The following is a 62,693-nucleotide window of genomic DNA, read 5'->3' as shown; positions in this document are numbered from 1 at the left end:
TCATTATGTCAGGATTCAACGCGTGCATCTAATAATTGAGAAACGTTGAGTTTGGTAAAGAAAGGACGCCAAGTATACTCGTTTTAGTATCTTTACATTTCGTAATGGAATTTATTGAAGCTGCCAATTCTTAACCAATTGGTGCATTAAAATTTTTGGGCACCTTACTAGTGGGAAAAGCTAGCTAGGAATTAGGAAACAAAATTTGAACTCCTATAAAGTAGGATTGATACGCTATTTAGTTTCTAAGATGGCAGTCATTGCCGGTATCTCATTCGCATTTAAACTTCATGATCATCGATCACAAAGTAATTAACTTATAATCTATATATATATATATAGAGAGGGTTCATTCACGTATCTATAAAATATAAAAATATTGATTTTGAGATTTTTAATTTAAAAAATAAACAAACAACTTAATATTCATTTTTCCCAAATTATTGAGCAACTCAGTTCCATGTTTGGTGGGCACCGCTAGAAAAACTTTCGTCAACTAACTTTCATTAGTGACAGTTTCATGATGCACTTTCAACCAGATTTTTTGACTCTCTACAGTCCTTCAAATTAAAAAATATTTTATGGTTTAACTTTTAGCATCAAAATCAATGGAAAAGAAGGATCGACGAAGAAGAAAGTGTAGTTACAACTTAATTTACATTTATTATTAGTAACCACGTTTATCATGTGATCTCTAGCTCTTTCGATCTTACCACACAAATGTAGACTGACATCTTGACATGTACATGTAGATGGCATATGGTATTACATTCAAAGTCATTATTTAAAAAAGATTAGCATTTTTAAATTAGAAAATTTATATTCTTGTTTAAACAAAACCCTATGAACAAGCTTTCTCAAGATTGGATATAACTCCTTGGACAATGCAGTATTTTTAAGCATTTACATTCGGCGGAATACCAAAAATTTACGTTATTTACTAAGTAAGGAATTGATGACCACATGATTTGTCATAATTGAATAATAAAAAGAATTATATGACTAGATACTCATAGTCACCCGTTAATCACGCTGTTGGTTGAAAGCTACTGTCAATTATAGCTGTAGGAAAATCAAAAGGTTTAAAAAAGAATAAAGGACAGGACTATACTGATACGAATTTGAGCTTTGGCCAGAAGTTACTGTCGTATGAGTCTGATAAAAAAGCTAGTCGTTCTCTATTATTACTGTCTCTGAATAAGACTGTCAAACCGATCAAGCTGTTCACCAATAGTTGAAGTTTAATTTATCAACTTATGTTTTTCTGGGCGTACTTGTTCCTTTGTTTCTAATTCATGGAAAAATTTAAGCTCATTGTAGTAAACAAATTAATAAATATAAGATACGAGGTAACAAATGTTATGCGAGGGATACAAGATATACCACAATTTAAAATCAGAAGAGGGATATCTAGAAATAATAGATTTATATTTTCACTCTATATTGCAATGATAATTTATTTAAAAAACCAATCTACAATTGTTTTATTACTTTGCCTTATTTGTTTTATTTTTGTGAAATAGATAAATAAATTTGAATTTGAGCGAAATTTAACTAGTCATATATAAATGCATAAACGTTACAATTGTTTTATTTACAAATTTAAACATTAAAAAAATAACAATTTTACCTTTTTTTTTTTAAATTCTCGATGTGATGGGCTGCTTGTTTGAGTGGGTTATTGTTGTTGTTGTTAGTTTATCTATAATTTTCTTATATCTTAACTTATGACACAAATTGAATCATGTTCACCTCTTATTTTAGGGCTAGTTTGGTAATATTAGAGATTTTAAAATAATTGTTATTAGCTATATTGTAGAAATAATTAGCTGTAAAGAGAATAAACTAAACATTTGGTAAAATTTATTTTTAAAAGTGCTTTAAATTTTAAAAGCACTTGTATGTATTTGGTGAACCTTACTAGTTTTAAAAATGATTTCTCAAAAAATTTATCAAAACCCAAAATTAGATTTTAACTTTTCAAAATTACTTTTAATTCTCTCAAAAATAATCCCAAATGAGCACTAAGTGTGATAAACTAAATATGAAAAATAGAATTCTATAAAGGGAAAAAAATTTTCAATGGATAATTTGAATATTATTATTAGGCTACTCAATAATCCCTCAGCCATGCCAAACCAGAAAATATATTTGATCAAATGTAGAAACGCGCTTGTGAGAGAGTTACTATGTCCCGTTTATTATAATTAATTTCTTTTTAACTTTTTTTTTTGTTTTTTTTTAAACTGATTAAGCATCAGGTTACTGCATTACACAGATATATATACAACTGCTATGACAGCAGGTCATTACACTGATATTTACAATCAGATATATATACATGAGACTTATATTATTACATTTTTATTCTATGAAGTACATGCCCATCCCAAATACCCCTCACGGAGGAGGGATGTCTCTACTCCACTCGCATTTCGCAAGGGAGAAAGATGTTTATAGAAATCTCCACACAATTATGTTTAATTGGAGGATGTTGAGTCTGTGGGGACTCGAACCATTGCCCTCATAGTCATGCTTAACTTTGAGGGCAATGGTCCACCACTGGGCTACAAGCCCAAGTGGCAATTTCTTTTTAACTTGAACCATTGATCTCTAGCCTCTTTTTTTTTTTGTGTGGGGGGGGGGGGGGGGGGTTAAATAGGCCCAATAAACTGCTATAGATTAATTACATAAAACTACTGTCCTTTAATAAAACTAAATTTATATAAATTATTTACCCATCAAAGGATTAAAATAAAATGTTTTGTCCAGTTTACAGTTTCCATGTACAAAAGAAAATTATGGGTTTGAACTTCAACAAAATGTGAAACAAAACTAGAAGACATGGAGAAATTAACAATCCAAACAAGTCCTTTTTTTTTAAATTTCATTATCTCTTTTTTTTTTTTTTGTTTATTAAGGTCCAGGGACTTATTTTGAAATTAAGTGGGTATTATTCTTTTGCTTCTGCAGTGGGAATGAATATGAATATTGGTGAAATATGAATTAATTAGAATGACATTTTTTTTTTTTTGATACGTGGAAATGTCAATGTATAGAATGTTAAAAACTCGTAATATAACGCCTATATTGACGTGAGTGTACGAAAACGTCTAAATCAATGTTGATCTAGAAACAAAAATAAAATAAAGTTCAAGTTAAGTTAAAACACATCGTGAGCTCGGTGGGTGACCTGGTCGTTCCCCACTCTCTCTTTCCTTAATATGTTAGCCAATTACTGAGATAAATAATCTTCCCAATATTGTGGATGAGGTCTCCCTCTCCCCTATGAGATCTAGCGCAGATCTGTAGTTCATGAGCTGGAACAGTGAGTGCCCAAACTCATCCCCATTTTATATGGCTAATTCCAACTGGCAATTGATGAATAATTCAACAGCCCCCTTTAATAATTGTATCTTTTATTTAGATCTCAAAATCCATTAAACAAACCCAAAGATCATGTTTACAGAATCAATTGTACTGTTTGAACAATCTTCTAACTAGATCAAACAAAACCATAAATGTTTTATTTTTTTAAAAAAGGGTTTTTTCTTATATATACATATAGTATATAGATGATGTGATTAATCATTATCGCAAGAGCAAAGCTGGTCCGCTTCCGCTCCGTGCCGAAAAGAAACCATGTTTTATATTGATTTGACTATTTTCGTACCTTGTTCGTAATCTTGGGAGCCAAAGCCATCTTTTCTGTCACCGTACTGGGGAAAGCTGATAGCTGCAGGCTGCAGCTTCCACTGAGGTTCCACATTCCCACGTGCATAATTGCCAAATTGTCACACGTTGGCAAAATCCTTAGATTAAGATTTTCTCTCCCCTTACATTTTGACGAGAGCACTCGGCATATGACCTTTTGTCCTATATGCATTTCAAATTCAAAGTCTTAGAATTTACGAAGGTATTAAATTAAATAAAATCATATACAACGATGCACCTGGAATGCAATAGTGAAACACTATTGGTTACGAAAAAGTTTAACACCATGATTGTCCATTAACCACTGAAACACTTTACTTCCATCAAGTTGGGGTATTATAAGCGACAGGTAGATGACTCTTAAACTATTAGAGTATATGCGATCTTGAATTTTCAAAAAGACTTTAATTTCATTTTTTTTAATTGAAAACATTATGCCCAAAGTATTTTTTTTTTCAGTTTTTGGGGGGTAACCTTTAAGAGGGGCTTTTATCAAGTTATATTTACAATAACTTACAATCAATCATATTAGTATAAATATAAGTAAATAATGAGACCTGGGTTCAGCTTCTAATTTGGCTGGACTGTAATTTACTGTAACATGATCCTTAAAAAGGTAATAAGATACAAATACGATGTCATGATACAAATAAAATGTCATACTTCAGTTTTCTGTCCAAAGTAATGATAAGAATAATTAATAAAACTTTGTCGTGCGTATACATACGCATATATATAACTAATGTGTTATAAAATTTTATTTTCCTAGACAATAATTGAGGACGGAACTCAGCATATATATGTCGAGAGAAACATATATATCTATGTATTCACATCTAAGAAAAATATTCTGTACAAGAATTTTTTAGTCACAAAAATGGGATTGCATTATTCGTAGACTTCTTTTGGGTCCAAGGACAATGAAGGCCCTTCAGATGAATAGAAATCAACAAAGGACAGCATTTTCACACGTGTGATAACAACATTAATTAAGTATTAAACGCGGACGGTACCCACTATATAAAACATTGAAAATCATTCAATCCTGTCCAATTGGAATTGCACAGCTTCATCACTTCCTTTGCACAGAGGTAAAGCTTCCACTGACTTTTTACTCTTTCTCTTCTTTGATGAAATTCTGAATCCTGTGTATGATTGATTTGGGTACAGGTGTTGTACTCAAGTTAATTAGCATTAGAGCATATATATATATATGCTGCTTTTGTCCTTTAAATTTGAAGCTTCTTTCTTCGAGTTATAGTGAGAGATATCTTGGAATTAGTCTGAGAGAAAATTTGGTAATAACTATTTTAATTTCCCGGTGCCTCTGTCTAATATTTCAGGTTTAGTTCTAAAGTCCACCTCTTGCTTCAAATACACAACCAAAAGGGGGAAAAAAAAGGCTCAGAACTATGGAATTGTCATCAGCTAAATGGGTTTCTGAAATGGTAAAATAAGACTATTATATATATGAAAGTTATTTACGCACTATATGAATTAAATGCGAAGAAGAGTATGGGTTATTTGTTATCATCAAAATTACTAATTTCTCTGATAAATTCTTTTAATTTTTTATTTATAGGAAATGGAGGATTCGAGCATCTTCAATCAATATCAAACGAATAGCCCTTTTGATTGCTTAGTGGATGGGTTGAGTTTTCAATCTTTTCCTTCTCATGAGGGGTATTATCCGACCAAAAACTCAGTACACGAACCCGACAGTACCAGTGGTTCGTACAGTGAAGCTTCTGACCAGTATCAATATCATCATCATGCAGTTGAACATGGACTTGAGAGGCCAGCAAAACAGTTAAAGACCAATAGCTGGAACTCTTCTTGCACCACTGAATTAGTTTACATCACTCCAAGTCCAAAGGCTTCTCCTTCTTCGTCCCAAATCATTTCCTTTGAGAACTCGATGACCTCGTCTCCTGCACCTACAGTCGCTGGGTCGTCGTTTCACGGAAATATCAATTCTTCATCATCTTTGATTTCTCAGGGTTCCTACTTAGACCAATTTTGTTCCAAAAAAAAAGTGCAAGAGCCCAGGAGGGTTAGTTCTGTGATTAGAGATCCTTCACATGCTAAAGATCATGTTATTGCTGAAAGAAAACGCCGAGAGAAGCTCAACCAGCGGTTCATTGCTCTTTCAGCTCTTGTTCCTGGCCTTAAAAAGGTGTGTTTTCCTTTAATCCTTTTTTTTTTTCCGGGGAGTACATCTATCTACATGTGATTACAATTTGTTGGTAACAATTTTTTGCAAATTCGTGCGATCTGAATTAATTCTGTGATAGGTAAAATAAACTGGGTTGTAGTCAGTGTCATTAATTAGATAAAAGTAAACCTTTCCCCAAGGATGAGTAACTAATCAGTTGTGTACTAATTAATTTAATGTGTGATTAATTGCAGACGGACAAGGCTTCTATCCTTGGAGATTCTATCAAATACTTGAAACAACTTCAAGAACGTGTGAAGGCACTTGAGGAACAGACATCAAAGAAGACAGTGGAGTCAATGATAATTGTGAAGAAATCTCAGATGATTTACACTGATGATGAAACCTCTCCAACTGATATCAACTTTGACGCTCAATCCAACCAATATCTCCCCGAAATCGAAGTCAGAGTTTCGGATAGAGATGTGCTCATTAGAATCCACTGCGAGAAGAACAACAACAAAGGACACTTGGCAAACATCCTAAGCGAAATCGAAAACGTTCATCATTTGTCTGTCCTCAGTTGCAACGTCTTGCCTTTCGGAAATTCCACTGTTGATATCACTGTTGCCGCTCAGGTAAGCTCTCTCACACACACGCGCATATATAATTCATTAATATATACCTGCAGCAGTGCAGCCTCTTTATATTATTAGTCACTAAATAAATGAGTTTATAACAAGTCCCTTGTCGTTGTATTGTAGATGGACGTTGAATCGGACGTGACAGTAAAGGATCTTGTGAAAAACTTACAGCCAGCTTTACGGAAGTTCATGTGAAAAGGGCAACCATGAAAGTTCATTAATTCTGTCGTGAAGATCATTGTATTTGTCAGCAACCCAAACTATCAGCTTAAGAAATTTTAGTTTCTTTTTATCGTTTTTAATTGTTCCAGTCGTTTTTCCCGATCCTGTTACCGAGTCAAAAGACCTGCAATCGGTTCACAGTCATAGACCACCTCCTGCCATATTCATTGCTTAATTTGTTTTACTGCGAGGTCGATTTTTTTTTTTTTAATACTTTGAATAAGAGGTCGAAATTAATTTGCAGTGGGGTTTTTGTCTAGTTTTTTGCGTGGTAGCTAATCAGTTGACCACGTTCAAGTACCCACGTCCTGTAATTTAATTTTGAGACCAAGCAGCCTTTTTGGAGGGGCTTTTGAGAGGCTTGGATTATTTTTCATGTATGATGCCTTTCTCCCCTCTTTTAGTTACCTATTTAAATGGTCTGTTTTTGTTCCTTTGGAAGTAGGAATTGCGCAGGAAAATGAAAATATCTTTCTCAGGTTCGGGTCACTGTAGAAAGGTGTCCCTATGCCAACTTTGTCTGTAACTGTTCCAGTAATGTGATAACAATGGTGATGCTGCACTTTCTCTCCAATTAATTTCCTAGATTTTATTTGGTATCCCTACTAATTGTACTTATCGCGAATTATTTCATCGGTTTGAGCAGTTCCACGCAATAGTATGTAAATGAACTTTTATGTGGACCATCATATTTCATTTTCAATTTACTCAGGATGAGAGCCGTTAGTTGAATTAATATGGAAAATAATCGGTCACAAGTACTGTAATGCATTCATAATATTGGGATGACAATCTTTCTTTGTTATGCACGCATTGGGGTGTATTCATCCTTAAAAACCAACATGTAAAAAGAGAGGGACATCGAGTATTTATAAATTCATGCACCGAGTTTTAACTTAACAATTATTATAATCCACTTAGAATTGATGTCTACGCGGCCTAATGTGTAAGAAGAGAGAGTTCAATTACTTATAAGTTCACATGTCAATTAGAGTCATTACAATCCATCTCTCTTTTTTAGGACCAACTTTCATGGCAGTTCATCATATGCAATAAGTATTATTAGCTCTTTCTAGTTTACTTTGTCCATGACGAGGGTTTTCCTAAGGAATGAAAATTCTAATGCCAATTGTGATGCACACATTAGGTAAAATTTACTTTTAAATGTCTTAACTCATTATCAATATCACACTCAGTTAGATTAGAGTTGTTACATTTCCAATTGAATTTCTTGATGATAATCCCCCCCCTGTAGAATACGAGAATTTTGCTGAATTAAGTAACATATAATATTTATGGGTATGAAATGTTAAAATTTTTTAATGTAAAAATAAGAAGTTTATAATTTTAACCCCACTCGCATAGATGGAAAGAGATTAAGTTACCGTTAAATTAAGAAAAAGTAACATAAAATTTTTGATAATCCATCATTTCATCTTACTGGGCCACTCACAAATTACAATAATTTTTTTTTTGTCTGAACCATGAGGTGGTCCTGAGTGGACCCCTACTATGGAAGACACATTTAAGCCCGTACAATAACCCAGATTAATTCTCACTTGCACCGGGTCGGCCCATAAGGGGTAAAATATTGGCCAAAATGGTGACTCCATGCGAGAGTGGAGCTTGAACTCCTGACTTCTTTTAAGAAGTGAGAGTGCCGAACTACTCACACCAACCAACTTTGGTTCACAAATTACAACAGTTAAAGTTAATAGCGATCAGTCAATGTTAACAAGTCATAATTTCTAACATGAAGGTTTTCTTTTTCTTTACAAGGCATTTGACACTCACTCAGGCCTCAACTCTTTGCTCCACGTCATCAAACAGTCAGAGTCGTCAGGCTAATACGTGTAAAAATATTACTGGAGACAAATTGATGATAATGAGAACTTCTATGGATTTTGTGCCTTCTAGTTGGACTTTGGCCAAGTGGTCGGTGATCCAATAGCTACAGCAATAATCGATACAAGCTTTACATTCTAGATGATTGAAACATCTAACAGACGGATACTCGTTGACTCACATTTTTTGGTATATCAATTATCAGGAGGAGGAGAAGTTATATTTGCAATCCAGAAAACTCTGAGTCGTCTGCTTTTGACACGTTCACAGAATTCCAAAAATAGCATCCAGCAAATCTGGCTCCAAGATTAAATTATCTAATTAAGATTTAAATGTTCATTCACCACGCAGCTGGACACCCGGCCAGGACTTGATACCAAATGATTTCTTCTAATTTCTTTAAGATATGAAATTTCTTCATTAAGTTCACATTACTGCATTGACGAAATTAATAGAATGTGATGTGACCATTCTTTCCCTACAAAAGGACAGATCGTGGACATTAATTTGCGCCACAATGAAATACGGTTTTATTACGGTACGATTCATAATATTCATATCGATCTATTATACGTCTCTGTATTCATTAGAGATGATAATTTTTCTTGATGGGACGAGATCCTGCGGGATCCCATCCCGTTTGAGACGGGATTAAAATATATTTTTGTCCCACAAAAAAATATAGAGACAGAAGTAAAATATTTTTTTATCTCACTTACATATATGGAACGAGACTGGAAACATGACTGGAATTGGTAAATCTCGTCCCATCCCGTCTCATTGTTAACTGTGAATGAGAATTTTTTCAATTGAGATGAGATTCCGCAGGATCCCATGTTTTTTGGGACGGGATTATGACATATTTTTATCCCAAAAAAATATAAAGATGGGAGTGAGACCTTTTTTTATCTCACTTGCATATACGGGACGGGACTGGGATTGATAAACCTCATCCCATTCCTATTGCCAACCCTAATATTTAGTATCGGGTTGACTGTATACAATAATTATCTTAGCTTTCTTGTTTCTTTTGTTTCATTTTTTCTAGAATAATTTCAAATACATTTGTTAATTATGAATCTACTATAAAAAATTTAATACGAAATCTTAGCATTTAATGTGTGTTCCTCGTGAACTAATGAACGAAAAGTCAATGCTGAAGTGCAGGTAGATTTTACTTTCCTAATGAATGAATAACGTCGAATAGAAAGCACCTTCAAGTGTGATGCGTGTAAAATCTAACTACTCATCATGTTCTTTTTTTTTTTTTTAATGATGTGATATTTTGATTTCTTTTAATTTCGCTATATAAGTCACTTGTTCCAAAGTTTTTCCAAGCTACTCTTACAGTCCTATCCATTCAAATAAGCACAGCTTTATTTTCCAAAGCTGTCTTTTTTTTATTTGAAAAGAGATTGCCAATACTAGACCTTGGTAAGACTCATTTATGAGGTTTTAACATTACCTCCGTCATTGGATTCGTATATAAAGGTATATAGAGATGGCGAAATTTGAAACAATTCAATTATTTGACACGAGCATGACACGAGTAAATGAGTATGAATTATTAATATTTTGACACGATTATTAAATAAGTCGTGTTTCAGTCAGTATAAATTTAATACGACACATTGATCTATTTTATCAGTTCTATTTGTATATATGTACTTGTGTCCATGAACCATTTAAAAAAAAAATCATGAATTTGATCTTCATTAACGATATATATAAGTAGCTGCTGAGTTCTGGAGATAAAAGTTCTTCTATAACAAAGATTATCCAGAAATATTGAAAGAAAAGTTTAATTCATGAATAATGTATAATGAATGAGTCTTAGCAGCACAAATTTTACTCATTGGAAATTGACGAGGAGGTGCACTTTGTCATCGAAGTTGCATTTCAACCTTTGGTTTCTAAATACTGGAAAGTGGCTAGCTAAGACTCATTTTTCACATATTTGCAAGTCAAGAGGTAGATAGAAAAGGAGGAAAATGAAGACAGAAAGAACGATCGCTTATTCAAAATGAAACGGGCTTTTGCTATGAAAATGACAATTAATTACACGACATACAAAAATAAAACGAGAACAATTAAAATAATTTTTTGTCACGTTCTTTGTCAAACAGTACATAATCATAATGTTTTATTTGATGGTAAAGTATCCTCACCTAACGGGTTATGCCTGGGGCACCTAAATGAAGTAAGCTCCGGTTGTACATAAATATGAAAGATACAAATACAAATAAACTCAATCGCATTAGTTATGGGATTTTTTTTTTTACCCATCATATTTGCATGTTATTGTCCTTGTTATTATATTTGCAAATAACGGTTTAGTAATTAATATTTATTATAATGGTCTTAATTTTTCCAAAAGCATAACTATGTTGAGAGGACTTGTGTCCAAAAAATTTGAGGATAATCTAACGCTTCAATTGAAATTTAGCTTATTGTTTAAAATCAGGTAACAAGTAACAAATAAAAAGGGATATATTATCATTTTACCACTTAATTTATGACAACTACTTTTTTCTATCTAATGTTTCAATTTTTATTATTTTATCATCAAACTATTAAAAATAACAAAATTAATAGAAATTATAGTAAAAGTTTACGTACCCTAAACTATGGAAGTACAATTTGATACTCTAAATTAAGTATATACAAAGAAATAATGTCTCTATCAATTGACCATTTTATATATCTAAACTAATCAATTGATAAAATTATAAATATTATAATACTTTTGGCTTTATAAACTGATATTCGTAAAATAATCTTATGACATCAAAAATTTCTTAACAAAATTAATAGTTTGAAGGTAAAATAATAAGAAAAATAAAAGATTAAGTGAGGAAAAGTAATTTTTAGAAACTTTGATAATGAAGTGATATGTCAGGAAAAAAAATATGTTAAATGATAATATTCCTGAATAAAATATAAAAATACAAAAACAAGAAAATTCTTAAATTATGAATGATCATCAAATGTCTCCGAAGACAGAAAAACGAGGCTAGACAGAGCAATTTATTTTGAACATGAAATTCTTTTAGAAACTTACGTATATAGCTCTTAATTATGTCTTACAGATTAATATTGTTAGCTTAGAAACCGGTTTATTCACATGATTCATAACTTATTGACTATATGTAAAAGGAAAACACATGTTTCTGAACATACAATAATAAAAATACAAGGGGTATTCATGCAGATTTATATTTTAAAAAGAAAAATGTATGATCTTGCTAGACTTAAAAAAATTTCAGGTGAGTGCAACTGTGATATCGTTTACTTTTTAGAGTGGCAGCGTGGGACACAAATGCAAAAAGCATGGTGAAAACCAGAAGGTTTTCTTTGACCGGCGACTGAATTACGTGACATTTGGTGAACCACCTCCATAAAGTAATTGACTGGGCTGATGCAAAAAGAGGTAGTCAGCATACTCGTCATCTTTGTCTTTCAATTACCTTCCTCTTCACTCTCTTTTTGTTATCCAAATTTACTTTCTTGCCACCGATAATATTATTACATTTGAACGTGTTGACGATCCCCTCTTTTGGTAACGAGTTCAAGAAATTAATATTATTAAAATATGTTATTAGTAATTTCATTACTTACGAGGTTCCAAAATCCAATATTGTTAGATAGTCTGAATTGTTTACGACGTAAAGCCCAATGTGGAGTTAGCTGAGCTACTAAGTTTGGGTTCGGTACAGAGATTTAAACGAGCCCAAAAATGGAATAAAATTGCATATTTTCGAGTGTGCGTTATTCGGCCAAAATATACTGTTTCATTTGGAAATCATGTACGTAGATGAAGGATTTTAGGAATGAATTACGTTCCAACATGGATTTCGCTGGTCCAAAAAGTTTTGCCCAATCGCCACAACCCACGTTTTGCTAATGATGTTCCAACCATCATCCTTGATACCCGTTCCTCTACGGAGGGAGTAACGGATTTCTGTTATTCTCTCAATTCATTTTCGAATAGAGGGAAAAAGAAATTGATAATTTTAAAATGGAACACAGTCAAAAGAAATAAAATAAACCCAAAATGATGTCTTAGAGCAAGAGTGGAGGAATGAGGAAGGAAGTGGTAGTGGTGGCAGCAGTGAGCACAGCTGCTACAATTGCGGCGGTAGCAGCACTGGTGAGGCAACGGAGGCGAAGGAAAGAGCAACGGTGGAAGCAAACTCAAACAATTCTACGCAAATTCGCAAGGGAATGTGCCACTCCTGTCCCAAGACTATGGCAGGTGGCAAATGCTTTGGTGTCTGAAATGCAAGCCTCTTTGGCATCCAATGAGACTACCGCTGATCTGAATATGCTTCTTTCTTACCTTGCTTCACTTCCAAATGGGTATTACGTCTTTTCGAAGGCCCTCATTCTCAAGAGTTTTATACAGAATCATATAACACACATAATATGTCATTATGTCATTTTATTTTTGCGACAGAGAAGAGAAGGGACTTTATTATGGGATAAATTTGAGAGCTACGGATTTTTTGATCTTATGCGCAAGACTTGGAGGGAAGAATGAGCCTATTTCTGATCTGCATAGGGAAGAGATTTCTATTCCTTCCGATGTGATGTGCTGTACTTCACAGGTGTGATTTCAATGCTCTCTTCAAAATTACTTTTTTAACTCATACTGCTATTATTGCTTCAGTTCTATGAAATGTAGTGAAAATTACATTGGCTTTTACTGCTCTTTAATCAGGAATTATTTGACTATATTGCCGGGGAATTTGCAAAATTTGTTAATGCTCATCCGGATAATGGCAATGATACTTCAGCTAAAGAAAAGAAATTGGGTTACACCTGGTCACACTCGGTGGACCAAGTCACAACACTCTCACCCTCGGCCATAAAATGGAAGAATTTTGCGGCCAATGACACAGTTAAGTTTGCTTAATTTCTGTTGGTACCAAAAGATATACTGGAAGATATAAATCTAACCCGTCATTTTACATACAGGAGAAGAGAACTCGAAACAATGATCTTTGCATTATTTTAATTAAAACCATGCAAATATCACTAGTGATGATTTCGTCGTATAATATAATGTCTTTACTACTGAATCTTTTTGTTGATTAAATCTGAAGCACGTGTCCCCCTAATCTGAAATTTGACATACCGCAATTAGGTGGAAGAAACATTGGTAACCAACATCAACCAAGCTCTTGCAAAACACGATTTGAATATGCGAGTTTACGCTCTGGTAATCAACTCCGTTTGCCCATTTTATCTTTTCCTTTTTCTGTATGTTCGAGATTCTTCTATAAACTGTACGTATTGTATAGTATTAAATTGTTGTTCGTGTTCCCCATTATAGATGAGAATTCTTCGCAACTCACCCAGCTAAGATCTTGAGCAGGTTGATGACACTATTGGAAGTTTGGCTGGAGGCAGATTCTACAACAGAGACTCTGTAGCTTCTGTTACTCTAGGAACGGGTACAAATGCTGCCTATGTGGAATCATCACAAGCAGTCCCCAAATGGCAGGGTCCATCACCGAAGTCAGGCGAGATTGTAAGTTACTTTCATGATTCAATTCCCTGTATTATTGCACTGAATGGTAAATACTTGAGCTTAACATTGCAGGTTATTAGCACAGAATGGGGTAACTTCAGTTCCTCCTCCTTTCCAGTCACCGAATTTGATGCTTCCTTGGATGCTGAAAGCTTGAATCCTGGCTCCATGGTATGACATTTGTGTATTGGAATGTTTCTGTTGGCACGAGTTTAGTGCATTTGTTTCTGATACTTGTTTTATTTCAGATTTTCGAAAAACTTGTTTCAGGAATGTATTTGGGAGAGATTGTCAGAAGAGTTTTGCTGAGGATGGCCAAAGAAGCAGACCTATTTGGCGATACTGTCCCACCAAAGCTTATGCTGCCATACCTATTAAGGTATGAAAGATTAGGAAGTAGTGTCGATCCAAATTGCAGCGAACCAGCGCAATTGGTTGACACAGTTTATGATAAAAAGCCACAGGTGTCATCAAAGGGAGAACAAAACTTACACACTTGAGATTTATTCATGAATAATCAGTATGTAGTAACTTGGCAAATAAGAGTGGTGTGCATAGTAAGAAATAATTGAATATTTATTTGTTTCTGATATGTTTTCTCCTGTTTGTTTTTAGGTCACCTGACATGGCTACCATGCATCAAGACACGTCTGAAGACCATGAACTGGTCAGGGAAAAACTTGAAGAAGTTTTTGGGGTAAAGTTTTCTTTACAAAATAAGCAACAAAATGGTATCTATTAACACTTATCGGTAATTAAACTCCTGCATCCACCATATTCCAGATAACAGATTCTACACCAAAGGCGAGAGAAGTTGTAGTAGAGGTATGTGACATTGTTACAGAACGCGCGGCGCGACTAGCTGCAGCTGGAATTGTGGGAATAATTAAGAAGCTTGGAAGAATTGAGCTGAAGAAAAGCGTAGTGAATGTGGAAGGCGGACTTTATGAGCACTACCGAATCTTCAGAAATTATCTGCACAGCAGTGTTTGGGAAATGCTAGGAAATGAACTCTCAGACAATGTAATAGTTGAACCTTCTCACGGGGGTTCTGGAGCTGGAGCTCTCTTTCTTGCCGCTTCTCAGACTCAGAATCCTGAATCCTAACATTCACTTGAATGTCAGAATATATTCCATTCAGTCAGTACTTTAGGAATCTTTTGAAATTCACGGAGAATCCCTATTCAAATTTTATCAGTATCATTGGAAAATGATAATAATAATAGTAATAATAATTGAAAACGTCCATTATAAGAATTTACATGGCTACATTTTTGTCCGCTAGGGAACAAATTATTGGAATATGTACTGCTGCGTTTGCAATCCGGCACTTGCTGCAGTTACGAGGTTCAGGGCCCAGATGACAACAACCATTCAAACCTGAAAATAACTCGAGCTATAAGGCAATGGACAAATCTATATGCTGAACATCATCTTGTTCTTTGTCAGTTACCTCTGCATTTTCAAGCAAAAATTTTAAACCAAAGGCTGCCTTATAATTGACATGTTAATAAACCAATGCATAACTAAAAGTACTCATCAATCGACTATAGTTTTTAAACTTTGTTAATTTGTTATACCATTTAATTCTTGAAAGAAAGGAATAAAATTCAATAATAACTGAAAATTAAAAGTCGCGTCGTTTTAATGCCAACTAAGTATTAACATAACATTTCTTTCATACCAATAATTGCATTTTATTGAAAGTTATGTTCACTTACTGAAAATGATATTATAATACATTGGAAGTACTTAAAACTTTCAAGTATAAGAATCAAGGCAATTATGGACAATTAAAAAGGGATTATAATTGTTCGTTGGTGAGTTGTGTCCCACATTGATAAGTAAAGGAAAGATACCTAAGTTAATAAGTAGAATAAGTCACTTCTCCCAATAAATTAATCTTTTAGATTCGATACCTAAAAATCCTAGGCAAGCCTCTCCAACAATTGGTGTCTGAACTAGACCTTAGTAGCCAAAATGTGGGGGTGGAACAACTCAAATGTGTCAGATAAAATGACTAGAGTCCAGCAGTGCTTTCCTTCGAAGAGGGGATTGTTGAGTCGTGTTCCGTATTAATTAGTAAAAGAGAGATACTCGAGTAAATAAATAGGATAGATAACTCTACCCAATAAACTAGTATTTTTGATTGAATACTCATAAATCGTAGGCCAAGGCCCCCAACATTCACCTTAGTAGCTTTTGAATTACAGAAAGTGATCTTCGAACAATTTCACTAATCGAACCCAATGGTGTACATGCAAAAAAGTATTTCGATGCACAATTCCACTAATCGAACTCAAGGATGTACTTACAAAAGGTATTTCGATATTCAAGTCAGTGTTTATTTATTTGGGACAATCTTTTAGTCCGGAAGAATCTAAAATTCTAGTGATGCTTTTGAAATTTGGCCAACTACCTTTTCTAGATCCTTTTAGCCTTTATTTATAAACCTAGAGACACAAAGTTGGCAGAAAACTTTACATCAGATCAAGATCCCACTGTCCATTTCCTTCATTTAATTTACATCATTAGATTTCTTAATTGTGTTTTGTCAATATCTAAGGTAGAGTTTATTTTTTGGATTGGATTGGGAATCCTGAAGAGTGGGAATCCTAGGATTGGGAGTGTGGAGTGGGAGTGGGAGTAGGTTGTTTACTTACACTGGAATAGAAGCATGGAATGGAGATCAGAATCCAATTTATGTGTTTACTTTGTCTTGGATTGGGAGTAAATAGTTTCAAATTATAATTTTATCCTTATTTAAAGAATTATAGTTTTTAATTACAAAACTAATAAAAAATATATTTAATGAATAATATTTATTTTATTATATTTGTAAATTTATTATAATTATTAATATTCTTAATTATGAACAATAAATTATAAATTTTAATATAAAATGAAATGTTATTTTATTTTATTTAATATAATTATATTAAATTTATTATTATATAAAATAATAATATAATATTATTTAGTACAAAATTAATATTTTATTAGAATAAAGTATTTATTATTATTAATATTAAATAAATATAGTACTATTATTTTTAAAATAAATATAATAATATTATATTTATTAATTCTCTATTAATATAATAATATTATTTTAAAATAATTTTAACTTAGAATCAATGTAAATTATTATTTAGTTAAATATAATATTATTATTCAAATAAATATAATATTATTTATTTTATTTTATTAATTATAAAACATAAAATAAAATAAATGGTAGAAATGGGAGAGGTGGGAGTGGATTCCCACTCCCACCTCCCCCAATGGGAGTCCCACTCCCCACTCCAAAAATGGGTGGGGCCCACGGAGTGGGACTCCCAATCCCTCCCCATTTTAAGTAAGTAAACGATGGAGTAGGAGGAATCCACACTCCTCACTCTCACTCCAGCAAGTAAACACAACATAAATTGTTTGCACGTGATTCCGTTAACAATCAAGCGCTACTTATTGTTAACATTTTCGAGTCTGATTATTGTTAGTTTTCTCTGAACCTTACGCATAAATCAACTTTTGGTTATTGATTTTCAATCCGGGGTCAATGTAAACCATAACCACCATACTTGTATTAATCTCTAATCCGGGACAAATGCAATTTGTATCTATTATCTGAATTGTCAATTTTAATGGACGTGTGGTACTAACTATATAAGTGGCAATATTTCATTCGTTAATAAATTTCTTAGTTTAGTTCTTCACTCAAATGCAAATAAAGTTTGATATTGCAAGCTTATGCGTTCGGCCCAAGAATACGAAAATGATAGGTAATTTATTGTCCCCTCCACATTGATCCACCGGATTTTCTTCCATCTGTAGACAGTAATCTGCTCGAAGGACCACCATTAGCTCTTTCTCATTGCATTTGCTCCATCAAATTACTTCACAGCCGCCTGGTTTCACTTGTACTCTATGCTTACGAAATAAGGATAATTACCTTTTGTGTATTTTCTTCTTCTTTTTTATTTTAATTTTGCAATGTTACATTTTCGTTTGGTGTCAAGAAATTATTGATTACATTTTTTAGTTGGGTTATTTTCTTTTTGATGCTTAAGTTATTGTGAAATAACAAATAAGTGTAACAAGTATTGCATCTTAGTATTTTACTACTAAAGAAATACAAAATCTTGTATTTTACTACTCTTTAAATAGTTGACAGAAACCTAGGGACCTTTGGTCCAATGGGAGAAGTCTTGTACTTACAATGTTGAGTGCAAGGGTTTGAGCCTTCATAAGAGTATTATGGAGGTTAGTTTCAGTTCTCCCTCAATTATTAACTAATTGAGTGGAGACAATTTCTCCTTTACGAAATGTGAGTGGAGTAGGCATCCTTCGAATATTAGAGAATGTTTAAAATATTTGGATAAGTGCTTCAGTGGGTTAATATATGATGATAGTCTCAGTTGTTTAGTATGATTGTAAATATTGTAATTGTAATGTCTGATATAATATTAATAACAATCTCTGTATAACAGAATTAAAAAAAAAATAGTTGATAGTAAGGTAACATATATTAATTATTTTTTGTCCTTATTTTAAGGAAAATTTATTAATTATCAATAAAAATTAATTATTGATTAATGTCAATCATTATAATAAATAAATTTTTATTCAATTAAATATTAATTTAATTTAATTATAGATAAAAATTAAAAATTATAAGTTTTTATGTTATCAATTAGATATAAACTTATGATTGTTTGTATATATTTATGTATGTAAATTTTTATCGACAACTAATAATTAAATTAAACTGATATTTAATTGAATGAAAAATTATTGTAATAAATGCATAACAAAAAACTTAGTTTGTAGCTTTTCGTGTATATGTAATATTTTATTTAATTTTTTGGGTTTTTGATACAATATGAAAATTGTTGAGCTTTATTAGAATTTATATGTTTTTTTCCCCTCAAAGTAAGGATAAAATTAATATTTTATAAGTCAACTAATGAAAAAGTAGTAAATTATTACATTTTGTAATTCTTTAGTGGTAAAATATTGTAGTACGATATTGATTACATATAAATAACTTAAATCCGTAGTACTTCATGCATATTGCGCATGCCTAACAGACATGACTAAAATCACTTCCTCGAGAAAATAAATAAATAAATAAATAAAATTGGATTGAAACATGGGCTATAAAAACATTGGATCTACCTTTGATGGCCCAAGCTAAAAAGTAATTTCAACAACTTTTTCCCGTACACTGACAATTAAAAAATGTTTCCCTGTAGAGACAGAGACTTCAGACTAGAATTTGGATTGCTGGTGGTATAATATTTTGTCGAGGAAGCAAATAATTGTCAAGTAGCAGGTGTGGGACCAATGAGTCTTTGGTCCACCGGGAGAGTTTTTGTAATTATAATGTTGAGTGTAAGAGTTCGAACTTCTATAAAAATATTTATAGGAATTATTTATAATTTTTCCTTAATTATCAGATAATTGAGTGGAGTCAGTCTATCCATCACGAAATATGAGTGGAGTGAACAGCCCTCGAATATTTGAGAGAGATTTCGTGAGTGGAGTGGACAGCCCTCGAATATTTGAGAGGGTTTGAAGAATTTGAATAGCTCTTCAGAGGAGTACATACCACGAAGAAGGTTCCAATTGTAGAATCTGTTTGTAAATATTAATTGTAATACCTACAATCCCGAATATCAATATTAAAAAAAAAAAAGTAGGAGGTGTGAGGAACCAAAATTTGACTACAAAACTTGAAGGACCAAAAGAAATTGCTTGGTACCCGAAAGAATTGGTTAAACCATTATATAAACTAAAAGAGGCTTTTACCAAAACATGCAGTAATGAACCCTAAAAAACCAAATGACAACGAAATCTTAACAGTATCTGTATCTATCAATGTATGATCGATGTTTGGAAGTTTCTTCGGAAATAAACAAATTCTCACATCATTTTCATTCGATTTTTACATACTCCTCATTATTGTATAAATTATAACTCATAATTTTTAAGTCTCAAGTAAATGTCAATCATAGGCCATACGCAAATTGTCGTTGTGTTGGTAATAGATAACAAACAATGATATCATCCATACTAGCAATAATAATATAAATATATATACACATACGGTGGTATCACATCATACCGCATACTCGGGAGTCGGGCTTCATATATGAAAACGATAACTATAAATAAATTAAAGAGTAGTGCATTTATTATATCTTTGTTTTCGTTTTGGAACTGTGTACACTAAGCTAAGTTTATTAAGATAGTGATCATGACAAATTAGCCTTATCGCAAAACTTAAAAATGAATATATATACCACGTTGATGTGGCAGTCAGTGAATAGCTTTTCGTGTATAAATTATATTGGACGCCAACATTTTAGATCGTTTTATTGTTATTTAAATTTTGAAACTGGCAGGTATCGGTAGGTTTGTAATTAAACTAAGTCAACTTGGGTTAGCTCTACTTGCAACAGTATAAAATTTTGCTCCATATCATGATTAAACATCAAGTAATAATCTTATTTAGTGTAAAATTTTCTGTTTTACACTACAAAACTAATAATCATGCCGCCTTCAAATGAAGTATTAAAACTTTTTGCATCATTTCAATGGGGGAGAGTCTAGTGAATCCAAAAGGAAAAATAATTAAGTTCTAGTAAATATGAAAGGAAAGTATAATAATCTACTAAGGCTCTATTTCATGTACCTTTTCAAATAAATTTTTTTTAATTAGTGTTTTTGTTAGTAAAGTTTTTATAAAAAAAAAATTAATTGTTTGATTGTTAATGAGAGCTTTTATTAAAAATATAAAATTATTTTAATATGCATTTTTTAAGCTATGTTATGAAATAGATGAAATAAGATTGTCAAAAAATAAATGATATTTTAGACATTTCAGTATTTTTAAAAAGCTTTTCAACTTTTATTCTCAAAAACCTAAAAATTTAAACTTCTACTAATAGAATCAAAATAGCTTATTTAATCTCTAAAAACTCCGCTCAAAAGATAACCAAACAATAACAAAAAAAAAATTAAAAAGAACTTATAAGATTAAATAAATACTTATGATTATTAGATAAACAATAACAAAGAAGTAGTAATCACTTTATGTCACATAAGGATTCAAAGAGCAACCAATATATTGTATAATATTAGCATAAAAATGATAGGCGAAAGACAATCCGAGTTATTAACATCAATTGCATTTTAGAGCTAGCGTGGCCAAAAGACTTTTCTGATTTAACTCTTCAAATACTTGTTTGTAGCAAATAGAAGAGTGAAAAAATAGGTCTTCTTTCAAAAGACTTTTTTAAAAATAAATTTATATTATTTTAATCAAATATTTTTCTCTACTAAAATAATGGCAATTACAACACCAACACCTCTCTCTTTAAAAATAATGAGATAAAAAATGATATATTACTAAATTAAAAGACCTAAAATACTCTCTAAATAAGATTTTTTAAATAAGATAATATTTTTATTTTTTAATATAAAAAAAATATAATTTTATTCTTTAAATAAAATTTTATTTAAAAAATCTTTTAGTCGTTTCGCACCATCACGGTCACGAAAAAGTTGAAGGTAACAAATTTGATTCCAGTAGTTTCTCACCATCACGGTCACGAAAAAGTTGAAGGTAACAAATTTGATTCCATTAAGCAACGTAAAAGACCACACAAAGTCAGTGGGCTTGCTTTATTGCTTGAAATTACCTTTTGAAAACGTAATTATCCTTGATCACATTCTCTTTTTTTTTTTTTTTTCTAGATACAAGTGAAGCCCTATTTCTTCTTCTAATTATTGGTGGTGTGTAGTTAGTGTTACAAAAAAATCTAATATACATATTATTACAAAAGTAAAGTAACAAATCCCATCAATAAGAGCATAAAATTGGATTTTAGAATACCGAGGCCATTGGAAAGTAAGAATTTTATACAAGATTGCATTGTAGTAGGTGCATCACATGCGCCGTTTATTTTTATTTTTTTTTATTTTTTAAGACCCCAACACATGCGCCAGTTGTGTAATGCGCTATCTTCAATTTGTTTTTTTTAGACTGATTAATCATCAGATTACTGCATTACACAGATATTTACAATAACTGCTTATTGTAGTAGAGATATTACACTGATATTTACAATCAGATATACATGATTGGGACTTATATTATTACAATGAATTCTATGAAGTACATGTCCAATACAAATAACCCCTCACAGAAGAGAATGTCCGTACTCCACTTGTATTTCACAAGAGAGAAGGATATAAAGAACATTTAGCCCCCACCACTTCCGCCAAGGCCGGAGTGGCATCTTCAATTTGTTATTACAACGTATAAGATCATTGTCTCAGGCTTAAAGAGGGTGAGAGACTTGTAACGAGGAGAGAAAAACAAAGAGGAAGCGTTGTATCTTTTCTTTTTCCCAGTCTTCCAAGTGTGAGGGGACAAAAATAACGCAGTTCAAGACATAATAAACCAGTGTTAGAAACAACGTGTTTTCTGGGTCGGAGTAGCTTCGGGCTTGGAGAATTTCATTTTTTTTTTAACTTTTAAAAATAAAATATTTAAATTTATTTCCTTTAACAGTTTAACTGAGCCCGAAGCTTTCTAGTTTGAAGTGAAAGGGTTTGAAAATAAGCAGATAAAACCACCGAATCTCTCCTCTCTACCCACTCCCACAAAACTACACACCCAAGAAACAAACAAGTAATATAATCTGTAGCCACAACTAACCCTTTTCATTTTTAGTTTATACAAAATATTAATTATGATATTTATGAACAAAAAAAAATTATTTAACTCTAACAGCACCCTAAGCTAATTTATCTACTTAATTTCTTCCTTAATGGTAAAATTATTGAATAGAGACAATCTTCCGTTATGAAATACGAATAGAGTAAACGTCTCTCGAACATTACTGAAAGCAAAAATCTGAATATTGTTTTATAAGATTAATTATTAATCCGATGTGATATCAGTAATAGTATGATATTTAGGTCAAAAGAATACTCTAAGCTATTATCCGAAGAAAAGAAAGTTCAATTTCTGATTTCGGTAGAAAGTTTGTAAATCATCACAAGTAATTATGCTAAGATTGAATTTATTTGGAAAATGTAGTCCTAAAATAATTGGCTTAATTTTGATCAAACGTGGGGGTGGATTGTGAAGGAGATACCGAAAAAGAGATATTGATGAGAAAACCTTTGTTTGATATGTGTGACGGGCTGATAACTTTTAAAAATTTTCTGGTAACTTTACCATAATGGCCTTTGAACCTCTGCGAGCTGTTTTGTTACATTGAAAGCGACACTTGCTATACAGTCATTAAGTGCCCACGAGACCATGGGCATCTTATAAAACTGTATAAAAGCACCTTGTCCTCGTGTTACGGTGTCGCTTTCTTTGGCCTGTGAGGACTGTTTGGTCATTTTCGCTTCCGGAAAGCAAAAGTGGCCTCTGTTTTCCGCTCGCCCTTCCGTTTTGGGACCATTCTATGGCGTCGTATTGTGTGGGGTCACCTGTGCTACTGATTCGCTGTCGCTTGTTCCAGCCCGTACCTCACAGGGTTAATTTGGCAACCCCCTAAGGGCAAAGTGGGCATTGTAGGTGGAAACTTTGTTACTATGCGATTTGCTAAGATAAGAGGGACACAGAACAGAACAGAAGTGGGGTTCTGCGAGCGAGAATCGCTAATTTCTTTTTCTCGTGCCTCTCAATGTCAGTCAACATAATTTGACTACCTTTTATATTGTTTAAACCACCAGCAAAATTATTGCTGTTTAATAATTATAAATCATTTTAATCGTCTCTTTTTTTTCCCCCCCTTCCCCTGCCCTTTACAATTACATCTTTATATCTGCTGTCTAAGATTCTACGGAGCACCTCAAAAAGGGTGAAAACTCATCTGCCCCAAATGCAAAAACGATGCATATTGCACAGTTTGTGAGAATTTTCATGATGATGGTTCTTTTTCTTTTTCTCTCTCTTTTTTTTTTTTTTTACGAGTCCGCGAATATATTTGTTTTTTCACCACCTTATGATCACACTGATTCAGTGGTGTATACTTGTATCATAATGGGCCCTTGGTGTTTCAATTCTCATGCCCTTCGTGTGTCCCACTGGATTAATCGATAAGGTTTATCAACTGTTGATCAAGATTAATCATAATCATGAAAGTTTATTTCTTACTAGCGTGTACTGAACAGTGGGTTTGACCGGTGGAATTATTATTTACCTACTACTGCAGTCTGTACTACTGTGTGCCGACGCTAGCTCTTTTAGCTGTAAGCTTTCTTACATGGCTTTGTGCTTCAGTATCTGAACCCAAACGTTCACGGCTCATTATTGGATTCATGTAATAATACTGGAAGAAGAAAGAAGACGAGGAGGAGCTGGAATGGTACCTGAAAATTATTTCTCGTCTTCGCCAGGGATCCGAGGCTTGGGATTAATAATTAAATGCGCAACACAATGCATATTTTGACGAGTTTTTGGTGTTAATTAGGACTCATTAAAGAGTAAATTCCATTGATTGATCCTATTTTTGTTCTCTAAATCTAAAATCCACATTGTTCCTAGTTTAAAATTTTAACTATTGAAAAATAATCTTAGATCATCATGTTTCTTCCCATAGATTTTATTATTCTGCATGGCTTCGATTAGATCAATTTTATTTACTTTTTTTTTTTTTTTTTTTGCTTTGTTTGCATTCAACCAACTGATCTTCAAAACCTTATTGAGTATCATTTTGTCGTTATCCTCTATCTTTTCGCTCTTTATTGCTGGTTCAATGGCAAGATTCTCATTTATTCTTGAATGATGAAACGTGAATTTGTGATAGAAGAAAATCATAATATTTAGATAAATAAATAAATAATATAATTATATTTATTTCAAAATCAATCATGTTTCGAATAAACCAACTCAATAACACTTATATTTATTAAAACTAAATTTTGATCCCCAAAAAAGTTTAAAAAAAAAAAACTCTAATAATTCTTTGCCTGAATTATTGTTAAAAGAACAGAAACCTTCTTTCTTAAAAAAAAATAAAAATAAAAATAAAAATAAAAATAAAATGTTGATTGTTCCTTTTGTTTAATAACATATCTAATATCTTTAAAATAAAAGAGCAGTAAGTTGTAAGAAATTTTCAAAGGTGAAAAAACGGATTCTTCAGCAAGCAAGTTTCAAAATTTGGACAAAAGAAACCCGACATCCACAGAAAAAAGTGGATCTTTTGTATGCCTCTTTCTTAGCTGAGGCATCTGTTTGTTTAACTTTCTAATAAGTTTCTATTTTCTTGTCTTAATTAAGGTAACTTTCTCTTTTCGCAATTTCAGGAAAATAAAAGTGAGGTTTTACTTTTAACCTCATGCCTCCCAAAAGTTAATAGAATTTCAACCGGCAAAATTAATTGGATTTCTTTTGGAATTAGAAAAAGGAATTAGCCTTTCCTTCCTCATTAGAGAACACATGTATCTGAACAGAAAAGAAAACAGAATAGTCCTCCTTTTTTTTTAAAAAAAAAAAAAAAATTCTTTCTATTTAAAGAACAATAGGAGTCCAAACTCGAAAATGAAAATAAATGAACCTTTTCAGCTGTAATGAAAGTCTCCGGTCCGCGTGATTAAAAATCGCCCCGCCATACAAATAAAATATAATTTTAAATGGTATCCTTATTGATTTAATTTAAAAAATAAAAAAATAAAAAATAAAATCGTAGATAAATAAAATCACACACCTTCTCTTCTTCTTCACTGGTACCTCACTTTGTAGTTTCTACTCAACTCCCACCACCAGCATCTCCGTTCACCAGCGGCAGGCACCACAACTCCGCTCCCTCTCCTCTCAAAGCCCGCAAAAACAGAGAAGGCAGAAAGCAATAATGAGACTCCTCCTCCTCCTCCTCCTTCTCCTCCTCTTACTCCACATTTCTCAATCCCGCACGGTCCCGGAATACAAAGCCCTACTCTCTATCAAATCCTCAATTACCGACGACCCCCAATCATCCCTCGCCGCGTGGAACGCCACCACCAGCCACTGCACCTGGCCTGGCGTCACCTGCGACTCCCGACGTCACGTCACTTCCTTGGACCTGTCTGGTCTCAACCTCTCCGGCGCTCTCTCCCCCGACGTGGCCCACCTCCGCTTCCTCCAGAACCTCTCCGTCGCCGCCAACCAGCTCTCCGGCCCCATTCCCCCGGAGATCTCCGCCCTCTCCTCTCTCCGCCTCCTGAACCTCTCCAACAATGTCTTCAACGGCTCATTCCCACCCCAGCTGTCACAGCTTGCTAGCTTACAAGTACTCGACTTGTATAACAACAACATGACCGGTGACTTGCCGCTTGCTGTTACCCAGCTGAGAAACTTGCGCCACTTGCATCTCGGTGGCAACTTTTTCTCCGGTCAGATCCCGCCGGAGTACGGCATCTGGGAGTTTCTGGAATACTTGGCGGTTTCCGGTAACGAACTCGGAGGCAAAATCCCCGGCGAAATCGGTAACCTAACGAAGCTGCAGCAGCTGTACATTGGTTATTACAACAGCTACACCGGCGGTTTGCCTCCGGAAATCGGAAACTTATCGTCGTTGGTCCGATTCGACGCTGCCAACTGTGGGCTTTCTGGTGAAATACCGACCGATATAGGGAGGTTGCAAAACTTGGACACTCTGTTTCTTCAAGTGAACGCTCTGTCTGGGCCATTAACAACAGAGCTGGGTTATTTAAAGAGCCTGAAGTCCATGGATTTGTCAAACAATATATTTACTGGCGAGATACCGGCATCATTTGCCGAGTTGAAGAACTTGACGCTATTGAATCTGTTTAGAAACAAGCTTCACGGGGCAATCCCCGAGTTTATCGGCGTTATGCCGCGGCTTGAGGTGTTACAGTTGTGGGAAAATAACTTTACTGGGAGCATTCCTCAAAGGTTGGGGTCAAATGGCAAGTTGAGAATTCTTGATCTTTCGTCTAACAAATTGACAGGAACTTTGCCACCTGATATGTGTGCTGGTAACTGCTTGCAAACTTTAATCACTTTGGGGAACTTTTTGTTTGGTCCGATTCCTGAATCCTTGGGGAAATGTGACTCGTTGAGTCGGATGCGTATGGGAGAGAATTTTCTTAACGGATCTATACCTAAAGGTCTGTTCGGGTTGCCCAGTCTTAGTCAAGTGGAGCTGCAGGATAATTATTTAACGGGCCAGTTTCCCGTGTCTGATTCTATCTCGGTCAATCTGGGTCAAATTTGTTTGTCTAACAACCAACTTTCGGGTTCGTTACCGGCGAGTATTGGGAAATTTTCTGGTGTCCAGAAGCTTTTGCTTGATGGGAACAAGTTCTCGGGCCAAATCCCGGCCGAGATTGGCAAATTACAGCAGCTTTCGAAGATGGATTTTAGTCACAACAAGTTTTCGGGTAGGATTGCGCCAGAGATTAGCCAATGTAAGCTCTTAACTTTTGTTGATCTCAGCAGAAATGAACTTTCTGGGGAGATCCCGAATCAGCTCACGGGTATGAGGATCTTGAATTATCTGAATTTGTCAAGAAATCACCTTGTCGGTAGCATCCCTGCATCTATAGCAAGTATGCAAAGTTTAACTAGTGTTGATTTTTCCTACAACAATCTTTCCGGTTTAGTTCCTGGAACTGGTCAGTTTAGTTACTTTAATTACACCTCGTTTTTGGGTAATTCTGAACTCTGCGGTCCTTATCTGGGGCCTTGTAAGGATGGTGTTGCTAATGGCACCCACCAGCCACATGTTAAAGGTCCATTATCTGCTTCTGTGAAGTTGTTACTTGTTGTTGGATTGCTTGTCTGCTCCATTGCTTTCGCAGTCGCTGCAATCATCAAGGCAAGATCACTGAAGAAGGCTAGTGAGTCTCGTGCTTGGAAATTGACTGCCTTCCAGCGCTTGGACTTCACTTGTGATGATGTTCTTGATTGCTTAAAGGAGGATAATATAATTGGCAAAGGAGGTGCAGGGATTGTTTACAAGGGGCTTATGCCTAATGGTGATCAAGTTGCTGTTAAAAGACTGCCTGCGATGAGCCGGGGTTCTTCTCATGATCATGGATTCAATGCTGAGATACAAACTTTGGGGAGGATTAGACATAGGCACATTGTAAGGTTATTGGGATTCTGTTCTAATCATGAGACCAACCTTTTGGTCTATGAGTACATGCCGAATGGTAGCTTGGGGGAGGTTCTTCATGGCAAGAAAGGAGGCCATTTGCACTGGGATACTAGGTATAAGATTGCTGTGGAGGCTGCTAAGGGGCTTTGCTATCTTCATCATGATTGTTCACCATTGATTGTTCATCGTGATGTCAAATCAAACAACATCCTCCTCGATTCTGGTTTTGAAGCTCATGTTGCTGATTTTGGCCTGGCTAAATTCTTGCAAGATTCAGGCACATCAGAGTGCATGTCTGCTATTGCCGGTTCTTATGGATATATTGCTCCAGGTATCTGATTTGATTTTGAAAATTATATGTTCAATTATTTTGTTTCTCTGTAGAGATTTTTTCAATTAATTGTCCAAAAGCACTTTTGACTCATGGTGCATTAAGTGAGATCTTGCACAATCTACCATAATTTTCTCTGTGTTTAGATCTAGTTGGACTTTAGGGTTTCTGTACACATGATTGGCGCTTTGAAAATGTTAGTTCTCCGGTCGAACCAGACCCAGGCTTCTGTATTGGAAATATTGGGCAGCTTTGAAAGTACATATTTCTGATAATTTGCTTTTTGACAATAAATTAGGTGTACATGTCAAGAAAAATCACAAGAGTCCAAAATCTTGATGATTGTAACCTTTTCAAGGAGTGGTATTACTATTTTGTAACAGAGATGACCAAGAGCAAATTTTGTCCTCAAACTTACAAATTAATATATATCCGTCTCATTTTTTAATTGAAAATCCAATGTTGTCTTTGCAGAATATGCTTACACGTTGAAGGTCGATGAGAAGAGTGACGTGTATAGCTTTGGTGTAGTCCTCTTGGAACTAATTACTGGCAGGAAACCAGTTGGAGAATTTGGTGATGGTGTGGACATAGTTCAGTGGGTTCGAAAAATGACAGACTCCAAGAAGGAAGGAGTTCTTAAAATACTAGATCCACGACTCCCCTCTGTTCCTCTCCATGAGGTGATGCATGTGTTTTACGTTGCAATGCTCTGTGTCGAAGAACAGGCTGTAGAGCGCCCAACAATGCGTGAAGTGGTTCAAATTCTAACAGAGCTGCCAAAGCCTCCTACCTCGAAACAGGGTGAAGAGTCCTTGCCACCATCAGGCACAACTAGTCTAGACTCACCTAACGCTTCAAATAAGGACCAGAAAGATCATCAACGGCCAGCACCACCTCAATCTCCACCACCAGATCTTCTTAGCATTTGAAGTGTTTTATGGGCAAGGAGTGTTTGTTCTTTAAATTTCCATGAATTGTGTTAGTTTTTATCAGGCTTTATTTTTTTTTTTTAGTTTTATTCAGGGCTGTTGGGGTTGTGGGGGGGTTTTTCTCTAACTAATTAAGGTGTTAATGTTTGAAGTATTTCATGTACAGTAAGATTGGTGGGCTACGTGGGGGTATTTTAATTTCTTTCTTTAAAAGTCTTCTTTCTTTTCTTTTTTTTCTCCCCAATCATGTCAGTGTAGTAACTACTGCCATTGCTGCTGCTTCACTCTTCTGTCATCTGTTATTATGGCACAGCTGTTAACTGTTGTACCTCTGCAAAACTCGAGCTCTTGTGTAACATCAAGGGAGTGAAGGATGAAAGTCGGTGTTTTTAAGTAAGTATTAATTACGTGTGATGGAAAAAGATTGAAAATTCGACACTATTGGGTTGGATGATTGCACCCTTGCACAGATAAATGTGTTTTAGTTCTCATAAATGTTCCTTTCAATTACCGAGACAGTGGGGAGGTTTTTGAAAAACCCAATACTCAATTGTCCTTCTGGCATAAACAGGTCACTTTTCTGAAATAAATTCAACTGTAGCTCTGCTGAAATGAATGCTTGTTTCCCTCTTAAAGAAGCAATGATTTAAAATTTCCAACTTCTCATCTTCTGCCCGCCATTACTCCATAGCCTGTACGGCTACTGGCAATGGTCCATCATTTTCCCAATTCTTGGTTTCATTTATTGGGGGCAAATAGAGATCAGAAACGGTTGCCTACTTGCTTGCGTGCCTTTTTCACTGGGACCCAAATATGAAGTTTACCATACGCAATTCACGTGCATTGATATCGCAAATTATTCGTTGTTTTGGAAATTTAGTTTACGTAAGACTATTTGGACACATCACACATTGAAATACTTACTAAATCTATTTATTTAATAAATTCATATACAAAATTTAAAAACTATATATTTTACTTTACTAAACCTATTTGAATACCCATTATAACCTTATGTGAAATTAATACAGTTTCAGTATCTTCCCTCTGGCCTCTCTCTAATTTTTTTAGTTTTCGCAGTTTCATAAGCGCATCTTCTCTTGAAATTGTAGAGATACTATATGCAATCGCCAGACCATGAAATATTTTATTAGAGAAAATAACAATTACAGCTTAAATGATTTTTTGTAATCAACATTTACTTTCGTTCATGCCTAATTTCTTTTATGCATAACCAAAGCTTGATTAGGAGAGAGAATTTTAACCAATCCCAAAGGATTTGATAAGAAAAAATGGTTGGCTAAACTCAAGCCTTCACCAATAAGAAATTTTTGGCCAAATCTGAATATATAAGGACTTCATAAACTCTCAATTCTGTCAAAAAAGATATGGGTTAAAGATGGAGAGTTGTTTTTATTTAGGATATTATAGTAGTTTGTGTTAGGATTTTTTATTATTAAAAAAATAGGTCTAATGAATATTTTGAAGGGTTCAAATCCTGCCCTTTTGGCCGATTTTGGCAATCCGACACAGAATCCTGAAAGGCTGAGATGTAGAATTCGGACTGAAATTACTCAGAATACACTTTATAAGCAACGCATCTTGAATTTTCAGGGTGCAAGTAGGACTCGGTAATATTTTAAACTGCCCGTATTTGCTTTATGAATAATATATAGAGGTGGTGACGAAGGCATACGTTTCGTTTGGTAGCATTCGTTGTATCTTCCTCTAATTTGCATGGTTAAAGATGCTACGAGATCAACGGTGATTGATTGAGGAATCCCAGTGGGATGAAAAGTGACGTGGCTTGTCCCATCACTTTTCTAGCTTTTTTAATTTTCATTGACGGACATGGAATCGGGAAAGCATGTCAGCCTGTCAGGTTCGTTTGCTTTGCTACTACTGTGGTTGGCTTTAACTCAAAAGAGAACCAAAAGGGCTTGCTTGATCAATGATCATTTTAATTTTACATATTTAACAGATAGAATTATTATGTTACAGCTCAATTTTTTCGTTCTTCGTAGTTATAGGGAAATTTATATAAATAGTCCAAAAACATTTGGATTTTTTAAAGTTAACCACTTTCATTTTTTTTTTATCATAATTAGTCAATTATGAAAGAAACTATCATATTATATTTATGTACACACGCACACTACTCTCAACCAACTATCAAATTAGCACCACTCAATAAATCATCAAACTCACCTATCTCAACAAATCTTCAAACCTCATCACTCTCAATAAAAAATTAAATTCATAAAACAATATAGGCGATGTTTTAAATGTTGTCTCTTTAATAATGTAGTTTCATAAAATACTTAAATCCATTTAGAATTAAGGTTTAGACTTGCTTGAGATTGAAGTTGAAATTCAATACGCTAATTATTTCATAACTTTTGAAAGAAATAATATTTGGTAAATTTTGTAAAATTGGATTATTTTTTTTATTTTGATAGCAGTTTTTAGAATCAAGTAGGGAGTTTCCTTTTATAAGAAACTTATTAAGTAAATCATCATACCTTTTTAAAATTTCTATTATAACATTAATATTTTAACAAAAAGATAATCGTATCCTTTTTTTTTCTAAACACCAAAATATATAAGTTATTAGCTATTATATTACCACCACAATCAAATTACGCCACAATTATTGTATGTTCTCTCCAAAATCAAAGTGCTAATCCAGTAAGTTTATATTTTTTATATTTTACTTTAATTTTCTAATATAATATTCAATAAGACTTGCATATGGTTACGTAAATTTTCTTTGAACTATGACAAATTTCACATAAAAGTTTACCATGACATTTAAAATCAATTTTATAACCATGGCATTTAACATTCAATCTATTTATAGTTTTTCTATGGTCATGATGTTTATTTGAACAACTCTAATGTTAAAGTAATACATATTACTTTTTTTATTTTATTCAAATTATGTATTGATATGAATTTTTCTCACATTTTATGTAACAAATTATGAAATTCATTAGATTTTGTTTAAATGATTTTTTTTCACTTTATATAATTTTGTGTTTTTAAAAGAAAAAGGTTGTCTAAACATTATTAAACATACTCCAAAAATATAAAAGGTAATTTAAATTTTTGTCTATTTTGTTCATTATATATAAAGCAACATTTTCATAATAAAATTTACCAAATGCATGTACACTGCTTTTCAAACTCACAGTAATAATAACAATATAATTTATCAAATACTAATCTATTTTTTCAATCAACAACTTACTTATTTAGTTAAAAACCTAAACTGGTCCTTAGTTTCCCTTGATGTATCAAAAAAAAATTTCAAAACAATAAAATTTTGATTAAAATGAAGTAGGGGATGATGCCCAAGAAATAAGTGATAGACTTTTGCAATAAGTGCTTGTTGCAGCCAAACAAAGGCTGAAGGTGCCATACGCACCTAAACAAAGGCACTAGAATGCATGTCACACCAATTATTAACCAAAACTATAGCACTGCAATGGTCAAATCCAAATTTTATTCATTTATAAAATTATTATAAAAAAATTTTAAAAAAAACACAAATATTGTGTTTTGGTGCAACATGCACCTCTCGCACTAGGCACAAGTGTGATAAGTGTGCTTATTGCACCAAAAAAAAAAAAAAAAACCAGAAAATACCACCTTTCTCAAACTACCAGTATCGCCATTAACAAAACAACCATGATCAAACCAATAGAAAAAAAAAATGCTCAATCCAACCAACCTCGCTCAAGCATACAATACAAGAGGTATGGCAACAACACTATCCAATAAATAATGGATTAACTAACCTAATGCTAAAAAAAAAAAAACTAATACTAACAAAAAAAATGGACACGATGTCGCCGCAAAAGATAGACAAATTGTAATCAAAGATAAGCTGATGAGCCATTGTGTGAAATTGTTGTAGTGTTTTCGATGTTCGATGTCGGCTTTTGCCGTCGAGGGGTGATGGTTTGAGAGTGAGGGTTGATGGGCTATGGTTTGAGAGTGAGAGTTAGAGTGACTAATTTTAAACTATTATAAAAAGGTTCGAAAAATCCACAAATTTTTGATAGTGATACAGGCAATTTGGTCTAAAAATTTTGTATTAACTAACTACTATAAAAAAAGTTAGAGTGACTAATTTCGAAAAATCCACAAATTTTTAGACTAATTATGTAAGTTTCCAATAATTATATATCTTCACTACATAAATTTATTTGTATTTTTTTTATATTCAATTTCATTTCAATTAAGATATGTAAAAAGTGGGCGCCTTTCAAAAAAGAATAAATTTCACTTAGTTTTCTCACTTTTAGTATTTTTGAACAATAAGTACATAATTCAAAGTCAACTCATGGTTTCTCTCTCTTTATTTATTTATTTATTTTTCTCATAAAAATTCAATAGGAAGAAGTATTAGAATATTTTGATTTGATTATTCTAGATTCTTTTAAATAAATAAAAGTTGTCGTTGAATGATGCGTAACAATCAGTCATCGGACGGTCAGAAATAGTGGGCTGGTAAACTGTAAACTTGCTGCATCGCAAGTCTGGATTTTGGTTTCTTTCACCAAGGATTCACGCAATCTTGTTTCAACTTATTTTCTTGCACATTGGCATTACTATTTTTATATGTATCATTTGGCATTTTATTTTATTAATTTATTCATATTTTACTTTTTACCAAAATCTTCTTCCAACAGTAGACTCTGAATAACCAAAGAATCAATATCTGGATACAAGTAACTAGGGTCAAGAGGGAACATGAATCATTAGAACCTAATCCCACCTACTCACACTCACTCACACACTAAATTCTAAATTAATAAATGCATAATTAATGCCAAACTTGTGATTAACAAATAGGTTATTGAAACAAAGATATGCATGATGTATGTTCGAGTTAATCAGTTGATAAGGGCCCCGATGTCAAGTGCTCAAGTGGATGAGTATTAGAGGAGGTATTTGGTATATAATATAAACAAATTAGAAGACGTAATCAATATAATCTATAATTATTTGATACAATGCAAAATACAGTTTACAGAAAATGATAAATATGATTTTTTATAGGTTAGATTTAATTAGTTCAACATATGTTCTTCACATTTTTTTTTTACAATATATTTCTATTTCAGAAAAGAAAATTTTCAAAATCCTAAAAAAGCAGTCCTCGTGGTCATTTGATAATCACGTAATTGGCATTAAGTATTCTACGAAAAAAAAATGTTAAAAATGCAAGAAATTATTTCATAAGAGATGGTGCACCAAACTAGTAAGAACCCACCATTTTAGTAGGTTTGATAAGTGTCACTACGAGACCTACCTACTTATTTATTTTAAAATTGATCTACCTATCTCATTCAAGTACACGGGTTCAAAATTCATCAGACCTATCAAAATAATATATTTTTATTGATCGACACACTATTTCAATATGTTAAGGTGGTGTAGAGGTCCAATGTAAATTTTTTTTGGATACACCAAATGAAGTGGACAAAAACTTAAGAACTAAAAAGGGAAGAGATTTGATTTTGACAGAGAGAAATTAACCCCGTGGTTCAAGATTCCCTTTTGATGGGGGTATTATAAACGTCAGCAAACCCCCAATTTGAATACCAAAGACACAGTAAAGATCGTGAGGGAGGATTGAGAAAAAAGGAAAAGTTCGAAAAAGACAAACAACTTCACAAAGAAAAATGCAACGCATTCAGGGCAACTACGTTTTCTTGTGAAAATAAAAAAATCAGCCTTTGCCTTTCTTAATTTTGATGCAGCAATTTACAGTTCTTTCCACAATTTTATTTCATCTTCAAAATATGTTTTAGCATTTTTAATATCGTATGCATGCTGCCGTAAGAGCATAGATGTTCCATGGGAATGCAACTTTCTGTCACTTTCTCCATTTCATTGTGCTGGCTTTTTTTCTCTTTTACGTAGCAGGGTCGGTGCTCCTAGCTAGGCCTCTTTAAATCTTTTCAAATATGGTGGATCCCAACTCATATCATGCAACTCTATACTGAAACCTCATCAAGAATGGTAATTGCTTGACCAAAAGTTCAATTTACTTTTCTTATGAGCCATTACTGATTTCGTTCTTAATGAAGTTGTATGCTTTTCATTGAAAGGAAACCCAAAATATATATATATATATATATATATATATATATATATATATATATTAATAATAAATAAAAGGGTGCCTTCTCATATCATAAGTTATATATCCTTATATTTGTTATGAAAATTTTAATTAAAATTCAGACTAGAAAGGGTGCCTTCTCTAAGAATTTTAATTGGTGTATCGAATGCCTTTTCTAGTAAGATTAAATCTGATCAAGGATATCCGGTCCGGGCAGTGATTTACTTCCGTGGGAAGGATATTTAGATTGCATCTTGATTCGATAGTAATTCACTTCTTTTATCCAACGTGCGGTAAGAGTTTTGTGTTTTCTTCTGCACATATGTACAGATGAGTCGTTGAAATATATATTTGGGACACTATTTCACATATTTGAAAATGTATATTGAGTAAAGTACATAAAACTTGAACAACCATCAATTTTTAAAATTAACTTTTGAATATAAATTAGATTCATAAACTTCTATATAATTATGAATATAATAAAGCCAAACTCGCATAAGCCCACACTACTTTATCACTTAATAAGGAATAGAAAAAAGACTTAATTTAATCATCATAGAATGAATATATACAAAGATATATCTTTATGTATAATAGATGCATGTTCCAATGGTCATAATTTTTTTTCATCACACATTCAAAATTGTGTTAGTAAGCATATATTAGTAAACGTATTTAAAACAAAAAATGAGTATTAAGTAAAGAAAAATATTTTAACTATTGGTTGTAGAGATCAATTGCATGATAACATTATCTCTCTCTCTCTCTCTCTCTCTCTCTCTCTCTCTCTCTCTCTCTCTCTCTCTCTCTCTCTCTCTCTATATATATATATATATATATATATATATATATATCGTAATGGCTATCTTAGAGATACTTCAAGGTAGATCACAAATTATAATTATATACATAAAATAATAAATAATAAAAAATATATTATAACTTTATTCGTATAGTTATAAAAATATACTTTACCTCATAACCTTTGCTCGACTTGTTAACTGTTCTAACATAATCGAACTATATATATATATATATATATATTAAAAAAAAGAAGGTGAAAGTATAGTGAATTACAGAATTGAATTATTGACGGGATCAGGATCCAACAAGTGACAAAATGATGTCTTTTCGATTGATAGCATTGTAGCCATGGAGTTAGGCTGTTGTTTGATAGGACAAGAGAAGGACCCCACGGATGGAAATGACCAGAAGTAGGATTCGGGAAGAAACCTCTTTTGTCCTCATTCTTTTTGTTCTTGTTATCATTATTGTTATTTTATTCCCGGAGTAAAAGATGAACCCATTAATAAATAGATAAAGAGAACAGAGACAGGATAAATACAAAACATTTTTTTCCACGCAAACAAATAATGCTTGCTCCAGTCCAGTCAGTCATGAGTCATCGATGGAATGGAGCATGGGGTCTTGATAAAAAGAGACAATATGTAGTGGGTATGGGTTTTGATGATGCAGATGCAGATGTATCGCATCCTCTAACAATGACCCACTCAAGCATCCAGATCCAGCTTTTGTATGTGCCTAGTTCATGTCTAAGATACCTAGTATATCAATGCCTTTGGCTTTGGTATTGATTCTTCAAAATCTGTTTCAGTTTATACAAACATTAATTTAGGAACTTGAAAATAGTAATAAAAAAAAAAAACTTGAAAATAAAAAATGCGAATATCGAATTTCGATTGGATCCTCCGAAAATCATCTACATATAACTTTTAATTTGTTCAACTCTCAACGTGAACTCACCTTTAAGTGAATCAACGCCGACTGTTTTTGATGCAAGTTATGCACTTGTGGAGAGCGAGCGTTAGATATATTCCAAGTGATGGTACTGATGGAAAAAGCAAGAGAAAAGAGAGACACTGAGTCGGCCTTTCATATTCATAGCTTTTGAAGATTCAATATGAACAACCAATCGGTAGGACACACGAGAGAGAAGAAAAAGAAAACGAAAAGGCTTTAATTTTCACTAAGTTGGACTTTGGCATTAAAGTTGTCGAGTACTTTATGCATGAAGTTGAACACAGGTAATGAGAATATGACCGTCGCATAGCATCCGCACTTCACCTAAGTCCACTCCCCATTGTTTAAGTTTATATTAAACAATCTAATACTTGTCCTCCACATATGATATATATTACAGTACTGGGGTAATACTTTGAAACATGAATATGTTAAAACTGATGGCCTTGTGGAATAGAACATTAACTTTGTAGCACGTTTCGTTAGGTATCTATAATTATTAATAGACTGTAACCTTACCTTCTTTTTCAGTATTCGTTTTTTTGGACTCAATTATTGTGAGAGAGAGAGAGAGAAGGAGGGGTGGGATTTGATGTATGTTCACGTACAGACATGGGGAGCGGTTGCGGGGCCAAGTGAAGAAAGGACTGGTGGTGATGGTGGGTTAGGAATTGAAGAAAGAAGCAGCAGCTTCTTCTGCTTCTTTTCTTTAATAGTGTAATAATGTAATGTCTCACGGGCCTGGCGCTCTGCTTGTCTCATGATTGCCCAGCCAATCTTTGCATCAATTATAAAACTATTTGTTTTTAGCACCATCAATCACGAGTCGAAAAGCCGAACGTACACGTTACTCGATTACATACATACCCGTACGCATCGCTTTACTTATCAAAGAATAAAATAAGCCATTTAGCGTGCACGCAAGTGACGGGCCTACCCGGGCATGCGAGCCCGAGATTGTACCTTTCGGCCCGAAAACCGAAACTACGCTGGCACCTTTGGGTTTTTCAGTCACGTACACTCAAAAGGTTTTAGAACTCACACACACACACCAGAAAACAGTTCCATAAACTCGCGTTCTAATGGAGTTTTTCTTTTGCACGAAATTATATTTATAATGAGTGAGTTTTAAGTTGAAACCAACGAACAATAAAATTTTTAATACTGTTATTATATTTAATTCCTAATAGCAAGTTTTCCAGGGAAGAAGAAGAGACATTTCGACAATGCTTCATCACTTGACAGATCTAAACCCGAACACGTGTCTGGCAGAAGTATGAACTCTGATTTTGAATTGATTAAAATGATAAGACAGGCGGCAGTTCGTCATCTACATATTCTTTATCCATTCATTACAAGAATATCAAAAGAACCAAACCAACCCCACAAAGATGAATCTTTTGCTTCTTCTTTGTACCTAACTTAATTCCATCTGATTATGGAAAAACGAAAACCCTACCTCTTATTCTGGGGAAAGTAATCTTGAGATATTTGAGGCAAACAACAAAAGCACAACCATTATCATTAGTCACCATGTGATTGGTTACTCATTTCCTGACAAAACTGACTCCCTTCTGAATGCTTCCCGCTAACTCTTTCTTTGCCTTCTCCAAACCAGCCCTGTTGATGAAAAGCAAGCACAATATTAATACACAGTCCCTTCAAACTTGCTCATACAGTAGGATATTAGATTTTAAAGAAACAAAGAACAAGAAAAACCAAAATGGAAAATAATTACAAACCTCTCATACTCATTCAATGGGCCAAGTGAGTAAATTTCCTCAATTCCAGCACGGCCAAGCCGTACCTTGGATGCAAAGAAAGGGAGTTCAGTCACCTATGCAAAAAGGCAAAGCTTAAGTTTCTAGGAGAACCACCAAGTAAAACTGCAAGATGATGGAGCAAGAAGGGAGAAACATTCAAGATGCGTTGTGCATGTAAGAATCCTAAGATACCGTAGAAGCCACGTATGCACACTCAATAACACTGGCATCCCCCCTCAAACCTCGGAGACAAGCATCTGCAAACTTGGCAGCAGCATATGCCTGCACTTTTTGTACACAATTTTTCTTTGTCACATTTTATGCTAGCTTGTTATTATTTGTCCAAATCCACAAGGAAAAAATGGACATGACTTTTATAAGAAAAAGCATACTACGACAAGGAACTAACCATGGATAGAGTGGCCGAACCAGCTCCAGCTTTTGCCTGCCAAATATATTAACAATGCTTACTAACCTATGGTTGCAACAAACATGTATAAAAGAATGCGAACAAAATAACGCCTTTTAGCAAAAAGTTTTATGAAGAAGTATAAACATGGAAAAAAATTATTATTTAAGATGGGATTTTAAGCCAACATTTCCATACAACATGGAAAAAAATACTATCTGTCCCAATCATCTTTGAAACATTCAAAACAAGCAGTTCAGATAACAAGGAATTCCTACATTGAAACGCTTGCAATATTGAAATGGCTATTGTGAATTCCAAAATCAGATCACAGAACAAAACCGAAGACATGGTAGTGCTACTATAGGCACATATTGCCACCGCTAACTCTTTATCTCAAGTTTTCAACTTCATCACACTTTCAATATTATAGAAAATCAGCATTGACCTTGTCCTTAGTATAGCAAGTATAGCAAGGGTAGAACTATTTGTTTGTCCTTGTCATCTTAACACAGTCCACCACATACCATAGAGATTTTTAGTGATGTTTACCTAGTGCACTGTATACAGTCATTACCCAAATATTATATTTTCTTGTTTATGTTTTACACAGATCAACAATACAATTTTATAATATATTGTACAACTAGTAGAAACAGATGAATTATTTGCAGCAACTTGTTTTATTATGATGTACCAATCCTCAAACCCAAAAGGAGGCTAAATTGATCCACAACCATCCAGAAGCTTTTTAACCAAGGAAAAAAGTGTCTGAGACTCTTTAGAGCTCTTTTAATTAATTTATTTATGTTTCAAGACAGTTGTAGTTCTTTGTTAGTCTGTAGCATTTACAGAAAGTATGTCAAAAAGCATGATCTCGTATTGTATCACCTATTCTCCATTAACATCCATAAGGTATTAACATAAAATGAAACAACAGATAAGTTGATTGGATCAATTATATCACATGGGTCTCATGTCATTTTATCACCAATCAGACCTAAAAAACATGCTTTGCTTTATTTAAACTAGAAACATCATGCAGAAATGAAACCAACTTAAAGACCTAAATACATGCATTTATTCACAATTTAGAACAGAAAAATACCATATATATTACAGTATAACATTCAAAGATCAGACCAATTTCCCCTGATTACCTCAACTACTTCTGTACCACCATTCTGGATACGATCTGTCAAGTAGTCAATTTCTGTAGGGGTGAGAGAGCATGATGGTTTAACCTATAAATTGGGAAACAAATTATCAGTACCCAGCGAAAATAGAAATTGGCTGGAATATGAAAGTTGTAGAAGTATAAGCGCAAGAATAAAAACATTTAAAAGTATGAAAACTCTTTCTCTTTCTCAAACCTGAGATAAAAGAGGTAAAATAGTAACCCCAGCATGACCTCCCACAACTGGAACATCAACTTCCCTGGGGTCAAGACCCAAGACCTCAGCCTGCAGGAAAGCCAAAAGAATATAACAGAAAGATAAGATTCATTCCACCAGAAGTTAAAAAAGATAATTGTAAAGAATATAACTCAATAACATAGGAGGCCCAACCATGTGCCCATCTTTTATCAACTTTAATGACCAAGACCATATGTCCTGATCCTGGGGCTGAGAAATGTACAATCTAAACAATGAACCATAAAATGACTTGAATCACCAAATTTCAAGCAACATGGGTTTCTCAAAACAGTCATGCCTAATATTTCAGAGAAGACAACCAGCAGATTCCTTCTAAGTGTACAGTTTTATACAGCTCTCTTTGTTGCAATTAATATTATTGCCTCTTCACGACATTCCACAAAGAAGCTAAAGTCATTTGGTAAAAGAAAAATGACAGAAAATAATAAATAAATTCGGGAGATCCATGAATTATGTGTTCGAAGCTTGGCCATTAAATAATACAAAGAGAATAATTAACAATGTAATTGGATACAAATTGCATACCACAAAAGTATTGGCTCGAACAACATCAAGCATTGTGACTCCCAAAAGTCGCTTTGGATCATAAGTGCCAACTTTCTTGAAAACTTCAGCAGCAATTGGAACTGTGGAGTTAACAGGATTACTAATCAAGTTCACAATAGCTTTTGGACAGCACTTAGCTATTCCTTCACAAAGGGTCTTAACAATTCCGGCATTGATATTGAACAGATCATCCCTAGTCATTCCAGGTTTCCTAGGAACACCAGCGGGAATGATTACAATGTCCATGCCCGTGAGGGCATCCTCCAATTGCTGTTGCCCCAAAAATCCTCGTACCTACACATGCCAAACCAATGCTATGTTTCAGTGACCACAACCAAGAACAAGCCAAATAATCTTGAAAATCCAAATAAGAATCCGGAACTGCTCTGCTGTCTACATCAAACTTATTTTGCGCCAGAGGTATGACCATGATCACTGCAGAATATTTATATGTCTTTGTCAACATATACAGACAATGACAATCCACATAAACTGATTATTAAAAAAAAAAAAATTCCCTACATTTAAATTAAAATCTTTACATATTTCGAAGCAAAGGAATTAGAGTAGATTAAACAAAACAGGACAGAACGTTGTTTATTATTATTATTATTGCGCAAAATAGAAGTAGAATGAGAAAAATACCACAGCATTTGTATCCATGTGACTGATATCGGCAGTAACCCCAGGAGTATTGACAACATCATAAAGATGAAGAACTGAAACCAAGGGATTGATCTTCATCAACATAGCCAGAGGCTGTCCAATCCCTCCAGCAGCTCCCAATACAGCCACCTTGAATCCGGGCGACCCGCCTTTTGCCCTGCAATCCATCCGCCCCAAACCCGAACTCTCTCCCTCTATCTATCATTCCATTACACCGATATTCAAAATAATTTCAATAAATTAATTTTATTTTTTTAAAAAAAAGAAAGAAAGAAAAACAGATAAAAAGTTTCCAAGTCCAACAATATGTTTTTAAATTTCAATCAGCAATATCAACTATGCTGACAAATTTGAATATAGAAATAAAATTAAGGGTCAAAGGGAACCTGGAGAGTTGGTGGATGGAGATGAGCAGCGATTCTCGCAATGCGTTGATTTGCTCCTGAAGTTGGCTGCTGCATGGTTCTGAGTTTCTGGAGACTTAGTTGTGATAAAACAAACAATTCACAGAAAATGAAATTGATGCGGTGGTGCTACATCTACTTCTGTTTTTTAATTTATAATTATGAAAACAAAGGGCTGAGATTGCTGACGTGAGGGAGAGAGCTCCGATGCAAGAATTGGGATGCGTGGAAGCTGACTAGTGATCATCTTATCGTTGTGCGGTCCCATCCACGTTACCGAATTTGTTTCCATAATTAATTAATCAACTTTCTAAGGTTATTGAAAGTTAAAATAAGGCCCTGTTCCATGGGCTTGGGCTTAAGTTGCACCATTGGTAAGCCCAATTTGGCCAGTGTAAAACATAGCTGAAGAGGGGGCAAATAAGCCCACGAAGACACAAGAGGCTACTAAGTAGACCCTATTCTCCTTATAATTCATGCTCGTGGCACACAACACAAAGTTTTTTCGATTTTGGGAGTTTGAGTATGGTTGCACACCATAAAATCGTGAGTACATGGTTCTTTCTTAATCTGAGTTATATTGATCTTTTAAAAATTTTTTATTATGTTTCTTTTAGTGGTAGTGTATGGATAAAATTTAACTTTTTTTATTTTTTTATTTATTAACAATCAATCAACAATTGAATGGTTTGTTCAAAAGATAATCAGATCAGGAGAGAATCATGATCTAAAATCATGACAGTACACGCATTTGACCAGCCCTCCTATAGTCCTATTTAGTATATACATAATACATATGCAGGATGCTTTTATCTGCATCAATTTTGGTAATATTGAATGTGAGATTTACCAAACAAGATTTACAACTGAGTCGTTTTAAGCATTAGAAGCAAAACTCTCGCAAAGAACAAACTTTGTTTACCGAGAAGGGATGAGTACCAAAATCTGAGTACTCTCTATAACGAAAAAATAAAAATAAAAATTTGCTAATCATTAACGACCATAAAAAGTGTAACATAATGCCAAGATATACCACGTCTTAATTTGTTGTCTCCTTTCAAATACACCAGCTCAATTTCGCACATGCATATATATATATTCGGAGACAACTCTTAGGGAAAAAAGAATCTTTTAATTGGATGGAGAGATGGTGGATTTATATAGCTGCAGAACATGTTAAAAGAAAAAAAAAACAATAATTAATTTTTGGTGAGACTGTAAAGAAATAGCTCATAATATATATGTGTACCCACACACACACACTAGGGGGAACAATTAATTTAGAATATTATATCAGAACGCACGTTAATTTCTTCAAGACAATGATTTCTTAAAATATTTTCACATACATTGAAATAGATGAACATATAAATAGAGCATGATTAAAGTGTGCAAAGTGCACGACTACACGCATGTTGAGCTCCTATTTAAGAGAAGTTGAGCTGTGAAACCTACAACTCCGAATAAAAGCTTAACACATACGAATAGCGCACAATAAAGTGTACGACTCAGCCCACGTGATCAGGCCACCCCTTCTAATCCATTTATAGTTTTAGACTTTTAGTCTATATCGTCCATGCAAGTCATCTTGGGAATGATATCATATGGCCCAATGGATTGAAGACGGCATTTGTCTTTTTGTCTTGCTTAACATTAATTTTACCAAGGAAAATGCTGGTTGCCCCGGGTCAAATTCTGAAAGTAATCAAAACGATGCCGTTTTGATTTTTTTTTTTTCTCTTCTTCACGAAACGTTGTTGTTTCAATCAAGTAAAAGCAAAACCAACTAAAGCAGAAAAAACGCAGAGAAATAATTACTTTATCAACTGAGAAAAACGCAGAATCTTTAAGCTCTTCATCTTCAATTCGCCACACCCAAGCGAAATGCAGAATCTTTAAGCTCTTATATTTCTCGAAGGTGATAAGATTTGGCTCAGACAAGGCAAAAGCAAAAGCTTGAACAAGATAGAGTCTCAACATTGTCCATGATTCCTAACCTCATCAGCATTAACAATAACGTTTGCTTTTGCCTAGGTCAAACGGCAATGTTTGTTTTTGGTAGGGTGAAACGGTAGCATTTCATGAAGAAGAGGAAAGAAAATAAATAAATAAAACAGTGTCGTTTTGTTTTAACTTTCGGAATTTGACCCGGGGTAAATAACAGTACTGTTTCACCAATTACCAACCAGTATAACCAAGCAATTATGAATGGTATTAAATGTTAGCTTTGTGTTTTTCTTCATCAAACATGCATTTCCTTTCCTATATATATATATATAACTTATTCTCAAGAAACTAACACAAGATTTCTAAACTTGAAATTACATGTGTTTATTTATATTTGCTGTTTACTTTAGATGCACGTATAATTTGAAAGTAGCCCTAGATAGTGGAAGCAAAGAAGTGGGCAAACGACATTGTCGGCCTCTTTGATCTCAACACTAGCTGACCAGGTCCAGCACAAAAAAGTTTTTGTCTTCTAGAAAAGGTAACTTTGGCGACAATTTCTTTGATGGATTTCTTTGAATGTAAAAGAATATATTGACGTTAAAGGCACAACACCCAAATCCTTCATTGTCAAAGAGGGTGGCTGTCTCATTGATACTAATAGCTTTGGTGTATATATATATATATAAATTAGTGTGCGTTCATACGACATTTGCAAATGAAACTTTAATCTACCAAAGTCTTAATCGCGTGTGTGTGTGTGTTAACCCAATGCCCCTAGCTCATATATTATAAGATTAATAGAAAGATATTCTGCTTATTTAAAATATCATTATCTTCGCCAATAACTTAATTACAGTACCATGTTCGAGGAAACAGTAATGTCGGCTGGCATAAACATGTTTTGCAAAATTTAATTTGTTGATGTGGTATGTTGGCTTGTGTAGTAAATTATTACCATATGTGATTAATCTTTCAATGGTTGTTGAAATACTAATGGTTCCAAATTGGGTAAGTAATGAAATTAAGATTAGAAACTAAGAAGCAACACCATCAATTACTATCACATAAAAATAATTAACTTGTTTGTTTAAAGTTTGCGGATGAATTATATTGTATCACACAGATCTGACTTCAAATTGCATGATAATTAAAATCTTGAACTTGTTGTTGGGCAACGGGACCATGAAAGAGAGACATTTGGTTTTCTTGGCTTATTGCTAGAAAACAGACCAAAGGGTAAGTTGAAAAGCTCTTTTCACCGGCCACCTACAGGCTACAGCCAAGAACAGTACAGTGCATTGCCAAAATAAGCCGCATGCACGGCATGCCTTGTGTCTCTTATTCCTCTTTCTTCTGGGGCCGCTCTTTATAACCCCTTTACTCTCTTACCTTTTCCTTTCCGTCTTCTCTTATATTCTTCTTCCTCCTCTCTCATAGTTTCTCTCTCAAATTTGAGGGAGAGGAATTAATTAATAAAGAGAAAGGATTTGTTGGTGGGGTTTGCCTTAGAGGACAAGCACTTCTCATCTTTCTCAACCACCCATTTTACTTGTAAGATGCAATGGCCAAACTACCCTTACCGGGGACTTGGCATTTACTTGTGTACTCAAAAGGTCATTTTGGGTAGATAAGTACTGAATTATAAGGGGTAGTGATGAAAACAATGTAACTCTTTCTCCCTGAACAACATTCCTTCACAGATAGAAAAAGAAAGGCAGACAGGATGGAGCCAGGCAATTGTAGTCATAGCTTTTTACTCAATTTCATATTTAGATTTTTCATCATAAACTACCCTTCTTCTGGTTTAACAATAATATCCTTCGTTCAACTTCTTTAGAATCTAAAGAAGCTAGGAAGAGCTGCAACAAGTTTTCATCATCAGCCATTCACCATGTCCATGTGAAGAATCTGATCATCAACAATTAAATACAGTATGTATGTATACATGAGAACTTCAATTTTCATGTTATTAGTTATGAGGATAATTATGTCGCTATTTCTTCCAACTTTACAATATATTGAACTGTTTTCCTTTCTATATATAGTTAATGCAAATGATAATTTTACACTAATTACGAGTGTTTGTTATTTCTTTTGATTCTTACATATATAAATACATACATACATACATATATATGTGTGTGTGTGTGTATCTTTGTGCTTTCTTATACTGCACGATGTTTTATTTTAAGTTTATGTGTGTTTACAGGAAGAGGAATTAAAAGAAAATTCTAAGTAGATCTGATTACACTTTTAACTGAGATTTGTTGAGAATTTGTCAATTTGTTTTCTCTGTAGCATGATCTGTAAGGTTATGAATTACTTGGATCTTCAGTCCCAGTGGTGTAGTTACTGTTTTTGATTTGTTGTTATTGAACAATACAATTATTTGCAGCTGCCAAATAAAGTGCCAAATTAATTGTCAGTTTTGTTCCGATGTCCATGTTTAAGCTTTCGCGTCTCCCATTCATCAGGCCGGCGACAATCCGCATTAATTAATTAATTGTCTTTTGTTGTTGACATTAAGGTAAGGTTGTATAGACTGGGAATGGAACTCCATGTTGCACTCCACTGTTAAGAATCTCTAAAAGCTTGCTTCTACATTAATGATCATCAATCCCGGATTAATTTGTCCCAGCATTGTCATTATTTTTTGTGCATCTCTAGTCTTGCCATCTTCATTTTATTGAAATGCCTGTACCCAATTAACTTACTTTTTTCCATGATAAAAAAGCAAGCAGCCAGCCGAATCCGGTTGCTTCCCTTGTTATATTTGTTTACAAAGCAATATTCTGCACTGCATATGTCCCCTATAATAAACCTGAGATACTCAATCCTGGCCCCTGGAATCCACATGGTTTGTCACTAGTTGTTTTGATCATCGATGGTTTACACGTAAGATTCAGCAAATTTTGCAAGATTGATTTCTTGAATTTCTGGGATGCCAACTCGTATTAATTATTCACGTAATTAGATTCTCAAATAATAGAGATTACTGCTGTGTATCTTGTTTAAGTACATTTTTTGTTATTTAATGCTACGAACGATATGGAAGATTATCGATTTGTTTTTCCTATGTTAATTTGTATGAAAAATATAAATAAAAAAAATCTTTAGAATTGATTCTGGCGCGTCCATTATTGGTTCTTCGCTTTAACTATTTCCTTTAATCTAATTAAAGGGTATGATTTTTCTGCATGCTATGGAAAAATGGGAGGACTCCGCTGGTTCCTAGCGGATTCCTTATTCTCTGTTTTCGAATATTTTTGCAGTACTTAATTAAACAAGCCGGTGTTTAAGGATATGATAATTTCGAGGATTTTATATATATTTGTTTAATTTGAGCTCGTTTTCTTGTGCACATGAAGATGATGAAGTCAAAAATATCAGTGCTGGTAGTAAATTAATTAATCTGTTGATTCCACTGCTATCATGTGGATTCTTACTGTTTTTCCGCTTCTTGGGGTTTTATTATACCTTCAGTGTTCACAGAAGGGATACAGGCTACGTTAACTTTTTGGTTGCATGTCATGCTAAGATTATTATAGCAATTGTAATCCCAAGTATGATTTTTTTTTTTAAACGAAATAATGAATTGGATTTTACATTTTCGGCTGCTTTATGTTTTTTCCCATAGCTTACGTGGAAAATAATTTTATTATTATTTTCTTTTATTAATTCTTACACTTATTGAAGTTTGAATCTGAGGTAGTAGGAAAATTACTCTTTATTCTATTATAATTTACTGTGGAAGCGAGCTAGAAAAGCAAGTTTGCATCTTCTTCAAATCCTATGAAAGATTTGTATTTTGTGCTAATTTATAATGAATTGAGTAATGATATAGCCACAAACTCTTGTACAAACTTATTTTGTACAAACTGATGTGACATGATAACATTGATTGAATTACATATCACTTGGCTCACATGATTTATTTTTATTATTTTATATTTTCATTCAACCAATGAATTAATGCCACATCAGTTTGTACAAAATAAATTTGTACAAGAGTTTGTGGTTGTATCATTATTCTAATGAATTATATACTTTTCATGTATCATTTTTTGGAAACACCAACAAATAAGGATTTTGTTTGTGTTTGAATTTAAAAAAAAAAACAATTTGAAAAATATACCAAAACTTCAATTTTTTTTTTTTTTTATCATTCTGAAATTTCATTCAAAAACCAAATGATAGTATAATGACGTACAAATAATCAAGATCGTCTACACACAATTCTTCTTGGTAGACAATGGATTACACGTCATAAGCTAGAAGTAGATCGTTTCATCTTCAAGTCTTTCATATCATTCTCAGCCAACAAACATGACTCTTTGACTACTACGATGATATATTATGCTTGGGACTTACATCAACTTAAAAGAGTTATTTCAAATAAATTATAGTTTAATTGTCAAACACTCTTGGATTATTCCTCATAACTTGTAGGTTGATGTAAATTACATTATTGTATATCTTTATACTTGGGTAATATGGCTTTAAATATAAGCAAATAAGGCAGTCGCCTAAGGTCTTATATTTTAAAAATGTCTTATTTTTTGAGTATTTCCTTAATAATTCTTTAATTAATAAAGTTTTTTAATTATGTAACGTAGGAAAGCCTAAACTATATTTGTTAACCTTAGTGTTAAAGAAATATAATTAATAACATTGTCTAACTATTAATTCATTCATTACCTGTATTTTCAAGAAAAAAAATTAAAAATGTAAAGAAAACTTAATTATTTAACATTAGAATTTTTGACTTTTAGTATTCCTTTTAATTTCTATTAAAACCCTTATACTCTCAAAAATCAATGGATGAAACAGTTTCTTCATATCTTATCTACAAAGAAAATTACTACATTCATTAGTTCATTTAAAAAAATTAATTTCTTTAAATATAAAGTTCATATCCATTATCTAACCATTAATTCACCTTCACAATTTTCTATGTTCTGCAATTCCAAATATTCTATTTTAAAATAGTATTTTTTTAATTCATTTGTTTGTTTATTTTTGTAATGGCTTTAATGGAAGTAAAAAAGATATATTCTTTACTATTTTTTTAGGTTTTGTTTCTAAAAATTTTCAAGATTTTCTTAATGATTGTTGAAATTCAAGAACTAAATATGGAACAAATTTTAAGATATTTTGTGTTTCTTTGAGTATTGAAGTTGTATAATAATAAAAAAAGGATACATATAATACAATTTACAAGCCCATAGACTTAAAGCCTATTAGGTAAGTCCAAAAAATGTGTAAACATAGCTCAAACATAGATAATCCCAAATAAAGCACAATATTTATAAAAAATAAAAAACTCTTATAAATACTAAAAGGAGACTCGAATCCTTCACTCTAAAGTTGAGAAGAGTTTCCGACCAATCCAATTAATGGGTTGTTGGCATACTTGGGAGGCTTTGAATCTAGAAGTAAACTACGATATAGTACTAAAAAGTAACAGACGCCTAACACAAATATGTTGACCTCGACCACACTATAAGAGTCAACCCAATTAAGCTATCACTCGGAGATATATAAGTCTTTTTTTAATCAAATATTAATCATAATTTATTTATAGAATTTTCCATTGTTGCTCTAGGATAGATAAATATAAGGAAAAGAGAAGAGAGACAAAATAAAAAGAGAAATTATGTGATTTTATTGTATGAGATCCTCTAATTGTGCTATATTTATCGGCTTGAGCATGAATTTACAAAGTAAACACGTCTAGAGTAATTTGCTTTAGAAGCCCTAGCTTGATAGGTATAAGTGGCTCTTCAATGATATGGTTAATGGTGTGTCTACTTCTCATATTAGAGAATTAAAAATTATAATCGAAGTCATTAATAGTGTTTACTTCACAAAATAAGAGCGAGAATCGGAATAATGAGACCCACGCCAATTTAGAAATCATTCCCATTAATTTCATTCCCAGAAAAATTGGAAATCAAATTGTGATTCTCAAAACCATCCATTTTACGCCCATTAAATTTTCATAATTCCCAAATTACCCACAATCAAGTTCTGTATTTTTTTATATTTTGGTCCCTATAGAATGTAAAATTTATGAAAACACTTAAAAGTTTTGTATTATTTTCAAATAGGTCCTTTATACTTTCCAAGGCCCACCTCACGGCATCCAAGTTGAGAGAGCTAAATTGAACAAGTATGGTTGTCCCTTGTTGGGATGTTGTTGTCATTATTGTCGTTAATTTCATCATTATCATTTTGAAAATTTATTATTTTTGTTGTTTTAATTAATATTATTGTCATTATTATTATTTTCATATTTATTTTTATTATTATTATTATTATTATTATTATTATTGTTATTATTATAATATATATACAAATAATATCATGGCTAATAATTAACAAAGAGTATTTTACTAACTTGTAACAGTTCATTCTAATTCTAAAATAAATTAAACACATTAATAAAAATATAATTAATTTCAATTTTGATTTCTATAATTCAAATAAACAATTTATTCTAATTTGAATTTCTTATTCCAATTCTAATCCGTTTCGATTCCATTTAATAAACGCACGATAAATTTACAAATAGATTTACAAATACTATACATGTGCGCGCGAGCTATTCAAACCTTACAATTATGGATGTCGTGAACATCTTAGTTTTATCCACTCAGGGAGATTATCGTGCTCTATGTCCACTTTTCAGCAAATTAATGGAGTGATTATAAGGAAACCATTATCTTTATTCTTTGATGCCACCGGTACTGATGAGGTGTTGACTTGTGTCTGACATTTAGGCATCGTTAGTCCTTTAATAGATGGTGCAAAGGTACACCCTATAATTTTTTGTTAACACTCAATTACGTCCCTAATATCCAATCTGTTAGAAAAAAATTTTTTTGAGACGGTAATATATGTTATGCGTTTCAAAAGATTTTCTTCTCGTTATTATGATTTATCAAATCTAGAAAAATGTAAATGTGTCAATATATTATTAGAGTGACGCTGATGACTTTAGCTACCACGTTCCATGTGAAATTTAATGGACATTTTTTTTTTTTACAAGAAAATGAAACTTTCATTCAAGAGCAAAAGAGTACATCAGGTGGAAAATTATCCTTCCATGTGACAGTTTTTGAGCTTCTCAAAGCTCTTTTATCAAGAGAGTAAGCACAATTATTACAACATCTTGGGACATGTTGAATTGATAACGATTGAAACTTCTCCTTGTAGCTGTGAATATCTGAAATTGTCCACACAATCTCCTTCCTGCCACTGGTTTTACTGTTGGCTAAATTGGCAACTTCAATACAGTCTGTTTCAATTATCACTGCTGCTCAGCCTTGCTTCCAAAGCAATTTCCAATCCCCATTTGACCGCCTCAGCTTCTGCTGCTGTGACATTATCTTGGAATTTTGTGCTTTTGACTGCTGCCACTATAACTTGCCCTTGAGGATTTTTGATAACAACCCCCAGGCCTGTGAGCTGCTGCTCTGTGTGGACAGCTGCATCCACATTGACTTTGTAATAACCAACAGGCGGGGGGCACCATTGGTCTTGCTTGCTGACATTTTCACTTCTTTTGCTTGTCTGCTCTTTCCCATGGACTTTTGATAAACCTCTACAGCAGCTTGTGCTCTTTCCCATGGACTATAACTTGCCCTTGAGGATTTAATGGACATTTACTATTGGGAATGGATAAAATTTTATAATGCTTAAACGATTCAATTGAATTTGCCGTCAACCTATGATTTTTGATTGGAGATATGCTTCTCATTCCGTCGACGTTTTATTAATTATTTTCTCGTTCATATTATATTATGTCCAACATAAAATGCACATACAAAATTTTTATCCTTATTCATTTCCATATTGATGACAAATAGGATCTACAATTATAGTGAAAATCTGCATACATGATATATCAGGCTTCAAACTGGGTTTCTTACAAAAATTTAAACAAAAATCTGGTTTTTAACTCGACATGCCGATCGAAAGTAGTCCAAATGTGCTGCTGCATTTCGTCGTAGATCGAAGAGATATGTATAATAATATAAGGAATAGATATCCACATAAATTTTTTTTGTGGATTTAGGATTTCACAATAATGTGAAAGGTTCTTGCAGACAACTGCACGAGGAAATGTTTACATATATAGAATTTTCATCAAATACGGATCCCGCATCTTTTCAAATGCGGATTCACTATATACATTATATGGAGCATTAATTATTTGAATAAAAAATTATAACAAATCTGCATTTTAATATATCCAAGCTTCCACATTAGAATATATGTATATATATATATAGAGAGAGAGAGAGAGAGAGAGAGAGAGAGAGAGAGAGAGAGAGGACTTATCTAGTTTAGGATCTTGAACTTTATTAAAATCCGAGAAAACCATTAAGTTATATTGTTTAACAGTATAATTCTATTACATTATTGGACTTATCTGGTTTAGGATCTTGAACTTTATTAAAATTCGAAAAAACCATTAAGTTATACTGTTTAACAGTATAATTCTATTACATTATTGAACCATATGGTTTAGTAGCTTTCCTAATTATTAGGCTATTAAATCATATGATTTAATAGTTTTTTTTTCAGACTTTAATAAATTCCAACGTCAGAGATTGGAACATATATATATATATATATATATATATATATATATATATATATATATATAGTAATTTTTATTTATTAATGAATGCTTTTTATGCAATTACTTAATGACAATTTTTTTATTCAAAAAATCCCTGTTAAAAAAAATAAGTTTAGCTATTGCCTTTGGGCCGGGGTATGGCCGTATGGGGCAAACGGTCGAGCCTTGATCTTATACGTATATTGCAGACAAATAACAGCACACATGTTGCTTGGGCCTGAAGCAAGTTAGGCAAATATTATATAATCAAACAGAACAGCATTGAATGCACGGCCCCAAGGAGCGCCGAACATTTGTAATTTCGACGGATTCTCGTCCAGACAACGGTTTCTTCATGCCGACGCATAACCTGCTTTGCCGGCTGGTTGCTGTTATTTTCCGAGCAAACTTCCCTTATTTTTAACAAACTACGAGCCAAGAAAACTATTTTATGTATTCCATCGATCATATCCTTCAGATTTGATTTAAGCTTCAAACTATTTGGATTAATGTTGAAAGTTTCCAAGCAAACTTTCTACCGGATATTCAGTAAACATCAAATCCACCGGTAACCTAGTGTTGTTCTTGATTTATGACACCAAACTCGTCTGTAACGAGTAAAATTATCCACAACAGATGGATTTTAGTGGATGGGTTTGTAGGTACTACCATTGTCATCTCTAATTTTATCTCTATTAACAAAAACTCAAATTTTAGACTTTTAAGAGTGGAGGCTGAAAAACTTTTGTCAAATGTTAAAATATCTAAAATATCTTCAACTTATTTGATAATCTTATTTTATTCTTTTTATAACATAATTTTAAAAAATTTGTCTATTAAAATAATTTTATAATTTTTAATGAAAACTATCATTAAAAAATAATCAACTAAAATTTTTTGGGTAAAAGTTCTACTAATAAAAGTTCTACTTGAAAATTTGTACCAAAAGGAGGCTTAGTCTTTTATTTCCAGAATAACTTAGGAAGTAGGTGTATCCTATTATTATAAATAGAGAGAAATTATTATTATTTTGATGCCATTTTGAATAATAAAAAAATCACTCCTTTAAAATTTCCTTTAGAATTATCTGTTAAAATCTCTCTTCTAAACTCGTTTGTATTAGAATGTCATCTAATCTCACTTAAAATGTTATTAAAATTTCATTGAGTCATTTAGATTAAAACAAAATATAATCACACTTCGATTAAAACATAAACCTATTGCATTGGCTTGGTCTGATAGTATAACGATATTTAGTATTATCTATGCTATCAATCTACTTCCACTACCTTACTCCATCACTACCTTTCTAAAAAATAGTTATATACGTTCTTTTAAATTTTGAGAGTTACCAATTTAATGGCAAATCAGCAATAATGTTGCCAAATGCTAGTAGAAAACGAAATGCAGAGAACATATTATTTCTTCACTTGGAATCAGATGCCTTGCTTGATGGGCTGGCATTTAAAAGAATTTATGCGCAAATAAATTATATATTCCAATCTTCCACTCCGGCATATGTTTAAAAGAAAAGAAAAAAAAAAGTGTAAAAATGCTCCATTCCAGGTAGAGTAGTGAAATAAATGATAATCAAATGAATAAATCATTTGAAATACAACTTTCTTATAAGTGCATTGGATGAGTGTTAAGTTTCTTCTGTTCGCAAGCGTAATTTATAATAGAAAGACTCGATGGCTGGACACACTTAAGATGTATATTTCGCTAATTCATGTTGAAAAGATAACTTTACGAGTTAAAAATTATATCAAACTTGTATTATTGGTTTAGGAACTATTGATGTGAGATATTTTCCGGCCATTTTCATTATTTATAGACTGACCTTTTTGCATGGTTCTTGTTATTTGAAAAGATTGCGTGGGCCACATCGAATATGAGTTGGATGCGGTACTATATAAAAGTCTACAATGTTAGGGGCTATTTGTCTTTTTGATTCAATGACATTATTGATTTAATTTTATGAAATCGTTTATTTTTTTAATTTAATGAAAAACTTTAATTATTAAGTTATTAAGTTAAAATTTTATGCATTTTGTTTAATTTAAAAAGTTTTAATGTTACCATTAAAATATATTCTTTAAAGTATTCCTATTTAGTTAATTAATTGCTATCTTTACCTAAATAACCATTAGTATTGTTACCTCTATAACTTGTGATAATATAGTGTCAACAAAATGTTAGGGGGCTATTTGTCTTTTTCATTTAATGACATAATTGATTTAATTTTATGAAATCGTTTATCTTTTTAACTTAATGAAATTTTTCAATCATTAAGTTATTAAGTCAATTTTTTAAGTATTTTTTTCAGACTTTTATTATTTTGATCTTTTTATTTTCTTTAAATTAACATTATTTATCTTGATAATTTTTCATATAAAAATATCAGGAACTACAATAAAATTTATTAACATATACTAATTTAGAATATTAATAGTTGTATTCAATTGAACATGATTTATGTTATGATAACATATTATCTTATTTAGCTTTTTTGAGATATGTTTATCATTTGTTTAACATTTATAATTTGTAAAAATATAAAAATATTAGTTTTCAGATTTTTTAAGTTAAAAAAATAATTTTTAGCAATTCAAATGAAAAAATAAACGCACTATTAAAATTTAAACATTCAGTTCTATTAAGAATTTAAACTAATTCAGATATATTTAAATATTATATAAAGGAATAAACACCACTTCAATCATGAATTGAGGGTTACTTTAAACTTTTATATTTTACCATGAACTCTTTTCAACACATGTTCAACGTGCTAAAGTTAGTGTGCTCGCCCAATTAGAAGTTTGTCATCTTACAAATCTAATAGGTCTAATGGTTAGTTCTACAAATTCTTTATTATAATTTGACGGATCTCATAATATTAGAGTGAATGGTTCCACTACGATTTCCATTAGGGAACCACTAGACCTAGCAAAATAAAAACTCCTGATCGATGGTTTAACCACCCCTTGAAGTTTTTTCTCTTGTTAAAATGACGAGAAATCTATGAAATTTATCCAAATTTCCAATTCATAAATTATTGAATTCGAAATATTTGGAAGGGGATTGATAATTCCACAGGAAAGATTTGACACAAGTTTTCATTCACATTACATATGGAATGAAATAATTTGATCCAAAGATTTGACTCCAAATTCACTCTCAAGTTGCAAGTCGAAATTTCAAATTTAGGAAATGGAATTAATTCCCAAATTGACGTAGACCAACCCCATTCACCACTATTCCTGAAATTATTCATCCATTAAAGTATACTTCTCTCCTTTTCTTTAACCTAAAATTTAAGCCATATTTGAATATCATGATCGCTAACAATGAAAAGCTTTCGACTCAATCCAATGCACTGGTAAACTGAAATTGCCCATTTGTCAAATGCCTAAAAGAAATAATAACACTTAGGTGGCGTTTGTTTTTTTGTCTGTAATCTGAATAAACCTGAATTAATTTGAATTCTGAATAGGTCTGAATGTCTGAATCTGAATAATATATTTATTTTTTTGTCTGAATCTCAGAAAATAAATATTAAGTTGTTTGTTTTTTTCAACTTAAAAAATTGAAAATATGTACTTTTACATTTGTATCCTTATTAAATTTGAATGTCAAATAAATAATATATTAAATACCATAATATTTTAACATTTATAAATAAAACTATATTCAAGTGAATAAATAATTATTTTGGAATTTTAATATATAAAATACTATAAATTTTAAATTTTATCGTATATAATATAAGAAAGAAAAAATAGGGATATTTTTATGTGGGGTAAATATTTATGGGTGAGTTTTGGGATAGACATGAAAAATAAATTATAAAATTAGGATATTTTTGACATTAGCAAGTAATTGACTTAATTCAGATTTCTCCATTAAGTAAAAAGCAAAAAAAATTAGTTTATTTTATTAAATCAAAATTATCTAAAAAGTCTCATTAAGTTATAAAAATAAACATCTCTAATTAACTTAATTAATTAAGTTAAGTCACTTTAAGTCATTAAGTTAAAAAACAAACGCCACCTTAGTCATACTTTGGCACCAATCACTTCCTAGAAAAGTGCTCTTTTTCTTGTTCTATTTTTTTTAAATAGGAATAGATAAAATTTAAATTATTTTTTTTGTAGTCTCTATTTTTTTTAAGATTTTAATTCTAATCATAATTAAAAAATAAAAATAAAAATATTGTGTGAAGAAGTCAAATAATGCTATGTCATAAGACAAAATCGTGGATATCATTATCAAACCTAATAATATTTTTAATACTAAATTCAATGAGTCTTATTACAAGACCACTGATGGACCCATTTTAGAATTGGCAAATGACTCAAAAGACAGAACTCATAACTACTAAAAAAATAACATTTTGTCACTTTGTTTAGAAAAAGCTAAAGTCGAAAGCCAAGCCAGCAATGTCTTGCCGTTGCGCAGTGTCGCTCGTTCTGCAATTATAACCCCCTAATGAGTAATCACCACCTAATTTTTGACAAAGTGATCATTGAGTCAGTGTCAGTGTCATATCAGTTATCAAATTTAAATTGGTACAAACACAATCCATTTAATAAGACAATTACTAAATTACAGCTGCTGCGCTTACACCCATACAAAAACATGCAATAAGTTAGTAATAAGTACTGGGATCCGCATGATTTTGTATGTGGTGTAAGTAATATATATATATATTGTATCAATATATTATAATCCAAACTCGATTTGGAAAATAAACTAGTGACTCAATACATTTATTTAATAATTTTGTAATTGTGTCATTTAATAAGACATAATCCAATGACTTACTTAATAACTATATAACACGATTTATATCACATATTTTGACACCTTTTTTTCACAAAATCTCTAAATAATATTATGTATTGATAATTATGAAATATATATATATATGTCTACTAAAATATAATATTATTATGTCTATAATCTTATGAAGTTGAACATCGTGTAAATATTCATTTTTAAAAAAATTATATTTTATATTTGAGTTTCGATGATGAGATTCTCTAAATTAGTTTAGACTGAAAACATAAGTGTCATTTAAATTTTATAAAAATAAATTAATTTTAGTTAGCCATTAATCAAATAAATAAATTAAGAATTAAACATTAACTTGATATAAAAAAGAAAAAGAGAAAAAAGTGTTCGCCCAAACCAACCTCATTTAACAAATCTGTCGAATTTTGCCAGCTTTTGGGAATGGTGCGTACCCTCTAACACATTCCCAAAAAGATAATAAAAAGAAACAGGTGGCCTCAATTAATATCACAGCACTTTCCACGGGAAAACCTTGAAACTGTAATCTAATTTCTTCTTTTGCTCGTACTTGTCAACCATCTCCATGCATCAAACACACACTCTCCAGCCATATCTCTCTCTGTCCCTCTCAAAAACCCAACCAGAGTCTCTCCATTTCTCATATTGTGAAATGCGATTTCTCGGTGCCAAATCTCTAATAGCACTGTTATTTTCATTCTTGTTATGTTTTTCATTGGCCATATCTCTCCATGGCGACGCTGAAATCTTGATTCGCGTCAAGAGTGACCAACTTGACGACCCGAATAGAAAACTTGGCGACTGGGTTCGAACAAGTCAACAGAGTCCATGCAATTGGACTGGCATTACTTGTGAGACTCAGAATCAGTCTGTAGATGGCATTGACCTCTCCGGGTTCGATTTATCGGGTGGGTTTCCTAACGGTTTCTGTCGGATTCGGACACTTCGGAACCTCAATTTATCAGACAATTATTTCAATGGTACTCTCTCTTCTCAGTCTCTATCTCCTTGCTTTCACTTACAAGTCTTAGCACTCGACTACAACGTATTCATTGGCGAGTTGCCGGATTTCTCCCGAGAATTTGCTAATTTACAAGTCCTTGATCTTTCTCGCAATAATTTCTCGGGAGATATCCCGGAAAGTTTCGGCCGATTTCCGGTCTTAAAAGTGCTCAACCTTGGTGGAAACTTGCTCAGCGGTTTGATTCCTTCTTTTCTAGGCAATCTGACTGAGTTGACTCACTTCGATCTAGGTTACAATCCCCTGAAGCCCGGTCCATTGCCTTCGAGTGTTGGAAATTTATCAAAGCTTGAAAATTTATGGGCAGCAAAAGCTAATCTCATCGGAGAAATACCAGACTCAATAGGCAAACTCGCTTTTTTATCAAATCTTGATTTATCAGACAATTTTCTATCCGGGAAAATTCCTCACAGTTTTTCGGGATTGGCAAGTATAGAGCAAATTGAACTCTTTGACAACCAATTGTCTGGCGAATTACCTGAAAGTTTAAGCAATTTAACTACTCTGCTTAGACTTGATATCTCACAGAACAATCTCACTGGGAATTTACCAGAGACTATCGCTGCAATGAGTCTCGAATCTTTGAATCTGAACGACAATTACTTTACCGGCGAAATTCCGGAAAGCTTAGCGTCGAATCCCAATCTTGTTCAACTAAAGCTATTCAACAATAGCTTCAGTGGGAAGTTACCTGATAATCTTGGGAAATATTCGAATTTGGAATATTTCGACGTGTCTACGAATGATTTTACCGGTGCGCTGCCTCGGTTTCTCTGCTTCAGAAACAAGCTTCAGTGCATTATTATATTCAACAACAGGTTCTCAGGGAAAATCCCACAATCGTACGGAGAGTGCAAAACACTGAATTATCTGCGTTTTGGCGGCAACGAACTACAAGGAGAATTACCTAGCAAGTTCTGGGGTCTCCCTGAAGTTGATTTTTTTGAAATGTACAATAATAGATTTGAAGGTTCGATTTCTCCGTCAATTTCGAACGCTCGCAAGCTCACTGGTATTCTCATCAACGGCAACAACTTTACTGGCGAAGTTCCGTCACAAATATGCACCTTACGTCAACTACAAGCTGTGGATTTAAGCCAAAACCGATTTTCTGGTCACCTGCCGACGTGCATTACCCAGCTCAACAAGTTACAACAGCTTGAGTTGCAAGAAAACATGTTCACCGGAGAATTGCCACGAAATTTGAACTCACTGACCGCTCTGATTGTGTTGAATCTGTCGACGAACCGGCTTACCGGTACTATTCCTCCAGAACTTGGAAATTTGGCAGTTTTGACCTCCTTGGATCTTTCGAGTAACCTGTTGACCGGTGAAATTCCGGTAGAGTTGACCAAGTTGAAGCTAAACCAGTTCAACATTTCACACAATAAACTCTACGGTGAAGTGCCTTCCGATTTTGATCACGACTTGTTTATTTCTAGTTTATTGGATAACCCGGGTCTCTGCAGCCCGGATTTGAAACCCCTCCCTCCGTGCTCCAAAACCAAACCCGGAACCATTTACATAGTGGTAATCTTGAGCATTTGCGTCATACTTCTTGTCGGGTGTCTCGTTTGGTTCCTCAAAGTCAAATCCGGATTTTTTAGCACATCCAAGAGTCCGTGGAAAGTGGTCACATTCCAACGGGTCAGTTTCAATGAAGATGACATACTTCCGCACTTGACAGAACAAAACCTGATTGGTTCTGGGGGTTCTTGTCGGGTCTATAAAGTGAAGCTGAAGTCTGGTGAAACGGTGGCAGTTAAGAGACTCTTGGGAGGTACTCAGAAACCGGAAACAGAAACCGTCTTCAGGTCCGAAATTGAAACGCTGGGTCGGGTCCGCCATGGCAATGTTGTAAAATTATTGATGTGCTGTAGCGGTCAAGATTTTAACATTTTGGTGTATGAATATATGCCAAATGGAAGTTTAGCTGACATGTTGCATGAGAAGGGGCGCTCAGGTTCATTGGATTGGCGCATTCGGTTCTCCATAGCACAAGGTGCAGCTAAAGGGTTGGCATATCTTCATAATGATTGTGTGCCGGCCATCGTGCACCGGGATGTGAAGAGTCACAATATATTGCTGGACGCCGAGATGGTGCCACGTGTAGCGGATTTTGGGCTTGCGAAGGCGTTGCAGAGTCAAGAGGGGCAGTCTGATGATGCCATGTCGTGTGTTGCTGGGTCCTACGGCTATATCGCGCCTGGTAAGTTTATTACAGCGTTCTACACGCACGCACGCACGCACGCACGCATATAAGTTGCTTTAGTTAGAGGCTAATGCTAAGTTACATGCATGTACCTTACACCCCTCTCACATGAATAGTGAATGATGTGGGTCCACTCACTATTCATGTGAGAGGATTGTAAGGTACATGCATGTAATTTAGAGGGATCCTTAGTTAGAAGGTTTCAGATTAGAATAAGATTATCAGATTACTGTTTTTTAATCTCTTGATGTAATCTACAAATGGGTGTATGATTCGTACTGTTGAACACGTCAAATTGATAATTTGGCGCTTTGGGCTGATGGGCACACACCCAAAGAAATTTACGCCTCAGTCCAATCTGAAACTACTTGCTGATTCTGAACCGATCATCATTGCAGTCAATTTGTTGTTTTGGGACTGGCCTGGGTCCATACCGAAGAAATTCATGCTATGGTTAACTCCAATTCTGAAACTATTAGCTGATTTTGAGCTGATCATCTTTCTTTTTTATTAATTACAAATCTTTACATTCTGGACTTTTGTTCACCCTGGGGCCGGCGTTAATATGCTGATAAAGTAACAAGTGTTCTGACCACTTTGACAAATAGAGCCGCTCTTGTGTTAGCAAAACCAATCATAAGGAAGAGGAACCAACGAAGGAAATGATATTTATTGAGCTTATCTGGGAAAAAAAATGATGATTGGATAGAGAATTGGTCTCAATTGATAAGACGTTTATATATTGAATGATAAAATAATAATTTTAAATTATGATTTCTAACATTGTTGACAATGTTAAACTGCTTCTTCATATAATATTTCTTTAATTCTGGCAGAGTATGCTTACACAAAGAAAGTGACTGAGAAGAGTGATGTGTACAGCTTTGGCGTAGTGCTGATGGAATTAGTAACTGGTAAAAGGCCGAACGATCCTTCCTTTGGTGAGAATAAGGATATAGTGAGGTGGGTCACGGAGGCAACTTTATCATCTCCTGAGAGAGGTTGCTGCAGAGATTTGAACCAGCTTATTGATCCAAGAATGGATCTATCAACCTGTGATTATGAAGAAGCTGAGAAGGTTTTGAACGTAGCTCTCATGTGTACTTCAGATTTTCCCATTAACCGGCCGTCTATGAGAAGAGTAGTCGAATTGCTCCGAGTCGATAAATCATCTCATTGAAAATGATGCATCAAAAGAGATTATGGCATCAAATGAAAATGCAAAATGCATTTGCATAGTTATTGCCTGTTAGCTTGCTGCTTTATAATTTGCAACCTGCCAAATGTGTATTGAGTCAGAGTTTGCAAACATGGAGAGTAGGACTAGCAGTTTTAATTATTAGCTAATGAAATGTAGGCTTGTTCTGGTGAAGACAATTTTAGACAGAAATGCAATAGGAAGAAATTCAGGCAGCTTTAGTCTGTGATTGCTACATC

At 33.2% G+C, this 62,693-nt stretch overlaps 5 protein-coding genes across 6 annotated transcripts; 4 read left to right on the top strand and 1 right to left on the bottom strand.

Annotated features, from left to right (window-relative positions):
• The first annotated feature begins 4,776 nt into the window (after positions 1-4,776).
• LOC18037691 (transcription factor bHLH25) lies at positions 4,777-6,815 on the top strand. The gene is made up of 5 exons (XM_006426117.2): positions 4,777-4,805; positions 5,058-5,162; positions 5,297-5,890; positions 6,124-6,507; positions 6,634-6,815. The coding sequence occupies exons 2-5, from the start codon at positions 5,127-5,129 to the stop codon at positions 6,706-6,708; spliced, it is 1,089 nt and encodes a 362-aa protein (XP_006426180.2). The 5' UTR covers positions 4,777-4,805; positions 5,058-5,126; the 3' UTR covers positions 6,709-6,815.
• A 5,832-nt stretch (positions 6,816-12,647) lies between these two features.
• LOC18037603 (probable hexokinase-like 2 protein) lies at positions 12,648-15,280 on the top strand. Of its 2 annotated transcripts, XM_006426116.2 has the most exons (9): positions 12,648-12,939; positions 13,037-13,187; positions 13,301-13,480; positions 13,727-13,801; positions 13,958-14,113; positions 14,186-14,284; positions 14,362-14,492; positions 14,729-14,810; positions 14,897-15,280. In XM_006426116.2, exons 1-9 carry the CDS (start codon positions 12,662-12,664, stop codon positions 15,218-15,220), a joined length of 1,476 nt encoding a protein of 491 aa, XP_006426179.1. In that variant the 5' UTR covers positions 12,648-12,661; the 3' UTR covers positions 15,221-15,280. The 2 variants fall into 2 exon arrangements, with proteins under 2 accessions (XP_006426179.1, XP_024036660.1); XM_024180892.1 differs by having other exon boundaries at positions 13,958-14,284.
• Positions 15,281-25,844: 10,564 nt separating this feature from the next.
• On the top strand, positions 25,845-30,130 carry LOC18037782 (leucine-rich repeat receptor-like serine/threonine-protein kinase BAM1). Its single transcript, XM_006426115.2, has 2 exons — positions 25,845-28,576; positions 29,051-30,130. The coding sequence occupies exons 1-2, from the start codon at positions 25,996-25,998 to the stop codon at positions 29,506-29,508; spliced, it is 3,039 nt and encodes a 1,012-aa protein (XP_006426178.1). The 5' UTR covers positions 25,845-25,995; the 3' UTR covers positions 29,509-30,130.
• Positions 30,131-38,674: 8,544 nt separating this feature from the next.
• Positions 38,675-42,895, bottom strand: LOC18037781 (malate dehydrogenase, glyoxysomal). The gene is made up of 9 exons (XM_006426114.2): positions 42,615-42,895; positions 42,208-42,426; positions 41,542-41,856; positions 40,954-41,043; positions 40,741-40,824; positions 39,581-39,616; positions 39,364-39,453; positions 39,151-39,245; positions 38,675-39,028 (listed from the first exon to the last, which is right to left on the bottom strand). Exons 1-9 carry the CDS (start codon positions 42,687-42,689, stop codon positions 38,956-38,958), a joined length of 1,077 nt encoding a protein of 358 aa, XP_006426177.1. The 5' UTR covers positions 42,690-42,895; the 3' UTR covers positions 38,675-38,955.
• Positions 42,896-58,640: 15,745 nt separating this feature from the next.
• LOC18037346 (LRR receptor-like serine/threonine-protein kinase HSL2) lies at positions 58,641-62,436 on the top strand. The gene is made up of 2 exons (XM_006426111.2): positions 58,641-61,253; positions 62,093-62,436. The coding sequence occupies exons 1-2, from the start codon at positions 58,676-58,678 to the stop codon at positions 62,434-62,436; spliced, it is 2,922 nt and encodes a 973-aa protein (XP_006426174.1). The 5' UTR covers positions 58,641-58,675.
• The last annotated feature ends 257 nt before the right edge of the window (positions 62,437-62,693 follow it).

The sequence above is a fragment of the Citrus clementina genome, unplaced genomic scaffold, assembly GCF_000493195.1.
Source record: "Citrus clementina cultivar Clemenules unplaced genomic scaffold, Citrus_clementina_v1.0 scaffold_7, whole genome shotgun sequence".
Taxonomy (NCBI): domain Eukaryota; kingdom Viridiplantae; phylum Streptophyta; class Magnoliopsida; order Sapindales; family Rutaceae; genus Citrus; species Citrus x clementina.
The sequence above is the reverse complement of the archived record's forward strand: the minus strand, read 5'-3'. Positions and strand labels throughout refer to the sequence as shown.

Excerpts from the sequence above, each read along its gene's own strand:
- LOC18037691 (XM_006426117.2), top strand. The coding sequence starts at position 5,127 with ATGGAATTGTCATCAGCTAAATGGGTTTCTGAAATG. Across the intron at positions 5,163-5,296 it reads CTAAATGGGTTTCTGAAATG|GAAATGGAGGATTCGAGCAT; the intron begins GTAAAATAAGAC and ends TTTTATTTATAG. Across the intron at positions 6,508-6,633 it reads ATATCACTGTTGCCGCTCAG|ATGGACGTTGAATCGGACGT; the intron begins GTAAGCTCTCTC and ends GTTGTATTGTAG.
- LOC18037603 (XM_024180892.1), top strand. The coding sequence starts at position 12,662 with ATGAGGAAGGAAGTGGTAGTGGTGGCAGCAGTGAGCACAGCTGCTACA. Across the intron at positions 13,802-13,957 it reads ATATGCGAGTTTACGCTCTG|GTTGATGACACTATTGGAAG; the intron begins GTAATCAACTCC and ends GATCTTGAGCAG. Across the intron at positions 14,285-14,361 it reads GCTTGAATCCTGGCTCCATG|ATTTTCGAAAAACTTGTTTC; the intron begins GTATGACATTTG and ends GTTTTATTTCAG.
- LOC18037782 (XM_006426115.2), top strand. The coding sequence starts at position 25,996 with ATGAGACTCCTCCTCCTCCTCCTCCTTCTCCTCCTCTTACTCCACATT. Across the intron at positions 28,577-29,050 it reads TTATGGATATATTGCTCCAG|AATATGCTTACACGTTGAAG; the intron begins GTATCTGATTTG and ends TTGTCTTTGCAG.
- LOC18037346 (XM_006426111.2), top strand. The coding sequence starts at position 58,676 with ATGCGATTTCTCGGTGCCAAATCTCTAATAGCACTGTTATTTTCATTC. Across the intron at positions 61,254-62,092 it reads CTACGGCTATATCGCGCCTG|AGTATGCTTACACAAAGAAA; the intron begins GTAAGTTTATTA and ends TAATTCTGGCAG.
- LOC18037781 (XM_006426114.2), bottom strand. The coding sequence starts at position 42,689 with ATGCAGCAGCCAACTTCAGGAGCAAATCAACGCATTGCGAGAATCGCT. Across the intron at positions 40,825-40,953 it reads TTTTACCTCTTTTATCTCAG|GTTAAACCATCATGCTCTCT; the intron begins GTTTGAGAAAGA and ends CCCAATTTATAG. Across the intron at positions 39,246-39,363 it reads GTGCATACGTGGCTTCTACG|GTGACTGAACTCCCTTTCTT; the intron begins GTATCTTAGGAT and ends CTTTTTGCATAG.